The sequence below is a fragment of the Antechinus flavipes genome, chromosome 2 (genome assembly GCF_016432865.1).
Source record: "Antechinus flavipes isolate AdamAnt ecotype Samford, QLD, Australia chromosome 2, AdamAnt_v2, whole genome shotgun sequence".
NCBI classification, from domain to species: Eukaryota; Metazoa; Chordata; class Mammalia; order Dasyuromorphia; family Dasyuridae; genus Antechinus; species Antechinus flavipes.
The window spans coordinates 620759958-620832046 of NC_067399.1; the positions used below are offsets into that span (position 1 = coordinate 620759958).

Below are 72089 nucleotides of genomic sequence, written 5' to 3' on the forward strand. Positions count from 1 at the left end.
AAAATTATCTATATATAAAATAATATTTTCATTATTATTATATGTTATACATAAATAAAAATATTTTATTATTATATATTATATACATAATATAGTCAATATATTGAAAATAAAAATATATAATTTAAAACAAAATAAAAAACAAAAAATTGAGAAGAATCTGTTAACAGTAGTCAGGGTAATATAAAAATAAGCAGTATCAGTTGTAAAATGATGAGAAAGGACCCAAAGCAATCCCTTATCCCCAAAAATATTTGCCTTAAGGACTTACTATTTATGCTTCTAAGTCTATCATTAGCATGTCCTTCCTTGGAGTTAAAAAAAAGTATTATACATAAAATTTTTATTTGTTAGCAATATGAAGTTTGTTTGGGGTGGAGAAATGAGAAGTGGGTGAGAGGAACGTAGCTGGACTGCTGCGCAAGATGCACTGCCTTGGGTGGGGCATCAGTCAGCCAGCCCATCAATAAACATGTATTATTAGGCTGTGTGCCAGATACCATATTAAAGCGTTGGGAATATAAAAATAGGCAAAAGATAGTTTCTAAATTCAAGGAGCTCATAATTCAATGGAGGAGACAAGAAGCAAACAAATTTGCATAAATAAGCTATATACAGGATAAATAAATAATTTAGAGGGAGAAAGAACTGAAATTGAGAGAAGTTGGGGAGAAGACAGGAGGGAGCCCGAGGGATACCCAAAGAGCATCATGGATACACTAAGTGTTTGGGGGAAGGCAGAGGAAAAAAAGGAAGGGAGAGAAAAGGGTTCTAAATGGAGAGGTAAAAGCAAAGGAAGGGCCAGTCATTATTTTATTAATCATAACAATAATAATTCCAAGATGTTTAATTCCTGGTGGATGGAGCCTTGTTCTTCCCCATAGTTCCACGTGAGTGGGATTTTTTTGTTTTGTTTTGCAGCTAGCTGGAACAGCACACTCATTTCATTTAGTACATCCTACAATAATCTCCTGCGGGGACCATAATGTAGATGTCTGAGACTATCTCGGTCTGTGCATTGAGCACAGTCATTAGCATCTGCATTTAATTTCCTGTCCTTGGAAACCAAATCACTTTCCTGGTAGGGCCATATGGAAAGTGCTTCAAACAGCATAGCTACTAACCAACCTGGAGTGCCTCTCTGAAGCTACTAGGCGCTGGTTGAGAGAGGAGAATGTTCAGAAAAGGGAATGTCCGGTCACTTCCAAGGACTGTTTTGAGAATTAAGAGATGAGACCTATGGAGTCCTTTAAGATCAAATCTTGGGAACAAAAGGGTGCCAGCAAACATATTAAACTAATTTGCTCACCCTCCAGATTAGTTCAAAGGGCAGCCAAATAAAATTCCACCCACCTTCCTGAGAATTAAGTCATGTGCACAACACTACTGCATGTTCAGTCATGGGCAGGTGCTACCCCATGGGCCAGATGTAGGTCTAGGAGATAAACAGCTATGTTGGTCACTGACAGTGAACAAACACAGTGTTTGCCTGCCACTTGGGACATTCATGGCCATAATAAAGAATTCTGCAGAAATTCATTTGAGGAACAGGAAGGCTGAACTGGCAGTCAGGAAGACCTTGGATCACAACTCACATTAGGTATCCCCCGTGAAAGGCATGGTATGGGTCTCCCCACACAGCAGCTCCTGGCTCTGGTTGATTGCAGTCACTAAGGGAGAAGGGATAGCCGGTCTCCCAAAAATACTGCCCAAATCACAAACTTCATCTACTAACTCCAGGTCCGTAAAAAAGGCAATGTATCACGGGAAACAAGCAGAGGGAGGTATTGCAGACAAGGAAAGCAGGACTGTAATGAGGAACACACGGTAGCAAAAGAATCCTGTGGATAATGGTATGGAGCTGGGCAAAGGAATGGGGATTGTTATCATGATCACACTGAGCAAGAGAGATAACAGGTTAGATGACTGCTGAGGGAAGGAAAGGTGGCTCCCCCCAGAAGCTGGTACCCTAGGTAAAGTCTTAATTGTTCTACTGTTGCTCCGGCTCTAGAGACATACAGAATACAACAATGTAAGCAACAAGAGAAGGTGCCAGGTGGAAACCAACCCAAATCAAACTTGAGAGAGCAGCTTTTTGTGAATGGGGAGGACTGCAAGTTAAGGGTGTGAGAATCTCAGAAGAAAAATGGGAAATTTTTGAGGTCATCATTTTTTTCTTAAGAATCCTATGCCTTTGTATAGCATTTTCATGTGTGGCAAATAACAAGAACATGTGCAGATTCACTCATTCTAGTGAGTTATATAGAGCATGTCCAGATTTTCTGCTCCCAGGTAACCAAGTGGGAGTTTTGGGAACACTTCTGGGACCCACTGCTACAAGGACTTGCCATTTTAATATGATATAATAGACCCTGAGTGATACTTTAGTCATTCCTCTGACCATTAAAGTCCAGTGGCAAGACAAACATCAAGATGACCAGCAATAGCCCACAATTCAATGGATGAACTTGGTGTCTTTGATGTCTGCCCAAACTCTGAGCACTCCACAGAACCTGCTTCAGCCACCTTCATGGCCACTGGAACAAACTGTTCTCATCCATCCAGTGCACTAGGCGAAGTGCTTGGCGTACACATTCCCTTAATACACCGACAGGTTTGAGGCTTTTTGGTTGCCCTCAACTGGCCATCTGCCCAGAAGGTTTTGGGGTCAGGGTTGTGGCTGCTACCCGTACTACTGCTTCTTGGGACCACAAGGAAGAGTTGGGAGGACAGATGGTCACCAAAGGTATATGAGCAGCCTTGAAAAGGGCTTGACAAATGTATACTTCTTGGTATCTAATTTATACTTTAATATATTTAACATCTACTGGTCATCCTGCCATCTAGGGGAAGGAGTGGGGGGAAGGAGGGGAAAAATTAGAACAAAAGGTTTGGCAATTGTCACTGCTGTAAAATTACCCATTCAAATAACTTGTAAATAAAAAACTATTTTAAAAAACAAAAAAAACAAAAACAAAAAAAGCAAAGAAAAGGGCTTGACAAATTTTTATACCAAAGGTGCTAATCCTCCCTGAACACCCCATCTACCCAGTTACATTGACTGGAGGGAGTAGAATTCTGCATCTATTATAAAAAAAGAGACAACTTCTAGCTAATGTCCTGTTGGCTGTTAATCTCCAGATGGCAAAGTATGACTCCAGTGAGGGCTATAGAAAGATGTTTCTTCTCTATTGCATTATCAGGGTGTCCCTCTAACTGCTCTCCTCATGGTTGTAAATTCAAATGAGCAAACTTCGTCCTGGGGTTCCTGGCTGCCTTTGCCCTTTTTGCTCCGCTTCTTTCCTGAGTTATTTCAATAGAGTCAATGGTTCAATCATAGATCCCATCTGTGGTCAGAACTGAATGCTATCAATAATCAAAGACATCTCTGGAATTGGAGTGGCTGACCGCAAGAGAAGTTTTTCAGATAGTGACCACCAGGAAGAAGCCTGGCCAACGGGTGCCATTTTACCAACAGTCAAAAGTCAGAATGATTTAGACAATTCCAACCCGAGGGGAAATGAAAAATGGCTAATTTGCAACTTTTCAAGATGACTAATATCCCAATGAGGCTTAACTACCAGCCTCTTCATATACAATCTTCAGAAAAATCTTTTGTGAGGTAAGCAGTCAGAAAAGAAAACTGAGGCACAGAAAATTTAAATGACTTATATTGTCACACAGCCAGTTAATGGCAGAACCAAGAGCATAGGAGCATCGATTTAGAAATGAAAACGTTCAAAATAGTTATGAAATCTAACCTCCTAATTTTCCAGATCAGAAAACTGAGACTTGGAGGGATTGAATTACTTACATCATAGCTAGTTTCTGTGATGGGATTTGAACCCAAGTCTTCTGACATTCAGTCCAATGTTCTTTCTACTACATGGGAAGAAGGAATAAAGGAGAAGGAATATAGAGAAGAGGAATAAAGGAATAAATATTTTTAAGAATATACTATGCCAGGCACTGCGCTAAGTGCTTCACAAATATTGTCTCATTTTATCACGCTAACTTTTCTTGCACAAACAAACGTGTAATTCCTTGTGGTATTATCCCAGGGAAGTATAATGAAGCTATAGAAACATGATTCCTTCCCTCTTAAAGGTGTTTGCAATCTGAAAGAAATGAGGCTGGTATAGACACATAAATAGTTAATATAAACAGGCAGCAGAACATAAGCATGAAAGAAATGGATTGTATTTCTACAACATAAAGAACCAGGGGGGCAAGGGTTAATGAACCTCGCAGGATAATGGATAGGAGGCAGCCCTGGAGTCAGGTCTTCACAGGAAGGAAGGAAACAAGCATTTATTAAGTACTACTAGATTTCAGGCACCATGTTAAGTTATATTATCTTGCTTTATCCTTGCAACACTAGGAGGTCAGTATTATTATTACCCCCATTTTACAGATGATGAAACTAAGGCAAATAGAGGTTGTGACTTGTCCAGAGTCATGGCTAGTAAATATCTACAGTTGGATTTGAAGTCAGGCAGGACTTCCTGATTGCAAACACTCATATCTCATTTGAACCTCACAACAGCCCTGGAAAAGGTATTGTTATCCAGATGAGGAAACTAAGGCAAACAGCAGTTAAGTGGCTTAAAGATTTATGACATGGCAGCTAAAAACAAAAGTACTTTAAGCTTGGGCTATATAAAAGAGGTATTATTTTCAAGAATAAGGAAGTAATAGTTCCCACTGTACTCTAAGCCAGTCAGACTATATCTTGAATATTCTGATTAGTTCTGGACACAATAATTTTAGAAATGACATTGTTTACCAAGAGTAGAGCAACCACAATGATTTCTTGCTATAGGATTGGTGGAATTGCGGATATTTAACCTAAAAGAAAACTCAAGGTGGGATATGATAGCTTCTCAAATATTTGACAGTCTGCTGCTTGTAGAGGGATTCCACTTGCTCTCTTTGAGTCCAAGTAGAAGAACCAAGAGAAAGAATGGAGATTTCAAAGGAACAGATTCAGGCTTGATATCTCCAAAAGTTTCCTAACAATTGCAGCTGTCTCAAAATGGATTGGGGGAGGAGGGCTTCTGGGAGTCTCACAATATGAATTACACTAAATGGTCACTGGGATCCCCTCTAGACTGAGTCTGTCTGTCTCCACCAAGGTGCCCAGTATCCACCTTGAAGGTTTGGGCTCACCAGCTCTAGGAGGACATTAACTGATGAAACTCTTAATGCCCATGTAAAGAGATCATGATTACCAACAGAAATGCTACTTCCTGAGTTTGTCCCTCTTTCCCTAAGGACACTATGTAATGAAAAAAAAAGAGATAAATTTGGAGTTAGAGAGCCTGGATCCACATGTCAGCTCTGCAGCTTATGAGGCTCTCTGACCTTCAGCAAATTCTTGACACATAATAGGTGCTTAATAAACGGGTATTTCCTTCCTTGTCACTGATTGATTGAAATCAGAACCAGGGATCTTTCCTTCATACCACACACATTTAAGCCAAAATGTGCCTGAAATAGTAGGGCTGATGTAGGAGAGACAGCAGTGACTCTGAAGCCCTTTTGATTGCTCTTGTTTGCCAATGATTGTAAAAGTCCTCTGGCCTAGGAATGTAAATGCTCTGGTCTGTCAATTATTATAAAATGTAATAATATTTCTCCCCTTAGATTTTAAGGAAGATATATCAGTGATCCTGAAGCCTTCTGACCTTGTGTTAACAATCTGAGTGATCCTGAAGCCCTCTGACCTTGTGTTAACAATCTGTCAATGATTTCAAAGTCTTACAATCACCCTACAAATATTACTGTCAGATAGAATCTGTTGGTCAGTAACGACCAAGTTCCTGAGACTACCACAAACCTATCTGAGAGCCATAAAATTAGCAAATAAGTAACATGAAACTCTGATCCAATTTTGTATAAATCTATCCCCTTCTCTTGGATCCCTTGCTAAATTCTCTTGGAATTGAGTCCATTTGTAATGGCATTATAATTACAATAAATCTTTGCCCCTTGACTAGGAACTGGGTTCAAGCCTGCAAATTCCTTTAAGACACTTTGCGACACTGGTCTTTGACCCCACACTTTTGAGATCCTCTTTCCCAACCTCAACAAAGAATATTTTATCCTTAAATTTTGAAATTGTGTAAGTTCTTGTTTTCAAGAGAAATCTTGGTATGTGCCATTTACTTGATACAATCTGACAGTTTTCTGCTGTTGTTAACATATGAAGCACAAGGTTATCTTGGTTGGAGAATTAAGTAAAAGGAGTGGGGAGTTCTGTGAGTCATTTCTAATAGAAATGTCAGACAATCCCTAGCAGGATATGAGTAATCTCTGTTAACAAAATCAATGGGCATGGAATGTGGAAGCAAAAATGACCAGATCATTAGATCAAAGTCTCAGTAAAAAGCCCAGCGAAAAAGAATAAACGAGGAGCAAAGACAAAGTGGGGCCCATGTCCAGATATTTAGGTTGAGCAAAAAAAAAAAAAAGGCACATTCAGAAGCAGACTCCAAGAAGAACTTAATCAAGGAGTAAGAATCCAGGACTCAACAGAACAGAGAAGGATTAAGCAAGGAGACTGGGCGACTTTTCTCAGGGTTTTGTACAAGTGGGTGGATCCACTTGGCAAAAACCAACAACTGGGTTGTCTTTCTCTGCCCTAATTTTAAGCACCCTTCTTGGACTGAGTTGATAAGGACTAGGAGGCAAGGGATTTTGGGTTTGGTTGGGGATTTTGAAGATTTTGCTCAGCAAAGAAAGAATCCTGATAATAATAACTGACCTTTATATGGTGCTTTAAAGTTCACAAAGCTAAGACAAAGGTAAGCATAGGAAGAAAACAGGATCTGGAGTAAGGAGAGACTTCAGTTTAAATCTAGCAAATTGTATAACCATCACTTAACTTTTCCAAATCTCAGTTTCCTTATCTCTAAAATGAATATAAGGGCACACATCACAGAGTGTTGTTGTGAAGATCAAAGAGATATGAATATAAAACACTTTACAAACCTTATGAGGCAATATAAATATCAGCTCTTTTTATCTCATTTCATCTTCATGTTAACCCTGCAAAGTCAGTACTACAGGTATTAATCCTATTTTACAGATGGGAAACTGAGGATTAGAGAATTGAAGGGGGTTTCCTCAGTCAGAGGTGCTAAATGTCAGAGGTGAGATTCTAACTCAAATTTAGCCTGACTCCAAGCCCAACAACCCTGCAACAAAACTATAGGGCTTATAGTCGAAAAGAACTTGTATGGCATGGGCTTTGTACAGAGAATGGATTCCCTATCACTTTGTCATGTGAGATCTTCATGCAGAGGATGGGTGACCACTTGCTGAGGCTGTTTTACTGTGGTAGGTATCTATGATTGTTATGATGGGGTCAGATTAGAACAGGGCTTCTTAAACTTTTTCCACCCATGACCTTATTTCACCTGAGAAGTTTTTATGCAATCCTGGTTATAAAGATATATAAAATAGGTATATAAATCAAACATTTACTGATAAAAAAATCATAAAGAAATTTATTTTAAAATAATTCTTTGGTGAATATATATATAATTTTTCTATTTATTAAAAGTGAAAGCAAATTTGCATACTAATGAGATGGATGGGCTTGTTTATTTTTATATAAAAATTAATCTTAGCCAAATATTTGCAAGTCACAGAACATTCAGAAATCTTTTACTGTTAAAAATATTTTGTGACCCCACACTGTTATGCAGCCCCACATGGGGTTGTGATCCACAGTTTAAAAAGTCTTCTCAATACAAGTCTATGATAGATGGGAGTCCTAAGAATGAGAACAAGATGAACATGAAGGATCAGATAGTCATAAATTTAGAAAGGCTGAGGTTGGTGTGATCCATGACTGTGTCAAAGATTGAGTTAAATCATACAGTTTCAATACAATAAGGTTCATGGGATAAATAGAGTCAGGAAAGCTGGGGTTACCACAATGGAAGCTTCAAAGTCAGCTATTTCTTCTAGAAAGAATATGAATTTTCTAAGGCTTCTTCTGCCTGTGCTGCCCATATGCCCCTGAAATCTCAACAGAATCTATTCAGCTCTTATCTAGGTCTATGGAAGTCCCTTAGGCCAAGAATTGAGGTCATGGTGTTCTTTTCCCAACCCTTTTGATCATTTTTCCAATCTTTGCCCTTTCTTCCGTTATTTATAAAGATTTTAAAATTTATAGAGATTTAAAATCTCAAGGTTTCTAGATTCATAAGAGATGAGCTTCCCTTAACTCTATCCACCCCTCACATGGATGCCAATAGCTCCTCTCTCGCCAGCTCTACCCTTGTCTTCTATGGTACAAAGAAAAATTTATCTGCACATTGCTTTCATGTTTTTATACTCTATACCCTACACATACACTTGACTTCATCAACATCATCTCTCAGACTGTAAACACCTGAATGTGGGTGAAAGATCTGTGTAAGTTCTCTTGGTATGCTGCCTAGCATAACAGCAAAGGTAATTTAATTTTAGTAGTAAAGGCAGCATAATATAATGGAAATGGGTACTGGGTTATCATAGGGTCAAGAGACCAGGATGCTACTAGCTAGCTAATGTGCCCCTGAGCACTTTACCATTCTCAGCTTAGTTTCTGTAGTAGTAATAGTAATAGTAGTAATAGTAGTAGTAGTAGTAGTAATAGTAGCAGCAGCAGTAGTAGTAATAATAGCAGTAGTAATAGTAACAGCAATAGTAATTATACTAGTAGTAGTAAAGTAGTAGTAGCAGTAGTAATAGTAGTAGAATAGTTGTAGTAGCAGTAGCAGTAGTGATAGTAGTAGAGGAGTAGTAGTAATAATAGTAGTAATAGAGTAGTAGGAGTAGTAAAGTAGTAACAGTAGTAGTAGCAGCAGTAATAGTAATAGTAACAGCAGTAGTACTACTAGTAGTAGAGTAGTAATACCGGTAGTGATAGTAGTAGAATAGTAGTAGTACTAGTAGTAATAATAGTAGTAAAGTAGTAATCATAGTAGTAGCAGTAGTAGTAATAGTAATAGTAATAGTAGTAGTAGAGTAGTAATAGCAGTAATGATAGTAGTAGAGTAGTAGTAGTAAAAGTAGTAGTAGAGTAGTAATCATAGCAGCAGGAGTAATAGTACTAGTAGTAGTAGAATAGCAGTAGCAGTAGTGATAGTAGTAGAGTAGTAATAGTAGTAGTAGCAATAGTAGTAGTAGTAGTAATAGTAGCAGCAGTAGTAATAGTACTAGTAGTAATAGTAGTAGTGATGGTGGCAGTGGTGGTGGCAGCGATGGTGATGATGGTAGTAGTGGTAGTAAAAATAGCAACCCACATTTACAACCCACTTTGACTTTTAAAAAATGCTTTCCTTCTATCAACCCTAGCAGGTTGTTAGTACAAGTATCATTGTCCCTATTCTACAGATATGGAAAATGGATCTCAGAAATGTGAAATGTCTTGCCATAGAATCGGTACACAGCTTTCCTGATTACAGTTCAGTTCAGCATCTATTATATGCTCCACACTAGTAAGTCTTGAGGATTAAGCTAATAATATTAATAAGGATCATAATAACTAGCATTAATATAGTGGTTTGAGACTGGCAAAGTACTTTACAAATATTAATTCCTTTGATCTTCACAATAATCCTAAGAGGTAGGTGCTATTTTTCTCAAATTACAGATGAGGAAAAAGAAGCACACAGAGGTCAAGAGAAGAAGGATGAAGGGGTAACCTGCCTAGGATCACATATCTAAGAAACATCTCAAACTGGATCTGAACTCAGATTTTCCTGACTCCAAGACCAACATTCTATCAACTGTACCACCTAGTTATCCCAGTCAAATAAAATATAATAATATAACCATAATAAATTAAAGAATACCGACTCTCAAGCAAAGTTTCTGTCATTTTGCCTCTTTTCCATAAGAGTTAAATTATATTATCTTTCTCTAATTGCTAGTTTTGCAATTATATAGTTTGCTTCCATTTTAAATTGAAAATATATATATATATAATGTATGTGTGTATAGTATTTTCTCTATATTGTACTTAAAACAGAAATAGTATGACTCAGCCTCAGAGTCAGAAATGGTTGTGATATGGTTATAATATGGTCAGACACATAAAGTCTGTGATCATAAGCAAGTTTCAGCCTCTCAATGTCCCCAGCAACAATCTATGACTATTCATTGTAAAGGTGCCAATCAGTATTGTTTGGGAAGTTCCTTTATCAGTGCCATCACAAGTCAACCCCCATATCTCTGCTTTAAATGCATTTTTAAGAACAAGTCTGGGAATGACATTCTTTAGGAAAGGAAATGTTCAGTTACAAAGAACTGACTTAAAAACAGGTTATGTTGAAAAAGTTCACATGTAAACTCTTGTGTGAAGAAACAATGTAGGCACTGAAATTTGTGGCAAAGTAGGATGTGGAGTTTGCTATCAGGGCATTCAAAGCACTTTATGTATAATAGAAAGAGAGGCAGATAAGAAGTCCCCTTTCACCATAGGAAAGAACAAAGATTCCTAGCTACAGAAAATAAATTAGTAGTGAGTCAGGAATTTGTCTCAGCTCACCAGAACTCTTTGCTCTACTATAATATGGAGATGAAACAGCATCAGCCACATTATGGGACACCTGTATGGTTGTGCACAATGCAACATTTTCCTGTTCCTACCTTTGATTTTCTGTACACCACTAATCCTAGGTCTGTCCTTGAGATATGCTATCATGCAGCCAGGATGGAAAAAGAAGAGAAGCAGGAAGAAAGGAGCAGGAGAGAAGGAGGAGAAATAAAAAGAAAAAAGGAGAAAAAGAAGAACAAGAAGAAGAGGAAGAGGAGGAAGAAAAAGAAGATGGAGGAGGAGAAAGAGGTAGAGGAGAAGAAAATAGCAAGGCATTAAATCTTAATTGGAGCGTTATGTCCTAGACCATCCTGGCAGCTGCATCTGGGAAGAGAGGAGAAAGAAAGAGAGAATAAGAGTGGAGGGGAAAGAGGGGGAGAGAGAGAGAGACAGAGAGAGGCAGAGAGAGAGACAGAGACAGAGACAGAGACAGGAGGAAGAGAAGGGGAGGGAAGGAGAGGAGAGAGAGAGAGAGGGAGGGAGGATGGAAGAGAGGGAGGGGGGAGAGATACATATTAAGGTTCTGAATCTGCTACAACTTGGGAAAATTCATTCATGGAGGAGATAAAGCCAGTGAAGACATAGAGGTAAGAAATCTAGAGAAATAGGTCAACCAATTAAACAATTTGATAAGAGATGTAACTAGTTAGGCAAATGAAGCTTCAGGCACTAGCATTCATCAGCTGTGAGCTCTTTTCTCCCCAAAACAAACACACCCAGGAAAATGGAGAAGGGCCCAGGAGGTGTGAGTCAGAAAGTAGTTAGCTCTGCCCTATTATAGTCATCATTTCCTAGACCTTTCTCTGCCTGATACCACACAAGCCTCATACAATAAAGCTCAAAGCACAAGTCTTTCCCAGGGATACACACACAAAAAAAAAAACTGAACCAGACATGCAGACAAAGCCATTCAAGTTCATCTCCCCAAGACTGCCTTTCTCTGTGGGGAAAGGCCTGAAGTGGCTCTCCTGCTGATCTTCCACATCCATATATTCAGCTCCACAAGGGCTGGTTTGGGAAGACAAGTTCAAAGGCCTGCAATCTCCTTTGCTTTTGATGATAGCCCTTCGGCAGTCTCAGAATGAATAAAAAGAAAAGAAAAATAGATATTAAGGATTTATTATGCACCAAGCACTGTGGTAAATGCTTGGGATACAATAAAAAAGGCAAAGTGGTTCCTATACCAAAGGAGCTCACACTCTAGTTGAAAAGACATAATATACAAAATAAATGGGTCTGGTCGTTCAGGAGTATAATTTCACTATGACCACTTAGGAAGAGAAGGGGAACAAGAAAAAAGAGGAGGAGTAGGAGAAGGAGGAGGAAGAGAAGAAGGAGGAAAAGAAGAGGAGGAAAAGAGGAGAAGGAGAAGAAAGAAGAAGAGGAGGAGGAGGAGGAGGAGGAGAAGGAGGAGGAAGAAGAAGAGAAGGAAGAGGAAAAAAAGGAGGAGGAGGAGGAGGAGGAGGAGGAAGAGAAGGAAGAGGAAAAAAAGAGGAGGAGGAGGAGGAGGAGGAGGAGGAGGAGGAGGAGGAGGAGGAGGAGGAGGAGGAGGAAGCACAACAGAGCAGATAGAAAGGCCCAAAAGTGCTAAAAGTGAAGAAGCGAGGTGGATGGCAAGGTTCAGGGTATTTTAGGATACATCAGTAAATCAGACGACAGTACAAGAGGATTTTAGGACATACAGGCAGGACAGATGGTAAGATCTGGAGGACTTTAGGAGTCAGTGACAAGGCAGACAGTAAGGGCTGATAGTTTTCCACCTCCTAAATAGATATAGAGTTAAAGCAAAAGTGTTGGTATCCTCATTAAGGAAAATGACAAGAGCTCCTACCTTCCTGCTCCAAAAGCTCAAATGCACTTTCTTTCTGATTGTAATATCTAGAAGTAGAAGAATTCAATGGGACTTCAATGAACCATGCAAAGCCTTTTCATGTAATAGTGCTCTGAATATGCACAGAATCCTTGGAGATACAGCATCTTTCCAAATTTCAATGAGCTAAGAAAAGAAAAGTTGGGGTGAATTGTATTCCCTCATCACACTTTTAATTATTTATAATCCAAGTGAAGAGAAACAGCATTAGCCTCTATTGCCAAATAATTAAACAAATATCTAACTATGATTGCTATTATTATAGTTTTTAAAGTACATTTAAATTATTTTCAAGGACAAAATTTAGACAAAAGATGAAGCTGAAAAAAAAGAGTTGTTGAAGCACAGGGACAAATAGCTAAGCCCCTGTGCACAGTTACAATCCTGTTCCCTCTCTGGAATTGATTGCTATACACAGATTTTAATGGTTAATAAAAACTGAAAATACTACTTATAAAACAGATCCAATTGAAGTTCATTTAAATATCAAAGAATCAAAGATAATATCTTAATTGATAGCTGACAGCACAGAATTTAATTCTAACAATCACATTAATTCATAATTTTCCTCCCAAACCACATCCATCTTCTTGACTTCTCCATTTCTGTCCAAGATACCCTTATCCTTCCAGCTCCTCAGATTCAAACATCCTCTGCTCTTCATTCATTCTGCCATCCCATGTCCTTCCTACCATAAACAGTTTCCAAGTCTTGTTGATTGTATCTCAACAATATCTCTCATATCTGTTCCCTTCTCTCCATCACCCTACTTCAGGTCCTTTTGCCTAGACTATTGAAATAACCTCTTAGTTGGTTGGTCTATCTTAAGACTCAATGCATCAAATCCTATTCCATTGTCCACACAGTCATCAAAGTGATATTCCCAAAGGATAGTTGTGACCATGGGATCATGATCAAAAAGCTCAGCAACTCCCTCTTGCATCTAAGATAGACTACAAAGCTTTCTGTATTTAAAGCCATTAAAACATAGCTTCAACCTGTCTTTCCAAGTTTATTACCTATTATCCCCTTCACAGACTCTACATTCAAGCAGATCTGATTCACTTTCTTCTCTTCCTCATATGTAACTTCTATCTTCATGGTTTTGCACATATTTTTCCCCATTCCCAGAGAACATGTTAGAACACCCTCTCTTCTCATCTCTGTATTTTACAATTCCTAGTTAGAGCCATCCAGGTGATGAAGAAGAGAGAACACTGGACCTAGAGTGAGGAAGACCTGATTTTGAATTCTATTTCAGGCACTTTTTAATTATTCAACCATGAGCAAATTACTTAACCTTTATCAGACTGAATTTTCTTATTTGTAAAAGGGGGATAATAATAGCACCTATACCTCAAGGTGGTTGTGAGGATTAAATGAGGTGATATATATAAAGTACTTTGCAAACCTTAAAAGAGTCATATAAATTATTATTGTGTAGCATGAGCAGAATAATATGGCCAATTCAAAGCCAGCTATATTGGGAGTTATTCACAAGATATTGGTTGATCAGGCAATTTTCCAATGGAAATATAGCAAACTGAGATTGTTTGACATATTTCAAATTGAATAAATCTTTATTTTGTTCTCCTCAAGTTCTCTTTGCAAGACAAAATATGTATGATCACACTCATCAAAGAATATTCATATCCTAAAATTTGTATCTGTGCCTGAATATACCATTAGTATTCAGTGTGTGAGTTTCTTGAAGTAGGAATAAAAATCCAAAAAAAGAAAAGAAAAAAGAAAAGAAATATTGCTTTGATGCTAATGTTCAAATAATCACACCACGGTAAAGTAAAAATTATACAAAAATCTCAAAGATATTTCTGAGGCCATTCATTTTTTGTGCAGAAAATAATTTGATATTTAGAGATCCCTGTAATAAAACTGGAAACCAGCATATTGAACTTTTTGTGGGTATTATAAAACTACTTCACAAGCCTAACAAAGTATGAAGGGAATGATTTCAAAGCACAACTTTGATTCTGAAAGCTACTTGTCTAATACAAGTCCAAAATAACTACAAATGAGTCCAGTGAACTACAAAATAATTCTATTGATCTGTCAAGCAACAAAATTCAAGCCATGATAATTTCAAAAATTAAAGTGAATATTTCCATTGCAATTCAATTATACCCATGACGTACCAAGAAAAACTGAATCAACTAACTCAGTAAGTTTAAATTACTAATAGGAGAGTTTCCCTTCAAATGCACAAATTTGATTGTGGATTGCCATCATAAATTACTATTAATTCATAGATTCAGAATTTGAAGGGACTGGAAATCAAACAGTTCATCCCCTCATTTTACATATCATTTTAAATGCATTATTCTTATTTTTAAATTCACAAGTATTTTTAAAATTAATTGTGTCCCAATTTGGAACTATGCTCAAAGGGCTATAAAAATTGCCTACACTTTGATCTATCAGTGTCATTACTTGGTCCATATCCTTATTCCAAAGAGATCATAAAAGAGGGAAAAGGACCCACATGTGCAAAAATATTTACAGCAGCTTTTTTCATAGTGGCAAGGAACTGAAAATTAAATGGATACACATTAATTGAGGAGTGGCTTAGTAAATTATGATTTATTAATTAATTGAATACTATTGATCTATGAGAAATAATGAGCAGACTGATTTCAGAAAACCCTGGAAAGGTTTACATGAACTGATGTTGAGTGAAGTGAGTAGAATCAGAAGAACACTGTACACAGTAACAGCAAGATTGTGTGATGATCAGCTCTGACAGACTTAGCTATTCTCAGCAGTAGGGTGATCTAAAACAATTCTTAACATGGAAAATGCTATCCTCATCCAGAAGAGATTGAATGAAGATCAGAGTATATTATTTTCAATTTTTTATTGTTTTTTTTTCCTTTTGTCTTATTTTTCTTTCACAACATGGCTAATATGGAAATAGAATTTGTTTAAAATCATTGTACATATATTTAACATGTATGAGACTGCCTGCCATCTAGGGGAGGAGGTGGAGGGAAGGAAGGGAAAAGTTGGAACAGAAGTGATTGCAAGGGTCAATGTTAAAAAATTATCCATGCTTATGCTCTGACAATAAAAACTATAATAAAAAAAGTAAAATAAAATAAAAAAATCATTGTACATGTATAATATCAGATTACTTTCTGTCTTGGGGAGAGAGGAGTTAAGGGAGAGAGGAAGAGAAAAATTTGGAACTCAAAATCTTACAAAAACAAATGTTAAAGACTATCTTTACATGTAATTAGAGAAACTAAAATACTTTTAAGTAAAATAAATCTGACTTCCCATTACTCCCAATTAAATAAATAAAAAAGCAAACCTGAAAAATAAAGTTCCCAGTACATAAGTACAGAATCCAACAAAACTAATTCTCCTGTTAGGCATATCTGTTAATGTATGTTTTTTTCTGCATTTTGAGTTCATCATCTCTCTGTCTGGAGGCAAGAGACATGTTTCATCTTCGTTCTTCAGAGCCATGTTTTATCACTGCATTCATTAGAGTTCTAAAGTTTTTCAAAGGCATTTTTATCTATATTGTTGTGATTGTATAAATTATACATTTTTTACATATAAGAAACTAAGAATGGAGGGCCACTTGCCCAAGGTCACATATGTTAAATGTCAGAATCTGGATCTAAACCCAGTTCCTCTGATTTTAAATCCGGTACTTTTTAAACCTACATCACAAGAAATAAGAAAGCCAAGATTATGTCAACAGAATAGTTAGCATGGTAAGTACAAGGAAGTATATCCAGCATATTTCCAGAAAATGGATTTGCCAGATGTATGTTTTATGTGGCACAAAGTCTTAATTTTTTGGGAGCAAATTAAATTTCTTTAAATAATAGAGCTGTGAAATTTTGGGGAAGAGTAAAAAGAAAAAAAAAATGACAAGCTTTCTTAGGCATTGGAAAGTGTTAATGAGCATATGGCAAGCGTCTCTGAAAGACCACTCAGAAACAACCTTGTCTCCTAAACCAAGTGCTATAAAAGCACTGAATTCCTAACAAGAGTCACCTTTGTGGTCTCAATGACAGTGTCATATATCAGCAAATTCAGAAATTATTCCCATGATCCAAAGCTTTTCTGCCAAATGGAAATGCTATTTTTGTGTGTTCAGGTATTCTAGAATGTAATTCTGAATCATGGTGATAAATTCCACAAAGTAATGTTAGCCAGGAATGTTATAATCTTGCAAATAATAAAAATTAGACAAGCTGAAGGGAAGGTTTACAATATTATGTAAAGATAAAGAATTTCTCGTTTACACTGAAGAAATTTCCATGAGGTTTAGAAATTCCTATTTCACACAGCTTATATGAATCAGGATTTGAATCCAAGTTTTCCTGACTTCAAGTCCAACATACTATCCATTGTCATTCTTGTCTCTGTGAAATAAAAGAAATAAATCACCAAGCAATGAACATTAATTAGGTTTGGTCTGCAAACATTTGTTTTCATGAACAGAAAAAAAATATTGATTTTTCAGGTCTGACACAGCAAAGAAAAAGTTTTATTAAAAACCTTATTAGGTCATAACTTCCTGTCTAGTCCTAGACCCACCAATAAGAAATCAGCTGAATTAAATGGAGCCCCAAATAGGCTAAATGCAAATTAAGGAGTTTTATATTTCAGATTTCTGTTTAGAAAAACATTATGTCAATCAGAGTAGATGTCAAATCCCTAGGTAAAATCATCCTTCCCTGCCTAGAAAGAAAAAGGATTTTCTCATGTGATGAAGCTTGAAGGGCAAAAGACTTCATTAGTATTAATGATTATTCCTCTGGGCAAATAAATGCTGCTGAGTCACTACCCAGGCTACTTGGGATGCCAAGCCTATAGCTTGGTACTTAACACATGCTTATTGAATTGAATTGGGAAAAAATCTGTTCCCAGAATGTGTTGTAGTTGCCAAGAGAGAGCTCATAGGGGTCAGTGTGAGTGAATATCTTAGTATTAGGGTCTTTAATAATTAAAAAATAGCAACATATTTACATGGAAAAGTGAAGAGTCTGGGGTGAAGGAATTAAATCAAAATTATTTAAGATTGTTCTTGAAGGATTTTTTGCTATTATTGAGGAAATGGACAGTGGATTCCAAGTCAAAAGATTTAGTCTCTCAGGGAAGACAACTCCAGAAAAGTACTTATCCCAGATCTTAACGCATATAAAAGACCCAAACCACTTGAAAAAGCTCCAGTTTTATGAGCTGAAAAAGTCTTCCTCTGTGATTTTCATTTGCTCTTCTATAGAATTGAATCTAAAGCTCCTTCTAACTTTTTGTTTCTATTCAGTCTTTTTCAACCATGTCTCACTCTTTATGACCCTCTTGGGGTTTTCTTGGCCAAGACACTGGACTAGTTTGCAATTTTTTTTTCAGTGCATTTTACAGATGAGGAAACTGAGGCACACAGAATTAATTGACTGGCACAGGATCTCACAGATGCTAAGTATCTGAGGCCAGCTTTGAACTTACAAAGATCAGTCTTCCTGACCAGTTCCAGAACTCTATCCACTAGATCACTTTCTAGCTCTAATATAATACTCTGAAGGGATTTCCATATCATCCACAAGACCATCTCCAAATCTCCCTTCTCCAGTAAATAGGCTTCCTGGATGATAAATATGAAGACCTAATTTCCTAAATTCTAGGAATTTCTCTAATTTCAAGAGTCTTATTCCAATAACCTTAGACTCCCTTTCCTGGATATTGGACTCTGACTAGCAAGTTCTAGCCTTTTTAACTTTTTCTCACCTGGGGCTAGTGCTCCAGCCTGTTTGGGGGCCATCGCTACATCATTACACTCATCCCCACCCTCTTTTCCATCTTCTCTTTTTGTGCTGCCTTTCCTTATTAGACCTTGTACATAGTGACCATCTCAATGGCTTGTATTTGTACTACTGGCTCTTAGCACAATATCTGACACTTAAGTGCTTTATCTACTTACCTTCTTTCCTATTCAAACAGAAATTGAGCTGGGAAGGCTGCTAAGGACAAAGACCACTAAACCAAAGAAGACTGGAAATCTGCCTGGTGGTCTGTCTGCTTAATGATCTGCCTGTCACCAGCCCCCAAAGAATAAGCTACCTTTATCCATGGAGAGAGAAGTATCAGGTTCCCTTCTTTATATATCCCCAAGGCACAAGAAAGGGCTGTACAAAAATTCCATGGGTGGAGAGAAAGCCTAAAAGCTCTAAACACAAACTAATCTCTGGAATCAAGACTAGAAACCATAATCCTGACCTCTAAATTCCTCAAACTCTTGCAGCAAGAGTTAGTTGAAACATGGGATGGGGAAAAACAGGAATGTTGCTACATCATAATTGACTAGAAAATCAAAATACCTAGAATATCCCATTCCTTAGCCAATGACAATTCACATGGTTATAGCAGCAAAGGATATTATGTATTGTTAACTTATTTGATCTTTAAAACAACTCAATGAGGTAAACAGAGCAAAGGATATTATTCCTATCCTGTAGATAATAAATCTGAGCATCAGAATTGTTGAATGACTTACCTACAATCACACAACCAAAAAGGGGAGGAGCTGAAACAGAGTCTTCTAATTCCAATATCATTGGCATTTGTTCCACTGCATCACCCATTTATTCTTTGGCACTGATCAATACATCGCTCTCACTGTTTGCATGTTATTTCAGGTGCATAATAATGTTGATTGATGGATTGTATATGGTTTTACTACCACCCCTCCCCATTAGACTGCAAACTGAGGAAAAGGGATCAAATCTGTTTCTTTTTAACTCCTCCACAATATGATATATCTATAAATGGTAGGTACTTGACTAGCGTTGCTTAATTCATAATTCAATTCACCTTTGTCTATAAGATCTGTTTTCATTCCTCACTGACAAACTAATAAAATATAGTTTTAGAGCCTCCCCAGTCATAAAGATGAATTCTGGTCACTTCACTCTGGGTGACATTTTCTTGATCTATATCACAAAGGGGTTGGATTTACGTAAAACCTGCTCTCTCTTTCTTCTCTGGGGCTCCATTCTAAATAAAAACATTTCCCAATAGCCTCTGTTTGATCACCTGATTTAGAGCTGTGGGTTTTTCAAACTGGGATAATTATTTGCCAGTGAAGTCATTTCTGAGAATGTTTCTCAGACCCAGCCTGTTTGAAGGGTGTGGCCCTGGAGAAGTATAGAAAGAAGCTGCTTGTCCCAGACAGGAATAGAGCTGGTTAGCCCATTACTGCTCTGTGTCCGCAGAGTCCAAAGAAACTTTCCCCTTCGGGACGGATTTATTTTTTTTCTCCTGGTAAGTTGGTTGAAGGAAAGGGTAGGAGTGAGGGTGAGGGTGGAATGGGTCCTTCTAAGTATTGTAAACATGTGCCATCTAGATAATTTATTTGTAATAATTGTATTTTTCCTCCTCTACTTCATTAGGGAAAAGAGCACCGACTGAAGACGATGGCCTGGTGGAAAGCTTGGGTAAGTCAACAAAATGCTGGTGTAAAAATGGCTTCAAGAGAATCTAATAACGATTCTTTAAATTTCCCCCAAAAGACCCACATATAATCCTGTTTTTTATTTCAACTACCACATTAACTGAAAGAAGTAAGAATGGAGTTGATTTTCTAGTTGTGGGATTCTTACCCAGCCATTCTTGCTCTCTTGCCTGTCAACTTGTGCTCATTTTTTTTTCTATAGTTAGGGATGAAATGGCAAATAGGGTGAAAATGTCCCATATTGTTCCTAAGTCCCTGACTTGACTCTTTTTATCAAAAACATGAATTCTTAGCCTTGGGTGGACAAATTTGATTTTTTTTAACATTTTTGAAAACTTTATTTCACTATAATTGATTTCCTTTTTAATTATACATATTTTATTTTATGTACTAAAAACATTATTCTAAGTCCACTGGCTTTTCTCAGGTTGCCAAAGGGGTTAAAGACACACACACAAAAAAAGTTCAGAATCCATGGATTAAAAGAATCAATTTGACTACCTAAAAAAAAGGGATCTGTAATTAAAAGTGTTCTGGTCCTCTATTTCTTCAGTAGCCAGGACCATTTTGTCAAAGATTTGTTAGGCTACTGTAAGTTGAGCCATCCATGAGCTTCAGAGGTTAACTAAGCAAAAGATTATGCCTCTTTTTAAAGAAAGGCTCATGCAGACCAAGAGTCGGTAATTTAAATAATGGATCAGGGGCAGTTAGTGGTGCAGTGAGTGGACAGAGCACTAGCCCTGAAATCAGGAGGACCTGAGTTTAAATCTGGCCTCAAACACTTAATACTTCTAGCTTGTGACCCTGGGCAAGTCACTTAACCCCAGTTGCCTCAGCAAAAAATAAAATAATGCATCATTATCATATTACATTTTATGGCTATAAAACTCTATACTTAGTATTATCTCATTAGTAGCTCCAACAGCCCCTAAGAGATAGGTAACAATATACATTTCTTAGATCCTAGGTAGAGGTAAAAAGCTAATGGGCTGGACTGGGACTTGGGCTTTTGCCACTTAAAACACGAAAGAGGTTTGGCTAAAATTACAGGAAAAGATAATGACGAATGTTGGAGAGGATGTGGGAAAACAGGAACACTGATACTTTGTTGGTGGAATTGTGAACACATCCAGCCATTCTGGAGAGCAATTTGGAACTATGCTCAAAAAGTTATCAAACTGTGCATGCCCTTTGATCCAGCAGTATTTCTACTGGGCTTATACCCCAAAGAGATCATAAAGAAGTGCCAAATGTGCCAAAATGTTTGTGGCAAGAAACAGAAAATTTAGTGGATGCCTCTCAGTTGGAGAATGGCTGAATAAATTAGGGTATATGAATGAAATGGAATATTATTGTTCTATAAGAGACATAAAAGAAGTAATGGGATAGTCAGCCTTGCTGGCAGGAAGGGCTGGGTTCAAATTCCCCTTTGACTCATTCTAAAGCTATTAAGACCCTTAACCTTTCCAAGTCTCTCAGGCAACTTTCTAAAGCTCCTAAGTGGAAAAGGAGGCATTGATCTGCATTAGCAGATGACCAGAGAAATCATCTGCCTCTGTCCCAACCACCCTTTCCCTTCCTTCCTCCCTCCATCTCCCTCTTCCTCTCCCTCTTTTCCTCTCTCTCTCTCTCTCTCTCTCTCTCTCTCTCTCTCTCTCTCTCTCTGTTTCTCTCTCTCTCCCTCTCCCTCTCTTTCTTCTTTTTCTCTCCCTCTCTCTCTTCCCCTTTTTTCTCCCTCTCTGTTCCTCCCTCCTATCTGCCCATTGCAGAGGTGGTTTGGGTATTTTTTTTTAATAGCTTATATTCACTTAAAGAGGGAAGACAAAGAGGCAAATGATCTCCTTTATAATCATTATTAAAGACATTGTTAATGTGTATAGACATGCTTGCCTGAGTCACATTTATTCTATAAAATATTTCTGCTTGGATCAGCCTCTAAAACCTTGGGAAATTGCTAGTGCCTCTGTCCATTACTATGTCTAGGTATTGGCTTCCCTAAAAGACTAAGAAATTTTATGGAAAATTATTTAGCACAATGAGGATAAAAAAATCGGGAACTCTCAGTTTGGGTCTATTAAATCATATTCCTCTTCATAAATTCTAGGTTCCTGTTCCACCCCACCCCACCCTCAACATCTTTTTAACGTTAAACCCTATAAGTCATCAGCCCTCGCCCCCAACCTCCCTCCAGCTCTGGATCAGTGAATGCCAGCTCAGATAGCCCTCCCTTGGTGCAGGCTTTGCAATGGCCCTTACGGGCTAAACATTCTTCCCAAGAAGAAAACTCTATTCTGAATGAGAGATAGAGGAAAACCCCACCCTAAAAGTCTTTTCCCAAGCTATGTGGAGAAGGGGATTATGGGCCAGCTTACATTCCTAAGGGGAAAGGAAACAGGGAGTGGCAGGAACACCTTTCCAAGACTGAGTTCTTGGGCAATCTTTGTGGCTGGGGGAATGGAGTGGGAGGACAATGGCACTACAATGACTCTGTTCCCATCCCTTTCTCTGTGTAACAGACACTGAGCACACCCCAAACAGGCCGTGGAACCACACCCACCATGCCTGCTGCCCTGGATGGCACCTATCCCCCTAACCAACCATTCATACACAATCATACACAACACATAAACCAGCCACTATGCAGACACATAAGCCAACACATACACACAGACACACACACACACCCCAATTCTTACAGCAGAGAGCAATAAGCTAAACAGATGAGTGTCAGAGCTCTCCAAATGGATGGTCTCTAGAACTCTAGAGCTGCCGTCAGAGGATCTCTATCAGTTATTATTTGTGCAAGCCATTTGATCTTGAGTCATGTATGTTGTCCCTGATCATCAGTTTCCTTCATTTGTCAAATGGAACTAACCTGAAAATATCTACCCTGTCTACAGCAAAGTTGTTGTGAAAGTAGAAATGAGATAAAATGTGAGAAGGTGCTCTGAAAACCAGACACAAAAGCAGAGTGAAGTACAATGGTTTTCAATAAAATGAGGTTTATTCCTAGACCCAGTGCTGAGTAAAATATACAAGTAGGCTCCTTCTCTGCCAAGATCCTGTGTAAAATCCAAGGTTCTCTTGGCTCCTCTGGCCCGGTTTCCAACAGGACTCCATATCCAGTCATTTAAAAGACCACCCCTCCCATTTAACCGTAATAATTTATCTTTGAGCTTGGAATCAAAAGACATTTAATAAGTAGCTTCTAAATGTAAGGCAGCTAGGTGCTGCAGTGGAAAAGCACTGGGCCTGGAGTCAGGAAGACCTGAGTTCAAATGTAGCCTCAAATATTTATTTATTAGCTGTGTAATTCCAGGCAAGTCACTTAGTCCAGTTTACCTCAGCTTCTTTATCTGGAAAATGAGTTGATGAAGGAAATTTCAAATGTTATTCTTGTCAAGAAAACCCCAAATGAGGTCATGAAGAGTTAAATATAACAAAACAACAACAACAACAAAAACTAAATTAAATGCAAATTACTAGACTAGATGCTAAGTGAGAAATTGAGAAGAATAAGGTAGAGGCTGTCCTCCAGGTTCTTACAGTCTAGCAGGTTAGATAAACAATTATAATCAAAATATGCATGTTATGTATGCCCCTTTTTTATACTTTCTGTGGTCTATGAGAGCTGCTAAGAAAATACAAGCATTTATGCCTGAATAGCACCAGAGAGAACTCCAAGATGGTGCCTTTTGTTTAGGGAGCTAGCCTAGAAACTAGGACAGACTTGGGTTAAAATTCCGCCTCAATCACACATTGAGTGTGTGACCCTAAACAAATCCATTTAATTTCTCAGGGTCCCCGGGCACCTTTAAGATGTGTTTGTTAAAGCAGATGTTAATATGTACTGGAAGTAGGGGTTCCTTGTGCCCATGAAATTACTGGTTCTTTCCAAAAATAAATAATAAAATTGCTTCATGGACAAAATGGCAATTGATACAGACTTTTAAAAAAATAAAACTTAGACAGAAGAAGATGTGTTGTGGAAGAGAGATTCCAAATATAGAGAAGAGAGTGTGAGAGACAGATTCGAACAACAGTGAGTTTAGATTAGACTGAGGAGTAGTGGAAAGTAAGGTAAGAAAGATGGGTTGTAGTCAGATTGTGGATGGTGTTGAATGCCAATCTAAAGAGCTTAACCTTGATTTTGTACTTACTGAGGAGTCACTGCAAGATTTTGAGCTGCAGAATAACACAATCAGGATTGTACCTAAGGATATCCCCTGACTTTGTCCCAGAACACTCTCTGCTAGGCTCACCATCATTGCCTCAAGGACATTTGGAAAGCATTAGCATTCAGAAAGACAAGATGATCTTTGCCATCCTGTTAGGTGACTGGTACAGGGCACAGTGAAAAGTGGTAAACAACCTGTAATGAATATTGATCAATGCAATGAGAATAAGAAGATAAAACACAAACATCTGAGAAACAATCCCAAATTAAAGTGTTGGAATTTAAAATACTTCTTGGTAGGTTAGGTGAGCAAGACCTGGATTCAGGAAAACTTGAATCCAATCCAGCCACAGACACTTACTGTGTAACTCCAGAGAAGTCACTTAATCTGTATCTCAGTTTCCTCATCTGTAAAATGAAGGGGATAATAATAATAATAACACCTATCTCCCAGACAAATGAGATAATATTTGTAAAGCATTTTGCAGACTTTAAAATGATATGTAAATGTAAACTATCATTATTTTAAGGCTCTGGAATTTGATGTTTCCTGCAAATGAATTTGAGACCCTGAAATGTCTCCCCAAACTTGAATGATAGATGCTAGTAGAGATTATCTGGGAAATCTTTTTTTTTTTTTTTTTTTTTTTTTGGTATTTTAGGCCTGGATGGGGAATGTCACTGTGTCATCCTCTTGCCACATGCAAAGAAGAACCAAGACCATATCAACAAGTTATGCCTTTAGGTAGACAGGTTTCTCCATTATCTTGTTGTTGCATCATTTGACTCTTCATGGACCCCATTTTTTTGCCATTTTCTTCTCCATCTCATTTTACAGATGAGGAAACTAAGGCAAACTGGGTTAAGTGACTTGCCTGAAGTTAAGCAGCTAGTAAGTGTCTGAGGCTAGATTTTAACTTGTAAAGGTGTTTTCCTGATTCCAAGTCCAGCACTTGGTCTACTTTGCCCATTATCTTAGTATTTAGGCAATTTACTTCCCTTGAACATCATTTCAATGGCAGAAGGTAAATCAAGTGCAGAGGGAATTATTATTTACAGCACTCAGTCAACAAACACTTATTAAGGACCTAAGATAAGTTGTACACTGTGTTATGTGCTGGAAGAGCTATTATACTTAACTAAAACATGGTGCCTGTCTGGAAGCTTTCATGAACAAGACACAAATACAGAAAAGTGTAATACATAGTGTTACCTCCTAAACACATTCAAGTTGCAGACCAAAGTATTCTATGAGACCAAAGGGAAAGCTCTTTATCAAAAGGAGGAGGAAGATGGGAATGGGAAGATTGGTAGAGAAAAGTGAAGAAAGAATGAAAAGATAGCATTCTCTGCAAATAGAATGGAAATTTCCTAGGAGCAAGTGTCAGTTTGTTTTTTATCTTTCTGTTCTGAGCATTTGACCATGGTGCCTGGTGCTTAATGGGTACCTAATAAACTCTTCTCGCTTTGAGTATGAAAGGCAGTGTCTAAAAAAGGAAAATTAATTCAAGTCTTCTTCTCCTTCTAGAAAGGAACCTTGAGAGCTCCCAAAATTGCTGTAATTTGCAGATTCCCTGTTTATTGTGTATTCTTGAGTTTACTGGCTTCTGAACCAAATGCCAGATAGTGTGGCTGGTCTGGCTACAACCAGAGATGATGGAATGATCATTCTATTTCTTCCCAGGTTGAGCAAGAAGCCATCACTGTGAAAGGCAGCCCCCACTTTAACCCTGACCCTGATGCTGAAACACTGTACACAGCCATGAAAGGAATTGGTGAGTTATCACATAATCAGCCCTACCTTTGAAAAATTATTTTGCGGTCATCCTCAGTGGTTTTATTTGTTTTCAAAGAATTAACTATTATATAGAGAGGCAGCATGGGAATAGTAAATAGACTGGACAAGGAACTGAGGAAGGTGTGGATTTAAATCCTGTCTTTCCACATACCTGTTGGGTAATTCTAACACAACTTTGTCTCCAAATGCCTTTGGGCTACTTTCTGAGATTAGAAACTGCAAAGCAGTTAAGTTTTGTCACTCTGGAGATCAATACAAGAATTAAATCACAGGTTTTGACCAAATCAACAACAATCAATTATTGTGTCAACTTGGGTTGAAATGGAAAGATTAATATCAACATATGAAGGGGATATATGTGTATGTATGTGTGTGTGTGTGTGTGAGAGAGAGAGAGATAGTATATATGTATACACACATATATTTTATATACATGTGTGCATGTATCTATCTACATATAGATAAATATATGTATTATGTACATATATTATATCTATGTAGGTATATATGTGTGTGTGTATATGTGTATTTATATAAATGTCTCTCTGCATATATATGTATAGCAATTAAAAAGACTTGAGAAACAGAGTTTCTGAGTAATTTAATCATTGTATTAATAATTAATTACAATAATTAATCATTAATAACATTGTTAATAAAAGAATTATCATCTGACCATCTATCTTAGACTAAAGACCATCCGGGTAGCAGACTCAGGGTTTATTTGTTTTTTGAGAAGAGAAATGGCAAGCAATTCTGATTGGTTAGCATAGTGAGAATTGGTCTATATTAAAATGAGGGGCTGAGAATGACATGATGTCACCCTTGGACACCTTGAGCCATCTAATCAAAGAATTTATCCCCACCCAAACCTGAGTAGAAGACAGTGGGCTTCCCACATTAGATTGAATTCTTTATAAAGCTGCTTGGGATCTGACCAAGATTGAGGAGAGTTAATTCAGTCTCATTATCAGTAAAGTTCAAGAGACTGAACTTTTTATTTTTTAAAATCAGGATTTTGACAAAAGGGGAGAACTTTGGATCTCCCCAAATTATTGGTGATTAATAATCATTTCTTTCATTATACATATATGCCCATATATGTACATATCTATACATACATATAGATATACACAATTATATGCATACATATATTCACACATATACATATGCACAATTATATATTTATGCAAATCTATGTGTACATGTACATACAGACACATGTGTGTGTACTTGTAACAATACATGTACATTTGTGCATATGTATGCTGCATGATACACATATATGCATATATACTTATACACAGACATATATATATATACATATATATATATATATGCACTTACACATTTATACATGCATTCATACACCATGAATCCAGCACTTTGGAGGCAGAAATAGTTAGAAAAAATTAGCTATGACCGTCTCCTAAGGCTTTCTTGCAAGAAAATGAGTGTATCTGGTACACCACAGTGAGGTTTTGGGTCAAGATGAGCTTGTGGATAGTGCTAAATTCCAAGTGACTCATCTTACTTTCTGCTTTTTAATAACATATTAGACTCTCTGTCTTGTGACAGGGCTGACATCAGCTGAAATGTTTCTTCTCATCTTCTTGGAATAAGGTGAAAGATTTTTTTCTGAGTTGATCATAGAATCGTAGATCCAGAACTCAAGAGGATGGAGGACAAATTCCACAGTCACCTCTCTTTCCCTGTAGGCAGTATACAAGATAGTGATTTCAGGAGTGAATAACTGACACTTATACAGTCTTATTAAGATCAGGGAACCCTTAGAGGAAGGAAAGTCACAGCCTGGGGCTAGGGACTGGTCTTTGGCCTGAGATCTAGAAGATTCAGGTTCTTATCCCATCTCTACCAGGCTTTTTCTTAGTTTCCTCATCTGTAAAACAAAGGGGTTGAAGAATATGACCTCTAAGTTCTTTTCTAGCTTTGAATCCTATAAGTGCTATAACTATTATTATTCCCATTTTACAGGTGAAGAAACTGAGTCTCAGAGAAAATTAAATGTCTTGCCTTTGAACTCACAGCTAGTTAGTGATGAGAATGAGTGAGCAGGTCTTCTTATTGTTTCTATAGCGCACCAATTTCTCATGGATCCAGGGACATTTTCTTCTTGCCTGATGTAATTAGGGTAACATTGTTCTAAAGGAAGTCTTTAAAAATCAGTACTAGCTGCTACAAGCTAATTTTTACAGTAGCCTTGACTAAAAATGTGAGGAAAAAAATCAATTAATCAATAAGCATTTATTAAATGCCTTCTTTGTGTCAAGGTGCTGCATTGATGCTGAGATTAATACAAAGGCAAAAATGAAGTGAACTGAGATGTCAAGGAGCTTATGCTATAACAGAAGAGACAATATGTATGTTTATAAGCAGAGAAAAAATATACAGAATATATACTAGTAGGGCAAATTGTCCAGAAAAGTCTCTAAGCTGAGTCCTGGAGGATTGCTCATGGGATTGTCCAGTGCTTGGCGTGCTGCATCTGGGAGTCGAAGGCGATGACTACAAACTTCCCCAACAACTAGTCGTTCTAAGTAATTTATTGATGAGGTTATGGAGGCTCTGCTTGCAAACATAGTTGCCTCATGCTAATCAAACTTTCTTGTTCCTCAACAGGAACCAATGAGCAAGCCATCATTGACGTTCTCACCAAGAGGAGCAACACACAGCGGCAACAGATCGCCAAAGCGTTCAAGTGTCGGTATGGGAAGGTAAGAAAGGACACCACACGGCCTCCTGCCAGCCAGTCACTTCCCTTGCCAGCCTTGGAAGGCAGTGGCAGGGCTGAGCTTGATGTCCAGAGATCTACCTCAGACCACTGGGCTGTGATCCTGGGCAAGTCATTTAACTCTGTCTGACTCGGTTTCCTAACCTGCCAAATGAGAATAATGACAGCACCTATTTCCCAGGTTATCATGAAGAACAAATAAGATAAAATTTGCAAACCTTAAAGTGCTATGGAAATGTATTATTATTATACTAAATTGCCTGGTTACCCATTTGTGTAATGCAGCTCTGTGTTAGAGCAAGAGTCAAATCAGATACAATTACGTCCACAGTCTCCAGTCCTAAGTCCATAAAATGTAAATAATAATAGCTTTGCCAGCTCTGGCCCTGAATTCAGGAAGACCTGAGCTCAAATCTTATCTCAGATACTTAATAATTACATGATTGCCTCAGTTTCCTCATTTGTGAAAAGGAGATGATAATAATAATAATATTAAACTTCCAAGATTTTTATAAGGATAAAATGAGATAATAATTATAGAACTCTGAAAATCTAAAAAGCACCACATAAATGCTAGCTTATTTAAAAAAAAAAAAAGCAATCACTGTGACTCAATGATTCCCCAAACTAGCAAGAAGACTCTCCCCTTTCCCAGTGAGTGGAATTTCAAGGGTCCAGTGACAATTAATATTAACAACTAACATTGAAATAGAGCTCTAAGGTTTGAAAAGTACCTTACATATATTTGATCCTCAGAACAACCCTGAGGGATAGAAGCCCTTATTATTCCCATTTTACAGATGAAGAAACTGAAACTCAGAAGAGGTGACTCAGAAAGTAACATTCAAATATAATTCTTCATAACACGAAGCCTTGAACTCTAGCTATTACTTGACCTATATATCTGCTTTGGAGGTGCTGTCAAGAGAATACATTTGTGCAAAAAGGCTTAGCAGTCTGACTGCTTCCCTCTGCATTCATTCTGATTGGCTAGTCTCAAGTTCCTTTGATGGAATGATTCAGGACTGGCCACTGGTAGAGGATAAGATAAAAAGGCTGACTCATATTTGCTGGATGGAGAAACAATGCAGAACATATACAGGTCAAAGGAGCTGCGGGAGGATAGGAGAACAGTCCCAAGAGGGCAAAACTGCAATGCTATCGCTTTAGCTAACAAAGTCCAAGGTTAAATGGCATTGCATCCTCTTCTGATGAGCTAATATTAGGGATAGAACAACTGAACTAGAGAGGCATCTGGGCAATGTGGTCCTGAGAAAAGAGATGAAGGGGAATGAACTAGCAAGGTCTTTATGGCTTTTCTAAAAACTGGCAACGGCAAGGAAATGTGTAGGAGCCAGATTCTCTCTGATGGAGCATCTTGTTGTTTTCTCGTTACACTAGGATCTGACTGAGACCTTGAAATCTGAACTGAGTGGCAAGTTTGAGAGACTTATCATAGCTCTCATGTACCCACCGTACAAATACGAAGCCAAGGAATTACACGATGCCATGAAGGTAACTGAAGCAATGGTAAAGTCCTGTCAAGGATCAGCTGAAATGCTGCCCTTCCAGATGCAGCCTGAGGTGTCAGCCTCCCACAAGGAAGATGAATGTTTGACCTTCTGCATCCTCCGTGGCAGACATTCAGTAAATGTCTGTCATGAGGTGGAACGATTGATGCTGTCTCTCATTTTCAAACAGCTTACATTATAAAGTTACCGATGTTGCGGCTGGCATAGATGCAAAAAAAATTAATTTGTCAGACCCAAGAAACACATTAAATTTGAAAACACCTATATACACATAAACTCTTTCTCTGTCTCTCTTTTTTTCTCTGTCTCTGTCTCTGTCTCTGTCTCTCTCTCTGTCTCTCCCTCTCTGGCTCTCTGTCTCTCTCTCTCTCTTTCTGTCTCTCTCTCTTTCTCTGTCTCTGTCTCTCTCTTTCTCTGTCTCTCTGTCTTTCTCTCTCTCTCATTCTCTGTTTCTCTGTCTCTCTCTCATTCTCTCTCTCTCTCTGTGTCTTTCTCTGTCTGTCTGTCTGTCTCTCTCTCTCTTTCTCTCTCTCTGTCTCTGTCTCTCTCTCTCATTCTCTCTCTCTCTCTCTGTCTCTCTCTCTCTCTGTTTCTTTCTCTCTCTGTCTGTCTCTGTCTCTCTCTCTCTGTCTCTCTCTCTTTCTCTGTCTCTCTCTCTCATTCTCTGTCTCTGTCTCTCTCTGTTTCTTTCTCTCTCTCTCTGTCTCTCTCTCTCTTTCTCTCTCTTTCTCTGTCTCTGTCTCTCTCTCTCTCTCTGTTTCTTTCTCTCTCTCTCTGTCTCTCTCTGTCTCTCTCTGTCTCTCTGTCTGTCTCTCTCTTTCTCTGTCTCTGTCTCTCTCTCTTTCTCTGTCTCTGTCTCTTTCTTTGTCTCTCTCTCTCATTCTCTGTCTCACTGTCTCTCTCTCTCTCGATCTCGCTCTCTCTCTCTCTTCTTTCTCTCATTGAAATATACTCATGTACAACACTCTACCACCCTAAGAACGAATCTCTTATATTATCCTCCCAATCTGACCAAAGGCTGCCATTTGCTAGGATGTGGAATTATGTGGAATTTCTTTCTCTTCCTAGGGCATAGGAACCAAAGAAGGAGTCATCATTGAGATCTTGGCATCTCGGACCAAAGCCCAGCTTAGGGAAATCATGAAAGCTTATGAGGAAGGTAAGAATCATTGTAGCCATGCCATTGGCATCTCATGTCATGGTGGTTACTGAAAGTAATTCACCAATGAGAAATCTTAGTAATAATAGAGACAGAGATATGGGGAGGTGGAAGTTATCCACTCTCAGAGGGTAAAACACTTTGGGAAAGTAAAGATGTATATAACGTTATATAAAAGTAAAAAAAAATCATAGAATGTTGGCTATAGAAACTTTAGCAATTATCTAGCCAATATCCTTTTTATTTTCAACAAATCTGCTTACCATCTATTGTACCAACTATTTTATTTGGGGGATTTTTTTTCACAGAAATTGTATTTTTACAAGTAAATTGCAAATTGCTCTTATATTCATTACTGTATTTTATAGCCAGTGAAGGCTATTTTTATAATTTTAAATGGTTTCCCTCCATTACTTATTAGCTTTTTCTGATTAATAACAGCTTGTCTAGAAGGGGAAAAAATGAGAGTTAAAATGGCATTCTCTCCCAGAGAATAGTAATGTAAGGACTGCCTCGAATTACTAACAAATTGATTACTAAGTTGTTGTTGTTCAATCTTTTAGTTGTGTCTGACTCTTCATGATCCAGTGGACCAGACTGTCCATGGGATCTTCTTGGCAAAGATATTGATATGGTTTGCCATTTTCTTCTCCAGAAGTTAAATGATTTGCCCACAATCACATAGCTTATAAATGTCTGAGAATGGATTTGAATTCAAGTCTTCCTGACTCCAGGTCCATCAGTCTATCCACTGAGCCACCTAGCTGTCTCCTCTTGTTTTTTCACTAAGATATGGATTAATAATTTGTGATATGTGCAAATGATAAAGCCTGTGCTCTCTACCCTACTATCCTGTAAAGAAAGGGAACTAAGATGAAAGCCATAGACAAATCTTAGGGAAAACTTGCTCAATAGGCTTCAGAAAAATAATACAAATTATACAGACCAATTTCAATGAGAAGGAAGAATTGAGAACAGGAGTGTTGCTCTTCAAGCCATGGCAAAAGTAGAAAAATGATGAACTCCTCAAGAGGCTACTTTCAGACTCAGTATGGTGATAGAGAGATCTGGTTCTAAAAACCTGACAGAAAATCAAAAAACACAACCATATAGATAGTCTGTCATCTGACAAATTAAGAAACAGAAGGTTACAGAGGATATGGACTGGCTCAAAATCACATTTGTAGAAAAACCAATGGATTTTGTATGCATAAATCTATATCAAGGACTCTCTCCATTGCACGAAGATGTGAACAGAAAAATTTTGCTGCCCACCAACACTGCAATGAGCAGTACAACATATTCTTGAATTTGATGTCACAAGATTTGAATTCAAATCCCAACTCTTTTACTGTTAGTTCTGGAGTATTAAGCAAGTCACAGTCTCCCCAGGGTTCGATTTCCCTATCTTTAATGTGCTAGATGATCAAATGTTGTCTCAGACATTTACTAACTGTGATTTTGGACAAGTCACTTGATTTCTCAGCCTCAGTTTTCTCATCTATAAAATGGAAGGGTCTCAATGGCTTCTACAATCCCTTCTTGTTCTAACTCCCTGATACCACAAGCTCCAGTTGTTCTAAATCTGGTATTTTTTTTAAGCATACCTATCTCACAGGGTCATTTCATCACAGGAAAAAAAGTGTTTTTACACTTTAAAGTGCTATATAAATTTGACCCAATATCATTAACCCTCCTGAGTTTCTGCTTTGTAGAATACGGTTCCAACCTGGAAGAAGATATTAAATCAGATACCAGTGGATACCTGGAAAGAATCCTGGTCTGCCTTCTACAGGTAAGAAGGGGCTTGTTTTTCTGATGATCTCCAAGGCAACCATGAAAGAGCCTACAAATCTGGTTCCCTGAGAAGACCTAAGTTAGAGAGCTAGGTCAATCAGGTCTGCAGAAGGAAAACCTTTAGTGATTCCAATGTCAGGGGAATGGAAGAGTGCAGACTTATTTTATCACTACAAGGTTAGCCAAGGGTAGGAATGTAGGATTCAGCCTCAGCTTCGAGTCTAATCTGGGGTCAGGTGGAGAGATTCCATTGCCTTATAAAACTACTTTTTTCCTCTTCCAGGGCAGTAGAGATGATGTAAGTGGTTTTGTGGATCCAGGACTGGCACTGCAGGATGCACAGGTAAACTTTTTAATTATTAAATGAATTTTTTATTATTCTAAATTTGTCAAACACTAGAAAATATGGGCATTTCCATATGCAAAGAACAACAAAAAAACAATATAAAAATTCATGCCTCTATGACATATAATTTTAATATTTAAAAGTACATTTAGCATGTTAGTTCCAAAGTTAACCCACTTATCTATGTTATTTCCCTCTTGGTATTTAATTTTATTGCTTCCTTGATACTTTTCTCATTTTTAATGGTTTTGCCCAAGTAAGTTCTAATGAGTCTCACCATTGCTTCCCTAGAGCTTAAAGTTTTCCCTACATCCTTCACACATACACACAAGAACACACTCTTTGTACACACAAACATATGCAGACACCATGCTGTTTACCTCCCACCTCTCATGTAGGCACTGGAAAATTGGAGCTATATTAGACGCAGATTTCAATGCAAATGGAAACTGATATATTCAAGTCCTTTTAGGTCAGACCAGTGTTTTGTGAGAAGGAGTTAGAAAGATGTCATCTACTTGGAATTCTTGGAGGGGAAGAAAAAAGAAAGTCCCCAATGGACAAAGTTTGAAATTTGTTTCCCTATATGTCACTGTCCCCTGGGGGATTTGAGCTATTATTCTATTATCACACAAAAAAAAAAAAAACAACTTATGAGACACAAAGGAATTTTCTGTCTTTCAAAACAAGTGCATTTATAAAAATAACTATCCCCAAATTTCTCTTCTTATCCCATATATATATGGGATCCTAGGTTACTGTCTCTCTCGCCTACCTAGCTTAATTAACATTTCAAATAAACATTCCAATATTTATAGTTGAGATTTCTTCTGTCACTGAATTGGGAGCCAATTTTCTGTCATTCTATTCCCATACTTAAACCAAAGGAGCTCTTTGAGAAAGAAAGTAGAAGAAAACTATCTCTTTCTTATCAGTTAAATAAGTGAATGCATAAGTTATCTAAAGATAGACACCAGATTTGTTACAATTTGGTTTATTTCTTTAGACCAATCTGTGATTTCACTGTTATGGGGAAATTTCCATTCAGGAAACTCCCTGTACCAATGGACATCCAAACCTGGTCTATGTCTTAAATATTAAACATTTGGCTTGAAGCACTGAGAGGTTATAGAATTTGCCCGGACTCACATAACTTGTAGGTGGCAGAGGTGGAACATGATGAATCTACATGACTCTGAGGCTGGCCCTCTACTACATCAGCATTACAATTTAAAATTTCCATGGAATTCAGTCTGAAAGAATATCTGTAGAGACCTTTTATTATTATATTTAGAACCTTAGAATCAGAGAAAATCAGAGGAATGAATTTTATGTTCCATCAAGCTTTCTAATTTAAAAAATGTGGTCTATTGAGGGGGAGTGACCTGTCCAATCAATAAATTTAGACAAGAACCAATTCCTCTGATAGCCTGTCCAAAATTTTTCTCAATTCAACCAACTGCCTCCTTTGCACACTGATGGCAGAACTTTTAAGAAAGCAGGATCACCTCCACGCCACAATGAATCATTCTGTCATCCATTGTCCTACCCAAATCAAAAGGCAATCCTAATTCTTTCATATTCTTTCCCAACATAGCTTAAAAGGGCAGCCAGGTGATTCAGTGCCTAGAACCTATATGAATTCAATGAGTTGGACACAACTGTAATGACAGAACAACAACATAGTTCAAACTATTATTTATTACTTTCCTTGCTCAGAAAGGCTCACCCAGTCAGTAAGTGCCCTCTGCATCCACACTGATCACTTTTTTAAAAGCTCCCTCATTAGAACCACATAGAGAACACTTATTCCTTTTAAAAAATATTTTATTTTCAATTCATGGAACATTTTCTCCTATAATAAAATCCCTTCTGCTTCTCCCTCCATGATGGTGACTCAAATGCTTTCCACCATAATACTTTTCTTTCACTTTCTAGACTTTCTCACAAGTAGATATTGTTGGGGCTGACAAACACATTGTAAATAAATGTTCTTTGTGCTATTAGGATCTCTATGCAGCTGGAGAAAAGATACAGGGTACTGATGAGATGAAATTTATCACCATCCTTTGCACCCGGAGCGCCACCCACTTGATGAAAGGTACAGAGCATTGTTTGTAGTGTTTTCATACTCCTACAGTCAGTCAACAAACATTTCTTCAGTGCCTTCTATGTGCCCAACACTGTGCTAAGCTCCATAGAGTTATCAATGAGCCCTGCTTTGGTTGTGGACCAGTTCAAATCGTGAATCTCCATCACATCCAACTTTTCACATGAATCGCATCAAGATAGGATAAATCTAAAGCAAATGGGAAATGATGTGTTCAGTCCCTCATATCTGGGTAGTGTCTGTGTGGGAATGGATTAGAACTATTAAACTCACTTGGGATTTCTAGAATTATGAACTAAAATTCTCAGCTCTTACCCCAATTCATCCTTCAGAGTTAAGTCTCCTCAACTAATATTGGTTAGGATTGATGCAGCTAAGATACAGGAACTCCTCTAGAGCCAGTGAAGCTATCAAACTGCAGAGAGATGCTACAGATTTGGAGCAGGTCACCTGGAAAGAGATAGATTTCAGCCTAGGGGCACAGTTTAATGAACACAGATAGGGTATTTGGCCATCTTCATATGGCTTAATGTATCTAGAAGAAATCATCCAGAGATTCTAAGAACTCAGCTAAGTAGACTATTGATAATAACAACAATCATACTAGCTAGTATTTAAATACGCTTAAAAGTTTGCAAAGTGCTTCACAAATATTATTTTATTTAATCCTCACAACAACTCTGAGAGGAAGGTGCTTTTAGGTACTTTATCATCCCCATTAAGAGAAAAATGAGGGTGAGAAATTAATAATAAGTTAATAAGTGTCCGAGGCTAGATTTGAACACAGGTCTTTCTAATTACAATACCAATTCAAGCCTCTCGATTTTATGGGAGACTAAGAAAGTAATTGAATCATCTATTAGAATAGAAATAATTCCATGGAGGTGTATAACCCCAGTCCTTCAAACTCAGGATTGTTCTCAGCAAAGTGATATAAAAGGGATTATTGCTCCCTCTACCAAACCCCCTCTAGTGCTTATATTGTGGTATAAAAATGATCCTGTGTTCCCAAAGGTTGTGACAAAGGCAAGTTAAATCCCAACCAGATAGAAAAATTCTAAGTACAGAGATATATTTCTAGTTAAGTTTGAAGAGATGTGTTACTAGGAGGTTGCTATCAAGTGATCATTATTTCAGCCACAACTCCAGAAACAAAAGCTATACCTAAAGTATAGATGGGTGGCTATCTGCATCAGTGGAAAGAGTAGTCACACAAACAAAATCAGGAGTGCTTGAACATTTGAATTAATAATGGCTCTCATTTATATATTGCTTTAATATTTACAAAGCGCTTTTCCTTATAATCATCTTGTGAGAAAGATAATGCAATTGTATTATTTATTTTTTGTAGTTGAGCCAAATCAATCTCAGAGGGGAGAAGTGACTTAATTAGAATCACACAATGCTATATTCTTTCCTAGCCAAGCTTTCTGAAGCATCAAGGATGGGGAAAGGTTAGAGCTCTGGGCTTGGGGCAAGGAAGAACTGAGTTCAAATCCAGTCTCAGATTGCATACCACTAAACAAGACACTTAACTTCTCCCTCTCAGTCAGTTTCCTCATCTATAAAATGAAGGGTTTGGACACATGGCCTCTAAGATCCTTTCTGGCTCTAAATTTGTAATGCTGTAATTGTTCTTCGTGATATCAACCTGGAAAGATCCACAAACCACCTCCATTTCTCTTCAGTGTCCATTAGGAAGTCTCTTATCTATAAAAGTACCTAACTTTTTTTGTTTTATTTTGTGTTTTTTTACCTCTACCATCTTGGGGTCAAATTGACAATGATATAGAAAGTGTTTAAGAAATAGAAACAGATTTAGAGCTGAGGCTAAGATCACACAGTTAGTCTGTACTGGAGTTGGGACCCCGATTGCAGCTTTTTTGACTTTGTTGACCAGTGCATTTTCCACTCTGCCAGGCTACCAAATAAAGAACTTCACTTGGAATCAGGAGTTCTGAGTGTGACTCTTAATTTTACTAACAGGTGACTTCTTATCTGATTCCATTAACAACTTGGGACTAATAATACTTGGGAATACCTTTTTTTCAACTTGACTGTGAGGAAAGGATCTTGTAAAACATAGAGCAAAAAAAAAATATGAAAGTTATTGATGTGTTTAAAACCATTCACCTTAAAATTTAAGATGAATTAAACAATTACTAAGCAAGTTAAGTTTTTCAGATAAGAATCAGGGGAACCAACTCCAACAGTCAACAAAAATTAACCAAAGTATTTAATGTGTTCCAGATGCCTGAAGTCTATTGAGAGAAAAAAATAGAAATTTGTATTTATAGAAGCAAATGGAAACTGTATACAAATATATAAGTGAATTCTTGGTAATTTTGGCACAAGTTGAGAAATCCTAATAATACGTATGGGGGATACTAATAATTTGTATGAGGATACTAATAATAAGTAAGTTCTAGTAGTATCTCAGAGGAGATGGCACTAGAACTTAAGGAAGCTAGAAATTCTAGGAGACAGAAGTGAAAATGAAATATATTCTAAGACTGGCTATAGACAAAGACCATAAGATTGGAAATAGAATGTCAAATATCTAAAGCAAAAAGTTCAAGAATGTAGCATGTTTGAAAGGGAATAATGTTCAGTGAGTAACCTCAAAAACATTATACTAATTGGCAGATGTTTTTGCTAAATTTTGCATTCCTTTTCATTTATTTTTTCTTTCAGAAGTATAATAAATGCTTTAAATTCTATATCTTTGTAAGGCATTTTGTATAATCAATTTCAAAAATTAGAGAAAAGGAAGTCTTTGTTAGACCATAGATTGTGATTTTTTGGTTCAGAAAACTTATCTATAGCAATTTTCTTTCCCTAAAAGATTCTTGTAACCAGCTAATCCCTACTCTTTCTATACAGTGTTTGATGAATACCAGAAAATTGCCAACAAGAGCATCGAAGACAGCATTAAGAGTGAGACCCATGGTTCCCTGGAGGAGGCGATGCTCACTGTGGGTAAGGCACTAGGAGAGTCTCAACAATTGCCTACAACTTATGGCTTTCAGATTGAGGCTGCTTCTTGAGAGCTATATCTAAGCAAAAGATTCAAGTGAAATTCAATAAATAGTTTTAAGCTTGGTATAGTAGATCCCAGCTTTCATAAATATTGGCAGGGTAATTCTAGACAAATTATTTAGATCAGTAGACAACTCCCTATAGCTATAAGTGACAAAGAAGGTGTCAAGTTATACTGTCATGTATAGCTTATATAAGATTACTTGCTATGTTGGGCAGGGAGAAAGAAGGAAAGGAGAAAAATTTGAAACTCAAAAAACTTCAAAAATTTGAAACTCAAAAATATGTTGAACACTATCATTAGCCCTCAAGTTTCTAATACTCTATTTGTCCAAAGATAATTAAATAAAAATCTCTACCCTCTGTGACAAGACAGAACAAATCTAATCTCTTTTCCACATAACTACCCTTCTTCTAATTTTACACATGAAATGAACTGATTTAATTTCCCTTGATTATATTGCTGGTTGAAGGAAGGAAGGAAAGAAGCACTTGTTAAGCACCTACTGTGTGTTTAGCACTCTACAAATATCATCTTGTTTGATCCTCACAACTACTCGGGGAAGTAGATATAATTATTATGCTCATGTGATAGTTGAAAAAACAAGCAGAGAAAAGTTAATTTTTGCACAGGGTCATACAACTAGTGTTTGCAGAATGACTCACACTCAGGTCTTCTCAATTCCCATTCCAGCTTTCTTTCCACTAAGTCACTTGACTTCTTGGCTCAATCTAGTGTCGTTTTTATTATACTATGATGCTTTCAGAGCAGAGGGGGGAATTAAAAACATGATTTTTTAAAAAATGTATGTCATAATGGACTATTGTAGATGTGGAATGTTGCATGTACTATCCAATTTCAATCACAAGAATTTATTAAATATGTACTATATATCTGGCACTGTTTGAAGTGCTTAGGATTCCAAGAAAAAGTAAGGCCTATCCTTTCCCTCAAAGAGCTTATGTTCTAATGGAGGAGACAATACATATATAAATAGGAATGTACAATTTATATACAGAATAAATGCAAAGAACTGAGCTTTTTTCTCTCTTTATACTTAGATTCAAGGGATGGCTTATGGGAGGAGGAGGGATATATTTGGAAATGAAGGTGATATAAAAACAAAAGATGTCAATACAAATGAAGAATTTTTCAAGTATATTAATGTTACAATAAATAAATAAAACACTGAGTTGGAAAAAACACAGAAAACACAAATCTGTGTTTTCCATAAATTGCCCAAGTTGAGCTGAAGGCCACTAAAAACCTTGAGTTAAAATCCAGGAGGTCTTGCTACCTATGATCCACTGGACCCTCCAACAGTGTACTGAGTCTCCCTCATTTTACAGTTGGGGCTATCTTCTAAAACAAAACTTTTTGAAGTCATATTTCTTAAATGGTTCAACTTAGACTATCAATACCAAACTCACCATAATCTAGACACTGCCTGTTGGGAGTTACATCCATGAAATAAATCTCTGATCACTACCATGATGATAAAATACGATGAGGAACCACTATTCCTAAAAGCATGAGTTTATATATACTCCTAGAAATCAAGTTAAGGAGGCCTAAGTTGCCTTATGTTTATAAAAGATTCAAATTTCAAACTTAGGCAATATCACCTATCATTCCTTCTAGAGGATTAACAAAATCTTTCCCTTTGTCTAGTGAAGTGCACCAGGAACATTCACCGTTACTTTGCAGAGAGGCTGTACTGTTCCATGAAGGTGAGAGACTGTGCTAATAATTTAGCCTTATCAACCTCTTCAAAGTCCCTTGTTCTTGGGTCTTATGGGAAAACTGAACATAATCATCTGATTTGGGGTTTGGCTTTTTTTGGGGGGTGTAGTTTTCAGCCTCTTCAATAAACAATAATCTGCCTCTTACCTAAATTCTATTTATTAAAAGTTCTTTTATTTCCCAAGGAGACATTTTGAGTAAATATGGTCGAACATCAATACTCATTGATCAAAAATCATTTATTAGCCACTTATTAGGTGTTAGGCTTTGTGGCAGGGCTGAAGTTATAAAGCTGAAAATAAAATGGTCCTTGCCTTCAAGAAACTGACATATTAGGGAATGGTAAATGGAGAGAGAAGATAGAGCATATATTTATATAGTATAAACAAAATAAATACAAGATAATTTTGTTAAAGCCTACTCATGCCTACCATATGTCTCTTTGTTTCTCCTTGAGTGAACTTCAATTTAAATCCTAACCCAAGCTGGATATCCATCTCTTATATCTTAATATTTTGACCTTTTAGACTAATGTTCAATTCTCAGTGAACTCCCCAAAATCTTTAATCTTTTTAATCAATATACTTTCAACCTTCTAATTTTAACAGAAACTCTGCTATTTATCATACCTCTATAAATGTCTCCACTAGATTCCCTTTTCCCAATGTGTGTAACTTATATACAAGGATACATGTTGCTTTTTGATGCTTTTTTCTAGACTTTTTTACTACTATTTACCCAGTCTATCATGTTTTCTATCTTGGGATTATCTCTGATTTTTCTTTCTCCTAATCAGTTATTTACTAAGTCTCATTGATTTTATCTGTGACATGACACATTTATTTCCTCTTCTCTATTCCCATTGCCTCCATTCTCATGAAAGCCTTTATTATCACCAATCTAGACTGTTGCTGAAAGATCCTAACAGATATTCTCCTCTCTGTGTTCTATCCTATCTCTCCTAACATCCCACTCATAGACTATGTCTTGCTCCTCAATCTTTGCATGTCCTTTAACTACTCAAAAATCATATAGCCTACCAAATAAAGTTCACATTCTTCTGCCTAGCATTCATGGTCTTCAATAGGTTGACACTGACTTTCCAGACATTTCATTTTATTCCTCTCTTTCACTCTACTTCCTGGTCTGTTCACTGCCCCCTAAATATGATACAGGTACTCTTTCTTGCCTTGTACTTTACTGTTTCCTCCTCCATTATTTTTTTAATTTCTACCTAACCTTTATAGTTAATTTTAAATGCCACCTTCTACAGAAAACCTTTTCTGAACCCCAAAAGGGATGCTTCATTAGTGGAATTTACATAACACTTTGTTTTCTAAGTCTCTAATATACTTATCAAAACATCTGAATGTTATAGATGGGTATGATTTTGGCTGATTCTCCTACTAGATTATCAGTTCTATGAGGGCAGGAATCATGTATTATTTAAATTTTATACCTCTAAAGCCACTAAGCAGAGAATTGTAAACTGAGAGGGAATAATAACTATATGAATAAGTTAACAGCATCAAATCAATTTATTTTTAAAAGTTGTTGAGCTGGAAAGATAGCAAATACATAAAGGCAAAAGTATTACCTCTGATTATCACTATCCCTTTGAGAAGTTTAGCCAGTGTATAAAAGTAGATATCTTCCAAACTACCTCAGCCAAAAGGAAAAAAGTGCTCTCTTTGCTTAGAAGAGGGATTTAACTACTAGTTTAGACTCATTTCCAATGCTTTATTGATGAGTATGATAGAGAAAAACATAAAACAGCAAAAAATCAAGGGGAAAAAGAGAACACACATAAAAAAATTGGCTTAAAATCTGGTTAACCAAATCTCCTCAAGAACTTTTGTAAACAAAACTGAAAGAAGAGTGACAAATAGTTGTGAGATGGAACAGGGTTCTGTAACAATCTATTCCCCTCATTAATGATGGCTGAATTACTATTTTTACTGTCATTATGTGAAGTACCTCATTATATGAGAAAGTAGAAATGGCAATTAAGTAGATAAAATCAAGAAAAACAGCTTAAATATGGTAAGAAAAACAAACACAGACTCCAGAAGACAATATTTTAGTATTCTCAAATTAAATTGGTCTGGGTAGACTTTTATTAGGAAGATTTCAGTTGTAAAATAACAAGGAGAAATGTCCTCAAATGTCATTTATTATTTTAAGGTCTTGATTAATCGATGTTTTTCACATAACTGACTTAACAACCACTAAAATCTTCAAATTTTATTATTAAAAAGTGAAAAAGTTCAAATTTAATGGTAATCTTGTTAGTTGGGAGGAGAAATCATGGAGAATGATACTTTACATTAAATTAATGAATTTCATTCCTATATTTCAAAACATATATGGAAATGTTTCATTAACTAAAGTGTAAGTGAAACCTAATAAGTTTCTCTCTCTTTTGAAAAGGCCAGAAGTAATATCTATTTTATAACTATTTAATCCAGGGATTAGGAACTTGGGATGGTACCCTGATCCGAAATATTGTTTCAAGGAGTGAGATCGACTTAAGCCTCATCAAGAATGAGTTTAAGAAGTTGTATGGGAAGTCTCTTTCTAGCATGATCATGGTGAGTAAATCCTTATCTTCTACCCACTTAATTTACTGTTCTCATGCACACAGACACGGTTTTATCATCTTTCTGATAAAAAATCTGAGAATCCTATTGTCTCCCAAATAAAGGTTAAATTACACTGACTACCTTAAAGAAAAAAATCCAATCCGTCTATTATAAGAGAACCCTTCAAAATGCCTCCTCATTTTTACTATTTCTTGAAAGCTTTTACTGAAAACATCCCTCAAAAGGACTTTTGACTAAACCTTAGAGTTTGAAGCAGTAGCAGCACGTCAGTGTTCAGGTTCTGTTCAACGAATTCATGGAGTAACTTTTGAGTTCCCACTGATAAACAAGTCAAAACAACCCACATTTTTATTTGCTTTTTTTACTTTTGTTGCCTCAAGCAAAATTTATTTAGCTTGAACTATATAAAGGAATGAACTGCCAGTGAACCATGAATTTAAATGGTTGTTGTTCAGTCATTTTTCAGTTATGTCTAACTCTTCATGACATCATTTTGGGGTTTCTTGGCAGAGATATCGGAGTGGTTTATCTTTTTTCTTCTCCAATTCATTTAACAGATGAAGAAACTGAGGCAAAGAGAATTAAGTAACTTGGCCAGTCATACAGCTATAAGCATCTAAGAGCAGATTTGAACTTAGGAAGATGAATCTTCCTGACTGGAGGTCCAGCATTCTGTCCATTGTTCCACCTAGCTTCCCTTAATTTGATTGGGTTGCCTCAAAGCCATTTAGAGTATGAATTTGTGCCCAAAGATATTTTGAAATTATTCAATTCTCTTGTTCTTTGAGAACTTTAAATTTTAGATATTATAGAATTATATTCTAGGATGAAACAGAAACTAGAATGTAGATGAATATATTCTAAAGTATTTTGTCCCAGAAATGAACTTACATTACCCTTCAAAATACGAAAACAAGCTCTGGCTTTTTCAGATGCAATAGAAAATCTTCCTAGGGACAGTGATAAGTAATCAGTCCTAAGAGATTTAATTTTAAGAATCAGTTCCAAGAACACCCCTCCCCCGTATAGTGCAAACAATGGTCATGAGAATCTGGCAAAGAAATTCTTGAGCTATGTGCTTCCCCTTACCAGGCCAACATTACTACCATTTTTGACTGTAGAAATTGCTATTTAGGTTTTGAATTCTCTACTGGGAAAACCAAAAGACTGACCCCAGTGACCCTCTTAGAAGAATATTGGCCAAAGTGCATTAGAGGAAGATTTTATTTAAAGGAAAGAATTTAGCAGAGCACAGGTGGACAGCCTCAGTCTAGTTATCACAAAATCTCAAGTGTCAGAAAGAAGTTACCTATCATAAAACCAGATCAGAATTAACCTCTATCCCCTTATGGATGGTCCTCCAGTTTTAACTTGAAGGCTTCTAATGAGGAGAAATCCACTACCTTCTAGGGTAACCTATTTCACTCTTATGCTTTAATTTTAAGAAGTCTTTTCTTCCATCATTGTGAGCTCTAACAATGAGGAGCCCTACTAAGGATGACTCCTTATTGAAGCTCTTCTTCCTCTCTTTACTTACTAACGAGTAGGGACTTTGTATCATACACAGAATCACATTTCATAGGTCATCTGTTTTAACCCTTATTTGAATTATGCAATGCAAAGTTGCATAAGTAGATATTTGACATTCACTTGAAGGCTTAAAGTAAGGGGGTATCCTTCAACTCCCAACATAGCCCATCTCAATTTTAGATAGCACTAGTTATTAGAAAGCTCTATACTATACAGACACAACCTTCACAGGTCCCCTGAGTCTTCATGAAGACTTATTTAAAGTGAGGGTGATAATAGCATCTACCTCCTAAGATTATTATAAAGATCAAATGAGATAATAATAATTATAAAGCATTTAGCATGATTTCTGGCACATAGTAAACACTATATAAATGTTAGCTGTTATTAATTGGACCATTTTTAGTCATCAATTTGAAACACATGTACACACACACACACACACATCCCTTTGAACCTCCTCAGATATACTTGCACACATCAAAGTTACAGTTACTACAAACTTTATTTTTAATAGTAAACTTAGTAACTATTTGTTGAATTAGTGATTTAAAAAAAAAAGTAGTATCCCTTTCCCCAGGATACAGATGAACTTTTTTCTCACTTGAAAATGGACCTAAAGGCTCATCACGTGAATACTCTCCAAAGAAAATCTCAATAGATTAAGGCTCCTTCTTCTAATATATAATGTCAGCTTCTGCTATCTTGATAAATGAGCCTCCTTTAGGGATCTGGAAAGACTATTAATTTTCTGATGAAACTTGTGATGAATGTCTCCTCCTTCCCCTTTTCCTTCTTCCCTGATCTGAAGAAAATATACAAGATGGAGAGAGGAGAAAAGGAAAAGAATCACTTCAGACATTTTATCATATAGCTGAAATAATGCTTATATTTATGACCTAAATGTCAGGTCTTTTCCCCTTACTGCCTTGTATGGGCACATCAAGTTAATTGGTAGTTGGAAATCATAGTTAGATCTCTAAGGAAAGTTGTCTCTATTCATCTCCTCCAAAGTACAACCTGAATTGCACTGAGCAAAGGTTGGGGATGGCCTTGAAATACTGATAGAGAGTAGCTTTCATTTATAAAACACTTTCTTTTTTCACAATGGCTCTGTGTGATAGGCAGTGAAAATATCAATATCTCCATTATATAGCTACATACACTGTATGTGTAAAAAAACAATTTGACTAAACTCTTGTCCTTAATAAGCAGCAGCCCTGGTTTGAAGGGAGATCTTCTGACTTTGAGTACACTACTATTTCCACTAATAATATGCTGCTTTTAAATGAAGTTACCAGCTGGCAGCTGGGCAATTACAGGGACAGAAAAGCTCCATCTGTTCATGTTGTCCCTGATCATTGACAGTGGTGATGACTGAGCAGCCTCTGAAAGGCCCCTCTGGACTGGGATTCATTGGTAATCAATACCCTGAGTTGTGGTGGTCTTGCTGTCCTGCTCCTCGTACTGTTGTTGTTGAGTATGTGCTCGTAGACAAAGGGTATCAGTATAAAAATCTGAAACACATTCTAACAGAGAACAAGTCAGCCTCCATTCAACAAAATAGGCCCAGACATTATCCCATTTTATGGATGATCTTTCTGTTCATTTGTGTTGCTTTACTACAGATAGTAAATGCTATCTCTATTAGAGTTGGAGTCTTTAAAATTTGGGAAATTTTTCTATGTGGCTTAGAAATGAGACTAGCTTTTTTATTTATCATAGTTACTGGTTTTAAATATCAATTATCTAAATCTTAGTAACTAGAAACTAATTCATGAATTGAAGAAGACAAGTATACTTCTGGGAAGTTTCTGTACTCCTTTGACTCATAATCCCCATCCAAGAAGCCTCAGCCAATGAGCAAGCAGATTACAAAATTAGAGGGTTATTTTTAATGAAAAAAAAGAGGGAAACAAAACAAAAATTCTTTTTTCCACTTACTAGTATTTTATTTTTTTCTAATTACATATGGAGATGATCTTCAACATTCACTTTTATAAGAATTTGAGTTCCAAATTTTTCTCCATCCTCCTGCCTGCCTATTCCCAAGATAGCAATCTGATATAGATTATACATGTACAATCATGTTAAGCATATTTCCATATTAGTCATGCAAAACAAAAATTCTTCAATTAGAAATCACTAGTATTGAACATCTATGTAAATCACTTACAGCCCCAATATAGGAATTCCATCAGCATAAATCTCTGGCCTCAGGTTTTCTCATGGGGATTCTATTCTCTAATTGCTCCACTTTCAAGAAATTTTGAAAAAGTGTTTTCTCTCTCTCCCTTCTCTTCCACTCTGTGTCTCCCATTATACATCTGCCTATCTTTGTCTCTGTTTCTATCTATATGTCGGTCTCTCTCTCTCTATGGCTCTCTCTATATATGGCTCTCTCTCTCTCTCTCTCTCTCTCTCTCTCTCTCTCTATATATATATATATATATATATATATATATATATATATGCACACACATATATATATGTCTCTCTCTCTCTCTATATATATATATATATATGTCTCTATATATGTCGGTCTCTTTCTCTCTCTATGGCTCTCTCTCTATATGGCTCTATATATGTCTCTCTCTCTCTCTCTCTCTCTGTATATATATATATATATATATATATATATATATATATATATATATATATATATATATATATATGTATATATATATACACATATATATACATATATATATGTATATATATATACATATATATATATATAATCAGTTTCTTTCTTTTTCTGTGTCCCTGTCTCTATTTTTCTGTTTCTCTCTGCTTCTGTATGTTTCTGCCTCTCCTTTTCTCTATCTCTGTCTCAGTCTCTGTCTCTTTCTCTCTGTCTCTGGGTGTCTATCTTTGTCTCTGAATATACCCACTATCTCTATTTATCTGTGTGCTTCCATCTGCCTCTTTCCTCTCTATTTCCCCTCAACTTCCTGTGGATCATCATGCTAATAAGGCCACCAGACCTTTATTTATCAATAAACAAGTGAGGGCTGATTCTATTAGCTTTTATTGTGTAGTTGTTAGGTCAATTTGGTGTTAGAATTGAATATTCCATCTAATCCCTTTTAATTTATTGGCTCCAGCTTGACTGTCAGAAATTATAGAATGAAAAGGAGGAAATTTTCTCTTGAGCTAAATATTCACTTAATGAAATGCAGCCTCTGAAGTGAATCTGATGCTTCTCGTTATAAAGTTTTTATTCAGCATGGTACCAAGGAGCACCAGGTAGCAAGTATCTATCAACAAAACACAGTATTTAGCTACTAGGAAGTATAAGATCAAACCTTTGGATCTCTTTTTGTCCAAGAAAGATCATACTGAAGAGAGAGAGATGCTTAAGATTTTTTTTCTTGATCATATTAAATATACCTACTTTCTTCTGCTTGAACACAACACATATTCTCTCTTCCTCCTAACTACTTTCTCCTACCCTCTCCTTTTCAACTATAATAAGATTTACTTATTTGTCTTCTCACATCAATGGTGAGAGAAATGACTATTCCTCCCTTCTATTTAATAACTAATAATTGAATTAGGACCAAGGTTTTCCCCTTTTCTATTTACTTATTCAGAAATCTGCCCTTGTAAGTTATTCAGACAGACTTTGAAGTGTAGGACTGATACTGAGAAGAACTCAGATCTGTTCAAACGATAGGTAAATTGATGGATTCCAGTCCTTTTGTGTTTTATTCAGACAGGTCTGAGGAAATGTGAATTCTTCCTTTTGTCAAACTGATGATATGGACACAGATAATTCTCTTTGACTAAAACTGTGTGATTCTGGTCACATATCATAATCCTTCCTTAGAATAAGCTCATTTCTCATTATAATAATCAGTCTTCTCATTAATTGTTAACCAATAAGAGTTGATGTCTACCCTCAAGAACACCCAGTCTTCCAAGGAAATATAAGCTGTGAGTGGGTTCCATAAGGGATCTTTGGGCTGAGAATGGCCAAATGACCATTCTTTTATGTTGATATTATTAATAAAACAATTAATTAACTAGAAACCATGTCATCCAAGCTTTTTATATGCCACAGTGGATTTCTTTGTCTTGAAATTGTTCAGTTTAATAATTTCATCGATTAGATGAATGCTAATATATAAGATTAAAAGTTTCATGAGGACAAAGATTTCTTATTTAACTTTTGTATCTCTTCTAATACCTAACAAATTGCTTTGCACATTTTTGTTGTTCAGTCGTGTCCAACTTCTTGTGAGTTGGGGTTGCCTATTTGAGGTTGCCTTGATAAGGTTTGCCATTTTCTTCTCCAACTCATTTTACAAATGAGTAACTGAGTCAAAAAGGGTTAAATGACTAGTCCAGGTTCACAAGGCTAGTATCTGCAGCCACATTTGATCTCATGGAAATGAGTCTTTCTGATTTCAAGTTCAGTGCTCCGTCCACTGCACCACCTAGTGGTCCTTAGCTACTCTGCATCTGACTAACACTTTTAATAAACATGTGAATTGATTGATTGATTACCATTAACTCTCATTTTCTTGACACTTTTCCAGGATGACACTAGTGGAGACTACAAGACAGCTCTGCTGAATCTGGTTGGGAATGACTCCTGAAGCTTTTAGAGGCAGAAGAGAATGTCAGGAATTAGAATTACAGGATACTATTATTGTCAATACTGGAGAAATCACATCCAACAAGCTTTTATTTACAGAGTTTCTATTTTCTTTGTTGTTGTTGTTGTTGTTGTTTTTACAAAATCTCCAACCTTTTCAAGCTACTATTTCAAGCAGTTGGAATCAAATATGTCGCTCTATCTTCCCAGCACAAGAGTCCAAACTCTATATCAGGCTGAATAGGAAACCTAGGGGGCTCAATTAAGAACTGGTACTAAATGCAATCACAATACCAGGGAGGTCTTTGATAACCTTCAGGTAAGCAAAGCCCCGCGTGAAACTAGCCACATGTCTTGAATATGATAGAATTAAATCATTTAGTTCAAGGCAAGTTATCACAAGATTTAATTAGGAATGACTGAAAACAGAACACAATTTTAACAATTTAAAATATTATTAATTGGTTATCACCAGTATCTTTAAAAAAAAAAACTATCCTCATCTAGAAATTCTGGGAGATCAGTGGATGCTAAATTTCATGACATGAGAAGCTGAAGTTGTTCTATCTTATTTGCCAAATCAGCTGCTCCTGGGGAGACTGAAAGCAGGATAGGGATAGAGCAGAGAAAGGAGTTACCAGAGTCCAATAGCAATTGTTGACAGCAATTAAATTCTTAGGAAGACTCAATGTATTTGCAATAGGTGGCACTCTCTGTTGGAGAACTTCTGAATTCTTTGTTGTATTTTGCAAATTAATAAAGATTTGTATATTAAAACCTTAGGGTTTTGGGGTTTGTAGCAATCATTTGGCTGGAAACTCTTCGGACAGCTCAGTACAAGTGAAAGGGGCTCACTGGCATTCTGAAACCTCTGAATACATGATTTTATGGTGTTTTTGGCTCTGGAAGCTTTCCAAGGTAACTAGGACTGATTTCTATTTACTTCATCACTTATAACAGTTTATACTCAACCATCTCTTACCTCATTTAAATTCACCACCATCCTGGGAGAGAAAAATGGTAATCATCACCTTTGCATTTTATTGATGAGAAAATGGATTCAGAGACTGGATATCTTGCCAAAAGGCAAGCCACAAGTCAGTGTTAGCCACCACACTGTGTTGTTTCACTGACAAATTTGTGTTATTGTGAAATATCATTAGTCAATGTTAAAGCAACCATCTCATATAAAGTGAAGTCAGTTCAATATCCCCTGAATGGTGCAATGACTAAAGCACTAGAACCAGGACTCAGGAAGACCTGATGTAGTCTCAAATACTTAAATGCATGACTCTGGAAATGTCACTTAACCACTTCTGCCTTCGTTTTCTCATTTGTAAAATGGGGATAATAATAGAATCTACCTCCTGGGGTTGTGAGGATAAATTGAGATAATATTTATCAAGAACTTTGAAAACCTTAAGTTGTTATATAAATGCTAATTACTATTATCATTTTTTGAATATACATATCTATTTATAAGTGCTCAAAACTTACCTATTGCTTAGATTTAGAGAAAAGGGGAGAATCAAAACTGAAGGTCACTCTTGGGTCTGTCTGCTTGCCTGCCTGCCTGACCAATGCTGGACTCTGATAGCTTCAAGGAAGGCCAGATGGTGCCAGATGAACAATGATCTATGACAGCTGATGCAATCTCAGCCCCTAATTGGATTCCATGTTTCTGTTGAGATGGCTATACAGGCTAACAAATGTTGATGAGCTTCAGAATTGAATTACAGACTAAAGAGGTTCCTGAGTCATGGATTATTCTGTTCTACACAAAGATTAAAGACTGCTCACTGCTCACAGAATATTTGGGGGGCTTCAAATATTAGAGAAATAGTTGGTTTTCCTGATCAAGAATAAAAATTAGCTATCAATAAAAAATAACTTAGACTTTATAATGGTTCCCACTTACATATACAGGAATATAAAGAGTAACCAGATAAAATATTTATCTCCTTAGGACTAAATCCATCCTGTCAGAGGTGGGATTTGAACCCAGGTTCTCTAACTTTAGAGCTTGCACTTTGTTGATATAAAAAGAAAAGCTATCAATAATTTTTTAAAATCATAGGATATGGCTGAAGAAATGAGCAAAGGAGACTGGGAATGATATTCTTGTTGAGTCACTTCAGTTGGAACTACATTTGGGGTTTTCTTAGAAAAGATATTGCAGTGGTTTGCCATTTCCTTCTCCAGCTCATTTTATATATAAAGAAACTGAGGCAAATAGAGTTAAATGCCTTACCCAGAGTCACACAGTAACTAAATGTCTAAAACTAGATTTGAACCAAGAAGATGAGTCTTTTCAACTCTATGCTCAGCACACTATGTTCTGGAATACTTAGCAACAGCAGCAGGAATAGGGATGAATTAAATTAGAGATTAGCATATAGTATATAAAGGAAAAAACTCCATTTCTGGTTTATATAGACTAGTATGGTAGGTGATAATAACCAGTCACTGGGACAACAAATAAGGTGAGGCTTGAGTAGACTCCCTGGTTCTAATTTAGAATGTTAGTATGAAGGTGTCTCTGTAGACCCATCTCTCAGATTGGCCCCTCTACTGATTTCAGGAAGGGGCCAGGAAGGGACCAGTCTCCACTGAGAAAACTAAACAAAAATTCTCACAATGTAAGCCATATACAGGCCACCACTCAGAGCACACTCCTCAGTCATTCTGCTTAACTCCAAATCAGTCTGATGATGTTGGTCCAGGCTCAGTTTTAGTCCCTAAGATACTCCAAATAAAGCAAATTCCCTGGGAAGCTGATGTTCTGATCTCAATTTCCTCAGAGACCACTTGCCTTGCCATTAAGGGAAACTGTCTAACAGCTGGGTCTCAGTAGGGGAAATGTTGATTTCCCTGTGATGATAGGGAAAGACAGAGGTCAATCATTCTTGACCCATGACTGTGGATTGCAGCATCCTTTAGATAAAATTATGAAATAAAGTGTTTATCTTCAAGAACTCCTCTTCCTTTCTTTCTCCTACTAACTCTCACCCCCTCCAATAATCTAGGGATCCCATAAAGTTCTCTATTTCAATTTCCCATACCTCTCTGCTCAGGCATTTATTTTCCTCTCCAAATCCCCTATCAAAATTCACTTTCCTAAGTCAAGAACTATGTCATATCTATTATATACTATAAATCTATCACAGTACTTATCTCATAGTAGAGATTTAATAAAATCTGGTTGGTTGATTGATTGATTGCCAAAAAGAGAGCAGCTCATAAAGTTTTAGTTTGTCTTGATGGCAGTTTTTTTTTTCTTCAAGAGATGAGAAAGAGAAGTGACAAGTGGAAATTTTATGCAAAAGAGAATCATGAGGAAACTGGAACTTAATATGGAAATTAAGAAGAGATAAGAGAGAAATAACCACTCTATTTTAAATGTATGATTGAGAAGAGGAAAATTAAACTTTGTCTAATATGCCCACTAAATTTCAAAAGTCTATATTTCAGAGCTCAGAGATGACTCTATAGGATTCCAGAGCCTTGAAGGTAAGTCCCTATTTGAGTTCCCTAGAGATTTTTTTTAGATCCTTGTTATTTCACATTTTCATCAATGACTTGAATGAAGTCATAGACGACTTGCTTATTAAATTTTCAAATGACATGAATCCAAGAGTTATAGCTAACATAGTGTATGACAAACAGTGTCCAAAATTATTGTAAGAGGCTCAAACATTGGGCAAATTTAATGAGATGAAATGTAATAAGGAAAAATAAATTAGCCCATAGACAATGAATATAATTCATCTTCCTCTCTGGTGAGTCCCACTTTCTTTCAGGGTCCTAAAGCCTTTCATTTTTGTATCTCCACCCTTTGGGAGAAAAACAAAGGGGATTTCTAAGGAGGCAATTCTTTAATACTTTAGTGAATGGTTCTTTTACTAAAGAGACTCATAGAGGGATCCAGACTTGTCACTGTGTGGTTTAGACTTCCTCTGAAAGGAAAGCATTCTAGGGGTTTCTAGACTGGCTGCCTCCACTTAATATTCCAATAAATCCTACCTTTACCTCCCCTTCCAAAACCAATACAAACTTATAGCTTTATAATACCTCCCTGAAGGCTTCAGATCGTAAACAACAACAACAAAAATTTGGCCAGGGGAGGTGGAGACCTGTTGCTGAACAGGCAATTTCCTTTGGAACTACAATCTTTAAATAGTTCAAAATAATAGAAGGTAAAATCTAGATTTTCTCTTCTGCCCTTAACATGATTTTCTTCTCTAGTTTCGCAGCCATCTCTAAAACTGCTTTTCTAATGCCAAGGAGAAGAGATAATCAGCCTATGGTATTGTGCCAGTAATTAGGTGCCCTCTAAGGACCAAATTCCATTTTGAATTATTGGATCTCTGATCTCTTCTTAGAAAAGGATATTTAAAAAAACAAAAAGGCCAGTATATTTTTAAGTCTAATATTAAAGTGTGACTTCTCCAGCAAGTGTCCATCCTACAAGAATCTGAGTTAATGTCTGAGCTATCCACAATCACTGAAACCCATCGTCCAAGCGGCACTAAGGGGAGGCATGGTATAGAGCAAATGAGCCCTGGATTTAGATCCAGAGAATGTGGGTTTAAAGCCCACTTCTATCACTTGGTGACTTTGGACTGGTCCTTTAATCACTCTATGCCTCAGTTTACCCTTCTTTGAAGTGAAAGAGTTGGGCTGGATAGCTTCTAACGTCTCTTCCAACCCTATGAGTTATAGATCTCAATAAGAAGTTAAATCAAACCCAAAGACCCCAGCTTTTGAGATAATAATTGACTATTCAACAAAAACTACTGGGAAAATTGGAAACTAGTATGGCAGAAACTAGGCATTGACCCATACCTAACACCATATACCAAGATAAGGTCGAAATGGGTTCATGATTTAGACATAAAGAGAGATAGTATAAGCAAATTAGAAGAACATAGGATAGTTTATCTCTCAGATCTGTGGAGAAGGAAGGAATTTGTGACCAAAGATGAACTAGAGATCATTATTGATCACAAAATAGATAATTTTTGCAAGGGCTAATTTTGAAGAATTATCCATGCATATGTTTTGAAAAATAAAAAGTTTTAATAAAAAAAGTTAAATCAAAGTCCTAAACAAAGGCCCACTATCCTTCACACTCATCAAATTTATCAGGAAACTGCTCCAGATCAACCCCATGCAGGATGATAGCAGGTTCCCCCTCACTGAAGCAGGTTCCCCCTCTTCAAGCAAAGGTGGATAATCAATCAACCATTAACGATGATGTAGAAGGCATGGATTGAACTGTTCTATTCTGAACTCCTTCTAACCCTGAAGTTATATGATTCTGTGATTCACTCCTTCCATGGGATTTAGGGGAAAGGCACAAGAACAAGGGTCAGATCCTCATCCCTATCCAAAGCTCCACCCTAACTTGGGGAGAATGAGATGGTCATTTCATCTTTCTTTTCTCATATTTATAACATCACAGGATTTAGAGCTGAGAGAGACCTTCTAACCTAAATTCTGTTTTATATAGATGAGAAACTTGATTCCCAGAAATTAATAACTTACTCATATGGTCATATAATTTAATAGAAAAAGTGCGAATTTGAACTCAAGCCCTTCAACTCAACTCGTGCATTCTAAGTCCTTTTCCAGGACTAATACCCCATAGTACTGGATATAGCTGCTATCTAATTAATTAAATCAGGTTTGTGCATTATTGTGGTCCTCCTTTTATATAACATATATGTACCTTAACAGGAGGCTAAGGTTAAATTGTCTCCAACTTCGTGGGAATAAATTGAATCCCCAAAGTAGGAATTTCAGTTACCGCAAAATACTGCAGAGAATATTAAGGAAAGATGGTGGCCAGCTTCCCAGATTGCACTGCTTCTGTATCACCTATTCCTCTCCTAGCTATTCCCAGGAAACTTGGAAGACAACTATAAGCAGAATAAGGGAAAATAACAATTTCTTAGAGAAGGAAGAAAAGACTCTATAAATTGCTTTCATGAAGAACTGACACTGTGGAGAGTATTATCTCCATAAGATAAATGAAAAGATAAAATGTTCCATCAGAAATCCATGATGAAAACTTTCCTATGAGACTAGAAACTTGCAATATCCTGAACATTAGTGTTTCAATTTAAGGTTCTGCCTTTGGCAATAAATGATTAATTCATCTGTGGAATGGATCATTCACACCACTATCCCTCAGGCTCATTCTGTGCAGATCACAGACTCAGAGAATATTAGACCTGGAAAGCACTTTAGAGACTATATCCTCCTACCTTCTCATCTACAAATGAAGAAACTAAATTTAGTGACTTGTTCAAAGTCACACAGATATTTGGTGGTAGTGACTAGACAAAAATCCAACTTTCTTGATTTCTAGGTTTTTTAAATCATCTCTTTGCTATTACACCATAAATATCATATTCTATATTTCCAAGCCCCATTCCCCTAGAATTCCCCTAGAAATGCTGATCTATGCCTATATTGCTCTGAGACTGATTAAGCAAAGAATCATAGAATTTTAGAGAAATAATTCAGTGGCAACATTGTTTAACTCATAACTGAAAGGGAAAAACCCCACTATAATATCCCTGAAACCCAAACGTCACTGAAAGACCCCATTGAGGAGGAATCCACAATGGCCAGTGTTGGAGTCTGAAGCAGTTAACTTTAAACTCTGCCTCAAACATGTGTGACCCTGGGCAAATCACATAATCATTCTCAGCTTGACTTTCCTCATCTACAAAATGAGAATAATAATAGCACCTACTTCCCAGGACTATTGGGAGGATCAAATGGAATAGCACATGTAGTGTTTTACAAATCTCAAAGCAGTATATACAAATGCTAGCTAAACACTATTATTATTATCATCTGAAATAATTTGTTCCACTTATGGATGGCTCTGCTTATTAGGAAGTTTTTCTTGACACCAAGTCTGAGTCAGACTCCTTGTAATTCTCACTCACTTTTCCTGATTTTCCTGGGTGTTTTTTCTTTTTCATTTGGATGACTGGCCCATTACTTATCACCAAAAAAATTTAGAAGATTCACTATATGATGTATCCTAATGTTGTCATCAGTGTCCCTTGCAAGGACAGATTTTACAAAGTTAAAAAAAATTACAGAGCTCTTTTCGGAGCTTACAATCTTTTTGCCTATTTTTGTTTGTCTTGTCTCTCCCTACCTTTCTCTGTGTGTCTGTCTGTCTCTGTCTTTCTATCTCTGTCTCTCTGACTCTTTCTCTCTCTCTCTCTCTGTGTGTGTGTGTGTGTGTGTGTGTGTGTGTGTGTGTGTGTGTGTGTGATTATATCTTTGCTATTTAAATGTAAGAAAGTGATATGTTGTCTCCGGATACAAAAAGGACTCAGAATAATCTGGACACAGCCTGCTGGTGGAGAAATCCCTTTCACATTTGAAGGGCAGAGAAAAGTAATGAAGGTGCAATGACTGGAGAAAATGGAAGGGAACATGCCTAGGGCAAGGAAGAGAAAGAAGGACGATTTTGTCTAGGGAAATGGGAACTTGGAAATATCATCGAGGTATGCTATTTAAAGAGTAATAGCAAAGGAAAAATAGGCAACTAGAAATCTTTCTTTCCTTTCTCCCTCCATCTCCCTATCCCCCATCCTTTCTGTCTCTCTCGTGTCTCTTTCTGTCTGTGTCTTTCTGTCATTGTCTTTGTTAGTCTCTCTCTCTCTCTCTCTCTCTCTCTCTCTCTCTCTCTCTCTCTCTCTCTCTCTCTCACACACACACACACACACACACACACACACACACACACACACCACACACAATTTCTTATCCCAGAGATGTGGACAATCCCACTGTAGTCACACACATCAGGCATTATCTTGGCCTTCCACATGGCATTTCTCCTCTCATTCCTCAACACATGGTACCCACTGCAACTCTACAAAGCTCTAAGAATGCACTCCCCCCTTCTGGAGGAAAGCCCCTCTTCTGTCATAGATCTCTCAGTGCCACAGGAGTTCTCTAGCATAGTACTGAGACTGGACCACTCCACATAGACTTTTCTTTGGTACTATGGTTCCTCCAGCCCCCTGATCTCATGAAAAACTTTGCCTGGTAATTGGAAGCACACCATATCCCTTTTCATCCTCCCTTTGCCCTTCATTGCTGATGCCAGGTTATTTCCAAGTAAAATTACAGTCTAATGTACCCTCTCCTCCAGCTTCTAAAGGTCAAAGGGCTTTGTCTATATCAGTATTTCCCATGAATCCAGAAGATCAACAAAAAAATTTTTTTAAAACATCCAGACAAAAAACATCAGTAACTAATGTAAATTTCAAATTACTCAAAGCTGTTTCCCATGCCATCCAGAACAGGGGGATGGATGGTAGGGAAGCCACTCACTCTCTAGCACTGCCATGCATTGAGGAGAAAAAAAAATGGCCATCCCTCCTAGCATCAAATAAGGATACCAAGGTTTGCACCAACCATCTCACAGAATTGAGGAAAGGCGCCTGGAAACCTTTAAGGTCTTACAGAGATGTGAGCTATTACTCAATGTCTAAAGAGAAACACTAAGGACTTTATTCTCCTTTCCAAATGGCCCCCCCCCTTCTCTTCCTTGCCCTAGGCGTGTTCCCTTCCATTCTCCCCAATCATTGTGCCTCCATCACTCTTCTGTTAGCTTTAAAAGTGTCAGTTACCCTGAACCCTTTTTACATTCCCAGACAACAGATCACTCCTTACATTTAAACAGCAAAGTCATTTTTAGAGACCTTTAGAGTTTCAGAACCATTTCATACTGCAACTGTTTCATACACATGACTGCAACTGTTGCATATAAGAATTCGAGGCAGGGAGGGATTATTATCTTCATGGCTAGAATAGGGAGTGAGGGAAAAGATACTACAACAGTGATTTATCGTAAAAAGTTCCTCCCTTGAGATAGATCAGCATCTGTCTATAATTTATGGTCTTAGAAAGAATTCTAGGATATTGAGAAGTTGAATGATTTGCCCGTTGTGACATAGCCAGTATATGTCAGACACAGATCGTGTTTTAGTTTATGTCATAATAATATGTCATATCATAATAATAAATAGTATTTATTTAGTGCTTTGAGATTTACAAAGCACTTTACATAGGTTCTCTCTCTTGTTTGATCTTTACAAGAACCCTGGGAACGAGGTGCTATTATTATCCTAATTTTACAGATGAGGAAACTGAGACTAAGAATTACCAAGTGAGTTTTCCAAGATCACAGAATTAGTAAACATCTAAGGCAGGGTGATCCTCACAATAATCCTGGGAGGCAGGTGCTGTTATGATTATGCCCATCTTGCAGTTGAGAAAATTGAAGCTGAGAGAAGTTAAATTACTTGCTCACACAGCTAATAAGGTGGGATTCTCATTCAGGTCTTCTGTTTCTAATGCTAGCATTCTATATACTCACCAGCTTGGGAAACAATATTGTTACCAAGAGACAGCCATGTTAAAATGAATAGAGTGCTGGATTAGAGCTCATAAAACCCCAGGTTCAAGATGGTTTTAACACTTATTGGCCAGGTGACCTGAAAAATCACTTTAGTTTTCTCATCTGTGAAATGGGCATCAGAATACCTAGATTCATGATTGTAAGAAAGATTAAATTAGATCATGTATGTATGTATGCATGTAAAGCATGTAAAGTATTAATCATTAATAATAAATTAATAGTAAAATGGCCATTTTTTTCAGTTAAAACCTTCCTTTCCTGATTTTCAAAATGAGAATGATAATGTTCCTCCCAGGGTTGCCATCAGGATTCAAGGAAAAGCTGTATGTTCTCCAGCATTTTCTTTTGACATCAAACCCAAAGGGATCAATTGCTCTAGAAACAAACAAGACTACAGCTGCGTATCTTCATTTGATAGAAGGAGACAGAGCAAAGGCAAAATGTTGTCCAGAAGCCAGCTAGATAGACTCAGAGCCATGTTTAGTACTGCCAGGCTTTAGGTAGTAATGGGGTAAACAGATCAGCCTCACAGATGGAGGTAGAGGATGGAGAAAAAAAGATAAGGAGTACTCAGTATTCAGCTAGGCAGAAGGAAGGCTGGCAGAACTGGACCAGAGATCTCATCCATAGCAAAAAAGGATGGCAAACAAGCAAGCTGGCCTGTCCTAATCTTTCCCTTCCTCAGTATGTCTTTCACACAGCTGCCAGAATGATCTTCTGACCATATCGGTGACCACTTCCCCACTCAAAAACATTCAATGGTTCCCTATGGCCTGTAGGATAAAATACAAGCTGTTTAGTCTGGCATGTAAAATCCTCAGTAGTTCAGCTACCTTCCTTCCTTTCCAGCCTTCCCTATGGTACTACTTCTCCTTGAATTCTATATTCCACACAACCTGAAGTACTTACTAACTGCTCCTGGATTGGATGTTCCATCTCCACTGTTTTCTCTCCTGGGTCTAAATGTTTTTTTTTTCCTTCTTGTCTCCACCTTGAATAATGCTTGTCACCTTCAAGTGTCCTTTTTCTGTGAAGTTTTCCCTGACATGTCCCTCTCCAGTTGTTAATGTTTCCTCCTTCCTCAATTTTCCTTATATTCTTCTTGTTTGTTCATGCACTATAACCGCCCTCCCCCAAGAAGAATGTAAGCTTCTTGAGGTCAGAGACTATTTCATTTTTGCTTTTGTTTCTCTAGGCTTACTACATAGTACGTGTCCAGAAAAATTAATGTTTTTCTAAAATTGAATTGAAATATTTACAAACTAACTAATTTTGAAGTTGTTTAAACCAAATTCTATGTTGTAAAAACTCTCCCTTAGAGCAGGATGTAGGTTGATTGGAGGGATATCCTGCTGCTTTAGAACTTGGTTGACCTTCCCTGTCTATTTTTCCAGCTGATTTTCATGTTAGAGTCTAATTTAAACAGAAAAGCCTGGAATTAAACAATAACAAACTTTTAAGTTTGTGTCTCTGTAGCCAGCATCTGGATGAATATTTGGGGAGATTCAGCCAAATTTAATTTGAAATATAATAAATTGGAGTAAAATCATTCAATTTATTGCAATGTCTTTTGGCAACTTTTAATTTTGTGTCACGTTCATCTGGAGCAATCAAATTATTTTATTCATTTGAGGCCAAGCCCCGTGATGCATGGAACCATACTCCATGTTGAGGGCATTAATTAAATCCCCACTAACAGAGATAATTATCCAACAGGAAGCTGAAGAGGAGGGGGAAGTTTAAAGGGTATACTGAATTATGAAAAAGAGCTCCAGTATATTCTAGGAATACAAACAAGCATCATAGAATCATAAAACCTTTGAGATGAAAGATTCCCCAGAGATCCTCTATTCCAAACTTTTACTTGATGCATGAATTGTTTCTATAACCCAAATGGTACTAGACCAGTTCTTGTTTTACATCCTTAGGTCAGCTGGTCCATTTTGTTGCTGTTGTTCAGTCGTTTAGCATTTGATTCTTTGTGATCCCATTTGAGGTCTTTTTGGCAAAGATACTGTATTGTTTAGCCATTTCCTTCTCTAGTTCACTTTACAGACAAGGAAGCTGAAACAAACAGGGTAAAGTGATTTGCCCAGGGTCATACAACTAATAAGTGTTTGAAGTCAAATTTGAACTTGGGAAGATGAGCATTTCTGATTCCAAGCCTAGTGCCTTGTCCCACTATGGCGCCACCTAGCATGTAGTAAATGCTGTATAAATATTAGCTTTTTTTTTTTTTTTAATTAAAGGGCTTAGCAAAAAACCTGGCACATAGTAGGTGTTGTATAAATGTTAGCTATAATTTCATCTATTTATTTGTGTTTCACATTTATTATTTATTTATATATATTATATGTAATGTATATTACAAATATATTTATATAAATTTATTAATGTATTTATATATTTATTTGTTATTATTGATTAGTACAACACCTGGCACATAGTAGGAGCTGTATAAATATTAGTTAATATTGTATAAAAAGGCTTAGCACAGAACATGGCACATAGTAAGTATTATATAAATGTTAGTTATAATTTTATTATTAAAGGATTAGCACAATACCTAGCTTGTAGTGGATCCTATATAAATATTAGCTATTATTTTTATAAAAAGGGCTCAGAATCTGGCACAGAGTAGACACTATACAAATATTAACTATTATTATTATGAAAGTACTTAGTACAGTACCTGACATATAGTAGGTGCTGTATTAAAACTTATTCTCTTCCCCTCCCCTCTTTTTCTATAATTCTCTTCATTGTCTACATGGCCACAGCTTTACCTTGCACTGATGTTGTGGCAGTATGTAAGGCAGGGCTTTTCTAGTATTAAAGAATAATTGGCCATCTGTCAGGAGACAATCTCTTGGTCTGAAAAATTAGTGAGTACTTGTGCCTATAGAATTGAGAGAAAATATGAAGAATTAATTGCTTTAGAAACCCTGTCTTGTGGCCAGGTACCATGGCAACTCAGATTGACAGCTTTGTGAAGGTTGTCTCTTCCTGGGTACCACTGAAGAACCCATTGTTTGTGTGAAACCAAATCAGTCTCCAGGAAAGTCTTTATCATCTGAAATGGGGATTCAGTTAATGTGTCTTGAAAATGGTTAGTTAATAATTCATACAATGTTAGAGTTGGAAAGGATCATAAAAATTGTCTAATTTAACCATTTCATTTTACAAATGGGGAAACAGATCCATAGAAAAAAATTTATTTTTAGGAGGTTAAAAAATTGGTCTGTGGTCTGGTGAAGATTAAATCCCAGGGCTTGTGACTCTTGTGCCCAAGTTCTTTTAACTGCGCCATGTAGCACTTCTTTGTTTCTTCCCAATAAAGTTTATTTTGCTTGATAAAATGAATCAAAAGTTCTTCCTTCTTATCCTAATCCAGTCATGTCCTGTTATTTGTATTAGAAAATTCTGGCTGCATTCCATCCCTGAAGCAGCTGTATTTCAGGGCTCGTTGCAAAGGGCAATGTTCATGCATGAACTACTTGCAATTACTAATTTGTTTAAAAAAAAAACCACTCTGGGATATGAGGTGAAATAATCTATATAAATGCATCATCATAATTGCATTTCCAGCTATTAAAATACATAATACTTATCAGAAAGATATATGCAAAAATTATTCTCTCAGCTTCTGCAATCCAATTGGGTTATTCAATTAGGCTTCTTATAATACATCCTCCGACAATGAGGCTGGCTGCTCCTTCACGTTCAGAGGCTACTGAGTGATAATAAATTTGACATAATAATGACTTCACCATGACCTTGTTTTTCTGCCATAATCATGAACCTATTAAATCACCAATGACTCATCAGGGATGCTGCTCATTAATATATTTTGTCTCATTATCCAATCCAAAAAGCATTTTTTAATTTTTAATTTTATTGATATCTTTTCTTTAAGGTCACCTTTATTTCCAAATTCCTTTCCTTATCCAGTGAACTATCTCTTGAAACAAGAGATTTTTTTCCAAATAATTCCAAAAAAAAAAAAAAAACTTTTTTTAAAAAGGAGAAGGGGGAAAAAAAAGTAGTTTAGCAAAATTAGGTAACATATCAATTGAGTCAGGCAATATACACAATGTTCCACACCCAAATTCCTTGCCTCTGAAAAGGACAAGAGATGTATTTTCTTCTTCATTTACAAATGTGTTCATTATAATTACACAATGATCAGTTTTATTTTTTCTTTTGATTAACATAATTGTAGTCACTGAGTATGTTGTTTTCCTAGTTCTGTTCATTTCATCCTGCATTAGATCATATTTGCTGTTTATCATGATGTGGTAATATTCTGATATATTTATGCATGACAATTAGCAAACTGGAAATCAATAGGCATATGTACTTTGTTTCCAGTCCTTTGCTACCTACCACAAAGAACTGCTATGGATATTTAGGGCTACATGGGATCTGTCCTTCTGTATAGTAAACAAGTTATAGGTATTTAGTAAATGTTTGTTAGTTGACTGATTAATTGCCTACACCTATCAAGGACACTTCTTTGTCAATGGATATGGATATTTTAATCATTTTTCTAGCATAATTCGAAATCGCTTTCTAGAATCATTGGAAAAATTTGCAACTCTACCAACAATATATTAGTGTGCCTATTTTCCCACAAACTCTGCAACTTTGACCTTTCCCCTCTTTCTGTCATCTTTGTCAATTTACTGGGTATGAGATGAAACCTCGGGTTTTTTTTTTTATTTTCATTTCTTTTTACTAAGGATTTGGAGCAATTTCTCACATGTAGTTACTACAGTGAAATTCATCTTTTGAAAATTGGTTATTCATATCCTGGGACTATCCATTGTGAATAACTTTTAGTATTTTTTAAATTTGAAATATATTTTAATTTTTTAAATAATAGCTTTTTTATTTTCAAAATATATGCAAAGATAGTTTTCAACATTCACCCTTGCAAAACCTTGTCTTCCAAATTTTTCTCCCTCTCTTCCCTCCATCCCCTCCCCTAGAAAGCAAGTAATCCAATATATGGATTAACTCTTAGTCTCAAACCTTTATGTTAAATGTGCATGAATACAGATCTTGGTTATCAAGCCCTTACTAAAGATATTTGGTTCATTTTCCTTATCATTTGCTTTCCTTTTTATCCTAGATTAGTTGAGTTCGCACATACAAAAACCTTTCAATTTTTTATTATTGTAATTGTATTTTATCTTTTCTGATTACCTCTTTCCTTAGATTGACTAAAAATTGTCCCCCTAACCATAACTAAGAAAGATACTCGATCTTGTTGTTGCTTAATTAATTTATTTAAATGATAGGACCTTTGAGAACATTCAATTCACAAATGTCTGTTTTGAGTTTATTGTGGTATTTGATGTAAGTTAACATAAATCAAATTACTGTCAAACCACCTTGTACAACCAAGTCTTTGTTAAGTGTTTACACTTTGTTAAGTACAGCTCACTATAATAAGTACTGGGGGAACAAAAACAAAATGAAAAGTAGTCCCTGACTTTAAAGAGGTTTACATTCTAGTAACTGGATACAACATGTAAACAATCACATACTTGATAACTTAAGAAGGATGGAGGAAACAATAACTAATGAAAAGCCTATAAGAGGTAACACATGGGCTAGTCCTTGGAAGAAACTAAGGCTTCTAAAAGGCAGAGATGAGAAAACCATGAGAAACACAATGCAGCCAAAATTGAGGGAAGAAGAAAATTAGGAAAAAATTTTACATCCAAGGGTTCTGATAAAGGCCTCATTTCTGAAATATAGAGAATTGACCCAAATTTATAAGAATTCAAGCCATTCTCCAATTGATAAATAGTCAAAGGATATGAATAGATAATTTTCAGATGAAGAAATTAAAACCATTTCTAGTCATGAAAAAAATGTTCTAAAACACTACTGATCAGAGAAATGCAAATTAAAACAACTCTGAGGTACTACTTCACACCTCTCAGATTTGCTAAAATGAGAGGGAAAAAACAATGATAAATGTTGGAGGGGATGTGGGAAAACTGGGACACTAATACATTGTTGGTGGAGTTGTAAACTGATCCAACCATTCTGGAGAACAATTTGGAATTATGTCCAAAGGGCTATAAAACTGTGCATATCCTTTAATCCAGCAGTGTCTCTACTAGATCTGTATCTCAAAGAGGTCATAAAAAAGGGGAAAGAATCCACATGTGCAAAAATATTTGCAGCAGCCCTTTTTGTAGTGGCAAGGAACTGGAAATTGAATGGATGCCCATCAGTTGGAGAATGTCTAAATAAGTTATGGTATATGAATGTTAAGGAATATTATTTTTCTATAAGAAACAATCAGTAGCATGATTTCAGAAAGACCTGGAGAGACCTACATGAACTAATGCCAAGTGAAGTGAGTAGAACCAAGATAATATTGTATACAGCAACAACAAGATTATGCAATGATCACTTCTGAAGTTTGTGGCTCTTTTTAAGGATGATTCAGGCCAATTCTAATAGACTTGTGATGGAGAGAGCCATCTTCACCCAGACAGAGGACTATGGAGACTGAATGTGGATCACACGATAGTATTTTCACTTTTTTCATTATTGTTTGCTTGCTTTTTTCATATTTTTCCTTTTAATCTGATTTTTCTGGGACAGCATGATAAATATAGAAATATGTATAGAAGAACTGCACATGTTTAACATATATTGGATTACTTGCTGTCTAGAGAAGGAATGAGGAAAAGGAAAGAGAAAATTTTGGAACACAGGATTTTGCAAGGATGAATGTTGAAAACTATCTTTGCATATATTTTGTACTAAAAAGCTATTATTAAAAAAAGAAGACCAAAAAGAAGCCAAGTGTGATCCCTAGTTCTCTATGTATTCGTTCTCTATGTATCTCCATAGCCAATAATGATGTTATGAAAAGCCTCCTCAAATTGGTAAGGCCAAAATTAATGCTCATTTTCATTAGACATTGAAGAGGTTCATGAATGGTTGATTTTTATGGAATAAAACCATGATAGAAATTGAACATAGTGCTTTGATGCCCAGCACAATGATATAAATTTAGTGGCTGCTTGATCAATGTTTGATGAATTAATAAACAAAAGAAGGGAAGAGAAAGGAAGGGAGGGAAGGAACGAGGGAGGGAAGGGAGAAGGGAGAGAGGAAGGGAGGGAGGAAGGGAGGGAGGTAAGGAGGTAGGACCTCAGCCTGATGTTCTTGCTTTTTTTGTCTAGTTGCATCATGAACTACATATTGTTTCTTAGGTAGAAAGAAAAGCAGTAACCTCAACATGGCAGTCTAAGATGACACTGAAAGTTTTTATTTCACATTTCTCATTTCTTTACACTAAAATCTAGAATAATAAAATCTAACAAGGTTGTCTAAGACTTGGAAGGGACCTTAGAAGTCATCAAATTTAACCTTCTCTCTGAAGCAAGAATCCACTTGAAAACGTCCCCGTGTAATTATTTAACTGGTATCTAAACATCTCCAAAGACAGGAATTCACTAATGCCTGGGGCAGCCCAGTTCATGGTTGGACAGTTGTATTTGCTAAATTCTCATTATTGAGCCAAAATTTAAAAACTCATAACTTCTACCATCAAATATTTGTGGTTAGGAGTTAAAATAAAACTAATCTAATCTCTTTTCCACAAGACATCCCTTCAGATATTTGAAAATAGCCCAGCTCAAACCTTTTCTTTTTCAAGCTAAATGTTTTTAGTTCTTTGAAACCGTATACATGGCATGGCAGTCTCAAAGTGGGAGTTTAGAATACTTAATGGGAAGTTAAGGTTAATTCATAGGAACATGATAACATTAAGGTGGATGGGAAGCTCAGAAAGAGATAAAGAGAATAGAACTGGCACTAAGGATGAAAAGAAGGTTTATAAGGAAAAAGTTAAAGAATCATGGCATATGTACAACTCCATGACTCAAAGTCCATTTGCATAAAATTCCCTCCATTGATGGGGCAGCTAGGTAGTGCAGTTGATCCAAGTGCCAGATATGGAGTCAAAAAGAAATGAGTTCAAATCTAGGTTTATACACTTCCTAGATGTGTGACTCTGGGCAAGTTACTTAACTCTGTTTGCCTCGGTTTTCTCATGTGTAAAATAACCTGGAAAAAGAAATAGCAAACCACTCCAGTATCTTTACCAAGAAAAACTAAATGAGTTCATGATGAGCTAGATAAACTGAAGTGATTGAATAACAAACTTTTCACTCTTTAATGCAGCTCTACTGGTCTACTTGCTATTCTTCACCCAGGACATCCTCTCTTACCAAGCCTTTAAACTGGCTGTCTTCCAGTCTTAGAAGGCCCTTTCTCTTCACCTCCTCCTCATAAAATATCTGGCTTCCTTCAAAATTTAGTTCAACACAATCACAAAACACTTTTCACACAAATAAATACAGATATAAACAACTGGAAAATTATTAATTGCTCATAGATAGGCTGAGCTAATATAAAAATGACAATCCTACCTAAATTAATCTATCAAGTACCATATCAATCAAAGTACCAAAAAATAAAGCTAGGAAAAAATAATTACCAAAGTTCATATGGAGGAATAAAAGATAAAGGATATCAAGCGAATAAATTAAAATGGATGTGAAGGAAGGTAATCTAACTATACCAAACTGTATCATAAAATAGTAAATATCAATAAAATCTGATGCTGACTAAGAAATAGAGTAGTGGATCAACAGAATAGATTAGGCACAAATTACATTATAGTAAATGACCAAAATAACATAAAATAAATCCAAAGATGCAATCTTTTGAGACAAAAACTCATTTTTCAATAAAAATTTCTGGGAAAATTGGAAAAATTTGGCATACCAAAGGACTATCAAACTGCATGCCTTTTGATCCATCAGTGTTTCAACTGGGTCTGTATCCAAAGAGATTAAAAAAAGGGGGGGGAAGGACCCACATGTGTAAAAATGTTTGTAGCAGCCCTTTTTGTAGTGGCAAGGAACTGGAAACTGAATGGATGCCCATCAGCTGGGAAATGGCTGAATAAGTTATGGTATATGAATGTTATGGAATATTATTTTCTATAAGAAATAATTAGGAGGATAATTTCAGAGAGACCTGGGGAGACTTACATGAACTGATGCTAAGTGAAGTAAGTAGAACCAAGAGAATATGGTACACAGCAACAACAAAATTATACAATGATCAATTCTGATAGATGTGGCTCTTTTCAAAGGCAAAGTAATTTGAGGCAATTCCTATAGACTTGTGGTAGAGTGAGCCATCTGCATCCAGAAAGAGGGCTATGGGAACTGAATATGGATCACAACATAGCATTTTCACCTGTTTGTTGTTGTTTGCTTGCTTCTTGTTTTCTTTCTCATTTTTTTTCCTTTTTGATCTGATTTTTCTTGTGCAGTGTGATCAGTGTGGAAATATATATGTGTGTGTGTGTATGTATAGATATATTTATAGATATATATAAGAATTTCACATGTTTAACATGTATTGGATTACTTGCTGTCTCGGGGAGGGATGGGAAGAAGGGAAGGAAAAAAATTAAGAAGGGAGGAAGGAAGGAAGGAAGGAAGGAAGGAAGGAAGGAAGGAAGGACAGAAAAAGGAAGGGAAGGAGGGAGGGAGGAAGGAAAGGAGGAAGGAAGAAAGGGAGGGAGGGAGGGAGGGAGGAAGAAAGGAAGGGAGGAAGGAAGTAAGGAAGGAAGGAGGAAGGAAGTAAGGAAGGAAGGAAGGAAGAAAAAGGAAGGAAGGAGGGAGGGAGGAAGGAAAGAAGAAAGAAGGAAGGGAGGGAGTGAGGGAGGGAAGAAGGGAGAGAGGAAGGGAGGAAGGAAGGAAGGAAGAAAGGAAGGAAGGAAGGAAGGAAGGAGGAAGGAAGGAAAGATATGGGTACAGGTCAGAGGAGTTAAAGCGATGGATAAACTGGGAAGTCTGGGGAGACTTTAACAAGTATATCCAAAACCCCAAGTAAGAACAAAAGCAAGGGTGAGAATGGAGAGGAATCTTGCACAGGCTGGGCTCTGGGCTCTTTGCTGGGTCAAGGGAGAGAAACGATTTTTGGAATTCTATCTACAAAGCAATGGGATAACAGCACAACTGCCCAGCAGCCTGGGGCCACACACATTGCCAGTCCTGTTCTCTGTAATTAATATTGACTTATCTCTAGTTCCTGGAAATGTTGTAAAGAACTAACAGTCTGTTTAAACAGACATCTTCTTCTCTTTTCCCAGATTCAGAGAGAAAAGGAGTGAGAGAAAACATCTCCCAACTCTCAAAAGAGAATATTCTGCGTGTACATCAAAGATTAGAAATCCATTTGGGGACCAGTTATGTGGACGGCTTCATCTGTGCCCTCTCCAGTTCGCATGGGCACTAGAGCAAAACCAAGCCTGTGATTTCACTGCTATAGAGAGTTCTTGGAGGAGGAAAGTCCCCTTCTCCCAAAGCAGGTTGTGTCCTTCTCTGGAATTTAACAGTTGAGAGCTTTCTCTAGAGTCCTGCGAAGTTATATGTCGGGAGTCACACAGCCAGTTTTTAGGGGCAGGATTTGAACCCGACTCTCCCTGGCTCTGTGACACACTGCTGTGACCCTACATAATAGAAGTTCAATAAAGACTTCCTTGGAAGAAGTGTGTTTTGCAAGAAAAAACTTTAGATTTGGGATGTAATCCTAAATTTTTTATGTATTACCTGTGGGTCTGTTTCCGCATTTGTAAAATGAAATTGAACCAGATGATATTTTCAATAAATAAATGAAAAAATAATTTATTAAAGTGTTTACTGTGGGCAAGTGTTGCTGCTATTTAGTTGATTAATAACTAACTTCATTACCCCCATCTTCTTGACAGAGATTCTAGAGCTTTTTGCCATTTTTCTTCTCTGGTTCATTTTACAGATAAGGAAACTGAGGCAAATAGGGTTAGGTGACTTTCCAGGATCACACAGCTAGGAAGTATCTGAAGCCAGATTTGAACTCAGACCCTCTTGACTCCAGACCCGGGCAATGTATGCACTGTGCTACCTCCTGCCCCTAAATATGAGCCCCCTAAATGGACTAAGTATGGGGATACAAAAAGGAAATCACAATATTGCTAGTCTCAACAAGCTCATCTTCAAACACAGATGATAACAGGGATGGAAGATTTCAGTTTCAAGTCAGAAAGAGCATTCCCACAGTCTGTGGGGAGCAATGTTAAAGCTCATAATAAGGTCTTTTCTTCATTGTCATTTCCATTGACAAAATCACATCAGTTTCAGATCTCTTCCGTGTCTAAATCACATTATCTTGTTATCTGTGATGTCAGCACTGAGCAGTGCAGTACAAGAGAGAGTGAGGTACCCACAGAAGGCTCTAGAGACAAAGGTATGGATTCAGATCCTGTCTCTCTTACTCGCTGTGTGACTAAGAAAGTTACCTAGCCTGAGTCTCAGGTCCTTGATTTGCAAAAGAAGGAGCTTGGGCTGGGTCGCCTCTAAGGTCTGTTCTAAAGCCAGGATCCCATAAAGGAATTCTTGCAAAAATAGTTGATAGAGTGTCATTAGAAGGAATAGTTTCCATTTTGGTTCTCAAGATGCAACTTAAAACAGGACGAGGGATGGGAGGTCATACACAGCTGGATGACCAAATATAACTGAATTAACCATATATGGGAAGAAAGAAATATAGGCTCTAAAAGAAAATATCAGATACAGAGATTTAACAACATACAGTATAATGTGAGATTTATCCCCAAAACTGTAAGAAAAGATCTAAGATGATTTTGCTTCTGAAAACAGAGGGGTGTGATATAGATCTGCCTGGACTTTCCTCTCTGAGATGTAATTTAATTTCATGAGTGACTTTGTAAATTAAATTGTCTGACAATTAGAATAAGACGGGAGTCTTTTTTGTAGTAGCAAGAAACTGGAGACTGAGTGAATGCCCATCAATTGGACAATGGCTGAATAAATTGTGGTATATGAATATTATGGAATATTATTGTTCTGTAAGAAACAACCAGCAAGATGATTTCAGAGAAACCTGGAGAGACTTACATGAATTGATGTGAAGTGAAATGAGCAGAACCAGGAGATCATTATATACTTCAACAACAATACTACATGATGATCAACTCTGGTGGACGTGGCTCTCTTCAACAATGAGATGATTCAGGACAATTCCAGTGATCTTGTGATGAAGAGAGCCATCGGCACCCAGAGAGAGGACTGTGGGAACTGAGTGTGGATCACAACATAGCATTTACATTCTTTTTGTCATTGTTTGCATTTTATTTTCTCATTTTTTCTTTTTGATCTGATTTTTCTTATGCGGCATAATAATTATATAAATATATATGCCTATATTGGATTTAACATATATTTTAACCATATTTAACATATATTGGATTACTTGCCATCTGGGGGAGGGGGAGAAGGAGGGGAAAATTGGAACACAAAGTTATAAAAGGGTCAATGCTGAAAAATTGTCCATGCATATGTTTAGAAAATAAAAAGCTTTAATGAAACAAGAATAGGGTGGGAGAATTAGCCCCATCCCAAATGCAACAAAGAGCTGTACCACCAGCAGCTGAGCCCCAAGACTAGTAATTCTATGAAGTTCTGAACTCCCAGACTTTAGAACTCATAAATCATCACTGACTCCCAGTGCGGTATTCAGAATTTCCCATTATCTTAGACTGCATCTGAATTGCGCCCCCCCAATCTTGATCTAATTACTAAAGTCAAACTAGAGATCAGAAGATCTTTTTTTAACTAAAGAGAGCAGGAGAAAATAAAATCGTAAAGAGCTTGGGTTATTGGGTTATGGGATCATAAAGATGAATAACGATATCTACATAAATTTACCTAATATGGCTCACAATAGATCATAGATTTAAAGTTGGGAGCTCAGAAATGTTCTACTTTAAGCCCCTCCTTACATATATGAGACCCACAGAGACTAAGTGGCTTGTTCAAGACCAAACAGAGACTATCGCATCTTTCAACCCATGGGATGTGAGACTTTCTTATTTGACTTCAAATTCAACATTTTTTCTCATTAAACTACATTGCTTCTCTCATGTTTGTATAGAGAAGAACTTAATAAACATTATTTGATTAATTCACATAATTAGAAATTCTTTTACTTGGATGGTGGGAAATTGTTGGGACAAAATGGAAGAGTGGGAAGTCATATACAAAGATTTGATCTAATGACACCAGGAGAAGGGAAAGCCCACCAGGACAAGTCCTCTGGGTGACAATTCTGTACCAACCATAATATTTTCTAAAGACTTGATCAGTGTTTACCCTGTACATTACTGCTCTCTTTCTCCCTCCCTCTCTTACTCCTTCTATCCCTCTCTCTCCTTTCCTCCATCCATTTCTCCTTCTCTTACTCCCTCTATTTCTCTTTTCTTCTCTTTCTCCATCTCTCTCTCTCTCTCTCTCTCTCTCTCTCTCTCTCTCTCTCTCTCTCTCTCTCTCTCTCTTCTCCCCTCCATCCCACTACTCCTAACTCCCAACATGGAGCCTAA

At 36.8% G+C, this 72089-nt stretch overlaps 1 protein-coding gene across 1 annotated transcript; it reads left to right on the forward strand.

Annotated features, from left to right (window-relative positions):
- The first annotated feature begins 19636 nt into the window (after positions 1-19636).
- LOC127551823 (annexin A8) lies at positions 19637-49922 on the forward strand. The gene is made up of 13 exons (XM_051981912.1): positions 19637-19760; positions 19889-19933; positions 25812-25902; positions 28566-28660; positions 30079-30192; positions 31278-31368; positions 33084-33163; positions 33449-33508; positions 35519-35612; positions 38505-38600; positions 40333-40391; positions 42873-42995; positions 49082-49922. The coding sequence occupies exons 2-13, from the start codon at positions 19913-19915 to the stop codon at positions 49139-49141; spliced, it is 984 nt and encodes a 327-aa protein (XP_051837872.1). The 5' UTR covers positions 19637-19760; positions 19889-19912; the 3' UTR covers positions 49142-49922.
- The last annotated feature ends 22167 nt before the right edge of the window (positions 49923-72089 follow it).

Coding starts and splice junctions, on each gene's coding strand:
- LOC127551823 (XM_051981912.1), top strand. CDS start 19,913: ATGGCCTGGTGGAAAGCTTGG. Junction 19,934..25,811: donor TGGCCTGGTGGAAAGCTTGG/GTAAGTCAACAA, acceptor ATTTCTTCCCAG/GTTGAGCAAGAAGCCATCAC. Junction 31,369..33,083: donor CATGAAAGCTTATGAGGAAG/GTAAGAATCATT, acceptor TCTGCTTTGTAG/AATACGGTTCCAACCTGGAA.